This window comes from Gossypium hirsutum, chromosome D03 (genome assembly GCF_007990345.1).
Source record: "Gossypium hirsutum isolate 1008001.06 chromosome D03, Gossypium_hirsutum_v2.1, whole genome shotgun sequence".
In the NCBI taxonomy this organism is placed as follows: Eukaryota; Viridiplantae; Streptophyta; class Magnoliopsida; order Malvales; family Malvaceae; genus Gossypium; species Gossypium hirsutum.
Genome location: NC_053439.1, coordinates 23,987,669 through 24,059,757, shown reverse-complemented (window position 1 = coordinate 24,059,757; position 72,089 = coordinate 23,987,669). Strand labels below are relative to the sequence as shown.

At 33.0% G+C, this 72,089-nt stretch overlaps 1 protein-coding gene, 1 long non-coding RNA gene and 2 other non-coding genes across 4 annotated transcripts; 3 read left to right on the top strand and 1 right to left on the bottom strand.

Annotated features, from left to right (window-relative positions):
* The first annotated feature begins 23,986 nt into the window (after positions 1–23,986).
* Positions 23,987–27,434, top strand: LOC107950693 (uncharacterized). The gene is made up of 5 exons (XR_001698146.2): positions 23,987–24,201; positions 24,434–24,566; positions 25,361–25,415; positions 26,983–27,035; positions 27,151–27,434. It is a non-coding gene; the product is annotated as an uncharacterized lncRNA (long non-coding RNA).
* A 6,817-nt stretch (positions 27,435–34,251) lies between these two features.
* Positions 34,252–36,517, top strand: LOC121215402 (uncharacterized). The gene is made up of 6 exons (XM_041089871.1): positions 34,252–34,495; positions 34,588–34,864; positions 35,025–35,215; positions 35,371–35,609; positions 35,919–36,095; positions 36,269–36,517. Exons 1-6 carry the CDS (start codon positions 34,252–34,254, stop codon positions 36,515–36,517), a joined length of 1,377 nt encoding a protein of 458 aa, XP_040945805.1.
* Positions 36,518–41,041: 4,524 nt separating this feature from the next.
* LOC121215751 (small nucleolar RNA R71) lies at positions 41,042–41,148 on the bottom strand. Its single transcript, XR_005911726.1, has one exon. It is a non-coding gene; the product is annotated as a small nucleolar RNA R71 (small nucleolar RNA).
* A 20,640-nt stretch (positions 41,149–61,788) lies between these two features.
* LOC121215676 (small nucleolar RNA R71) lies at positions 61,789–61,895 on the top strand. Its single transcript, XR_005911652.1, has one exon. It is a non-coding gene; the product is annotated as a small nucleolar RNA R71 (small nucleolar RNA).
* Positions 61,896–72,089: the final 10,194 nt, after the last annotated feature.

Below are 72,089 nucleotides of genomic sequence, written 5' to 3'. Positions count from 1 at the left end.
GAATCACTCGATTTTGAGTTTGGAAGCACATGTTATGATCGTTTTAGTGAAGACTGGGTGAGCAGAATTTTTGGACAGGGATATTACGAATATTACAAGTTTCAGGCTTAATTTTTATTATATACAAGCCCAGTATTGTATTTATTAAGTTGTATTATTTTATTATTTATTTATTCCAAATTTTGGATAATTTTTAAGTATTTTAAGTTATTTAGGAGTTTTATGTTAACAAGAAAGTTAGTTTAAAACTAGTTGTTTAGATTAACTAAAATTTCAGTATATTGAAGAGTTTTATTTAGATGTACTTAGTTAGCCTATATAAAAGCCTCTTCACTATACACAAATTAAAAAGAAATTAATTCATTATTCACTTTGAGTTAATAATATTCTCTTTGAGTTTTCTATTTAAGAATTTCTCTTGAGTTTTCCTTTAGGTGTACTTAGCTAGCCTATATAAAGACCCAAATATCAGAGGTTGTCATAAGTGCTCAAGCATCAATTATACTTCAATCATGCTTAACATTACAACCAATTGACACTCCTATGTACATGCCACATATAATTGGTTTTAAATGGTCAAAAGTCTACCAAAATTGGAGATAGATGATGTGAGCTTTTCGTAGATATGATTGACATGTACCGAACGTCCAAAATGTACAAGGAAAGTAGTATCGACGGAGTAAGTATTACAAATACTTAGTAAGATCATACAATGTAAATAATTAACTTACCTAAATTAATAATCATATGTTAAACTAATGTGCAAGTTAAGTTTACTTATAATACCAACACAATTCCAACAAAGTGAGATTGTATACTTTATCAAACATAAAATAAATCAAGTACCAAGCTTGACATTTCATAATGTTTAACCAACCTTTAACCATATTTCTTCCATCTCTATATATTCAAAATTTTATTATTCAAGTCTTTCATTCCACCTTATTTGAACATTAAGCTCATTTCGTAACTTATCAATTCCATATTTCACATCTTTTGTATTACCCAATGAAACATCGTAAAAGAACTCAATACATAGGTGCAAACCACATCTAGTGCTCGTCCAAGATAATCATATACATTGGTGTCAGGTTTCCCATCTGGGCTAAACTATTTATTGACACATCAAATAGCTTGGCCAAAGTTGTAAATAAACATGTCAGGTTACTCGTTCATGCTAAATGTAATAGCAAATTTTTTAGTGGTGTCGAGAATAATGGTTTCAGGACCACATTCCGACGAGAGAGTTATAAACATATTTAATTGATATTTATGAGTTAAATATAGTATAACAGTGAATCATGATTTAATAGATTTTATTAATTGGCCAATTAGTCAATGTATAAGTGGTGAGTACTAAAAGTCAGTGGTTTTGAAAAATTAGGTATTGAAACCTCGTTTTCATAAATCAAGCTCATAAATATTCTTTTTGAATATTTACGGAGCTATAGTATATGTGTATTCAGTTTTGTTACGAAAAGTTTAATGATTTGATAGTTAATTATGGAAAAAAGACTAAATTGTAAAAATAGTAAAAGTTTATTATTATTGAATTTTGGTTGACAAAAGGCTTAGATTATAATTTTTCAAGGGTTTGCATGGCAATTTATTCACTTTCATAATAAGTGGAACGGTTGGTGGTTATTTATTTCTAAATTTTTTATTTATAATATTAAATTAAGTTAAAATTTAATTATAATAAAAATATTAAAACATAAAAATGTGGTTTTCATTCATTCATCTTCTTCCGTTACCGGAAATAAAAACATCAAACATCAATTTTGAAGCTAAGGTTTGGCCAAACTTTGGTTTAAAGTGTTAAAAGCTAATAATGTGAAATGAATTATATATATCAAAGATTGAATAATACAGAGGAAAATCGAGAAAAAGGAAAATTTTCAAAATAGTCCCTATGAACAAATTTGCTTATTGGTTGTATTAGGTAAGTTCATAATGTATTAAAATGTGTTTATACATATTAATTGCTATTCAATCTTGAGGATATAGATTGTTAATTTTGTGAAATGGAATTGAAATGTTATAATCAAATGCTAAGGTGTGTAAAGACTAAATTGAGAATTGTTGAATACTAGGAAGTATGAAATATATGGAATTTTGAATGAACATGAATTATTGCAGCATGTAAACTTATAACATGAAAGTTCCTTTGACCATTAAATGTTACGAATCTTGCCTTAATGCTCGTTTGAACGTAGTAAATGATTAGGATACGATTGGCATGTAATTAGGGTTAGAATGCACGCTTGCACGAGATTGCACTTTGGTGCATCTGCTTGCACTACAGTGCCTCTATTCACACTTCGATGTCTCTGTTTGCACTACGGTGCCTCTGTACAGGATTACGATGCTCTCTGGTCTGGTGTAGTTACCAAAGTATCTGAATTATGTTACTATAGTTCATCGGGCCATCTGTTAAAAGAAAGTATATGTATTGACTTCATGAATTACTTGGAAATTATATGTTTATATGACTATTGAAATATTAACTAATAAAATTGAATAAATGATAAATATGTGTTTAAAATTTGTTTGAAACAATATCCAAATGGCTGGGAAGCTTATAGTTATATGTATGAAACACTTGCTTTGTAAATGTGATATTAGTGACAAAGTTATATGTTTAAAAGAAATGGTATATGATTGTGAATATGAATATAAGTTGACATAATCAATTGGTTAATATGATTTATATGTTAGAATCTTTCTTATAGAATGATACGGAAATATGTTGTACTAAATGATTGAGAGATTATACGATCGATACATGAAATGCTCACCTTGTTGTTGTAAATGTCTGAACATGAAATCGTATTAAATTATTTATATCTATTTACTTAATTTTAAGCTGAGGTAAGAGTTTTTTTAAGTACTTATGAACTTACTAAGTTAGAAGATGACAACCATTCATATTTTACTTATGTTTTTATTTTTATTTTAATTAATTTATCAAATTACCATTTTAACCCTTGTTAATAATTAAATAAAACACCAAAGTCATGTCCATATTTTTCTACTAACTCCTTAAATGGTATAATTACCATTTAAGTCCCTTTTCCTTTATCCAATTAACCATTTAATCACTCAAATCAAATAGTGATCAAATTTTACATTTTTTATAATTTAGTCCTTTTAATTAATTAACTATTAAAACGTTAAAATTTTTCAACAAAACTTTAATACCATATTAATGACACTTAGTAAATATTTATAAAAATATTTACGTTTCGGTTTATAGAAACAAAGTTCCGATACCTCATTTTCTAAAACCACTTGACCTTAGGGCCATACCACTTGAACTTAATAAACCACTTATATAACATAAATTATCAAATCAAAAACCTTTTTTAAAGACATATTTGACTCGTAAATATTAAATAATAATATTCGAAAACTTACTTGTCGGATTTGGTGGCCCCAAAACCATTGTTTCCTACACCACTGAAAAACGGGCTGTTACAACTCTCCCTCTTAAGAAAATTTCGTCCTCGAAATTTCTCACCTGACAAAAGCCATCACATCGAATCTTTCTGCCATCTTCTTAATGGTAATCCATAAATAAGTCAATTATAGCTCATCTTGATTCAAAAATCGCATCAGAACTGATATTAAAACTTGATACTATGTTGAAACTTCACGGAACAACTATGATGTCTTCTTTCATAACTTATCGTTAGTAGTATAACTGCCGAGAAATTCCCAGTGATCGTCTGACGAAACATAACTAAGAAACCCATATTATCAAACTCTAACTGATGATTCTAACATGTTTGCATCTGTAACTTTCAACTGATATTTGTTCCCCTTACATTGATAACGTCAAGCAATATCATTTAACACAGCCGCGACAACTTCAACTGTCGAGACGACTTTAACCCATAATAACATTTCTCAATTAGAACTATTCTAATATATATTTGTATCATGTCTTCTAGAATATGAATCCCCTGGTTGTTTATCAATTTACCCTTGAATGCACAAAATTTATTCACGGACCTAAGGATAAACTCAAATGTATATGACTCAATTAACTTTTCAAATGAATAACCCGCTCTAATTAAAAAAATTGAGTCGATTTTATCTATCAGATAATAACATTTCAGAATAATTCCTTCTTCTTGTTGTCAAGACAAGCCAGACATACAAGCTATCATAATTCCCTCAAAATGCCAATCAAAGATCTCTACAAACTACTTTAGCTCAATGAAACAAAACATCCATTTTTAACTCGTTGATGTAAATCGAGGTTAACTGGGAAATGAGAACCAATATACAAGTTTAAGCTCGATCTTCCACCATTTATACTTTTGTCGTTACCTATCCCTTCCATGAAAGCTAAAAATGGGATATATAATGAAACAATTTCAATTATTAACATCGAAACTTAGAATTATTCTGAAGTTGTAACTATCAAATGAATTATAGCCATAGTATTCTAATAACACCGATGTTACAACTGTATAGATAGAATAATACTCCAACCATCAATAGTGCAATCTAAAATAGAAGAGAAAAACCGAAGGTAGTCCCAATATCAACCAGTGCAGTAATACAACCTCTAAAATCTGAGATCTATATCACTGTGCTCCCATAATCGAACTAGGAATTATAACCGTGATAGATGTAATTACCTCCGGCCAATTAATATCCTTTACAGATGAACCATGTTTGATAGATTAAATAATAAGAATGATAAAAAAATCGAGATAATAAAATCCAAGATGTGAAGCTATACTGAAATTTCGAGAATACAACCCATATTGAATGATAAAGAGATTGATGATACCCTAGAGAAAATCCAGAAGAAGAATACCGCTCATGTGCATTGGAATCAGTTGTGATAGAGACAACATAAATTGCATATATAATTTATATCATCAATCAGTAGAAGAAATAAAATAACATCATATGAGTCTACCGTTGAATCTTCTACCTAACATAATAGAATAGAATGCCAAGGAAAGATAAAGCAATGTCAGTCATAAATCAACTAGACTAACAATATTTTCGTCTAACATTATGGTTAGCTAGCATTCCCTTATGATAAGAATCACATCTGAAAATGAACAATTGCATATACCTCTGAGGATAAAAGAACATATAGAATACCTAGAAGAGATCATTTTAAGCTACTCGATTATAACCGCTGCATTCAGATATCTTTTCAATTCAAACATTATTCCACTAACTACTATAGTCATCAATAATCCCACATTATCCCATTCACTAAAGAAATCAATTCAGAAAAAATTCCAATTACTACGTTCTTTAGATACCATACCTGAATAAGTCGATTACCTATTACTAAGCTCTTTTCTAACAGCAACGTTGCGTACCTCGAATGATCTTCAAAAACATCTAATATCTCTTCTAGATCTCTCTTACTTGCTAACCCATTCTCGACTCTGATCGCATTATTATTCATTTAGCCACTGAACTCTTCGATTTCATACTTCTGGGCTTAATCAACATAAATCTTGTGAATTTTGTTGTATAAGATTTTGAGGGTAAAGGGGTGGAGATCGTGAAGCCTCTAAATTTATCTCTCATATATATACACATAACATAAAATTCATCATTAACATAATCATTATAAACATTTATTTATACATTCATGAGTTTCAACTCATCATTAGCAACATTTTTACTCAGATACTTGAGTATCGCATTCAGCATTATCGAAATTAGCTAGGTTGGAAAACATCTCTGTCTAAAAATAAAACAAATCTCATCAGATTCGAGAGATTTCACGCTATCACAGGTTATATAATGACATGTATTTCCAAATTTCACACTGCTACGTTCAGTCCGAGAACCAACTAAACTGTAACTCTGATACCACTAAATGTAACACCTTTAACTCATGTTTATTATCAGAATAGGTTTACAGAGCATTATCAAAAACTTTTAACATAAAAACATTCATCCTCAAACATTTCATAAATCATATCATAATCCATGCAAACACTTGCATAACGTCCCTTTTTTGAGCCCTCGAGGCCTTAGAAACACTTTAGAAACGATTCGAGACTAAATCAAAAACATTTAGAACTTTATGGCAAAATATAGGAAAATTCATACTACAGGGGTCACACACCCGTGTCTTAGGCCATGTAGGCATTCGAAGTAAGGATGCACGACCATGTGCCAGTCTGTGTCCTTGCCCATGTAACTCTCTAACTTAGTTCACACGACCAAACTACACGTCTGTGTGCCATGCCGTGTAACTCTCGAAATGCAACCTATAAAAGCTTACAGAGGACACACAGTTGCGTCGCGTGACCTTGTGTCACACATAGCTAAGACACATGCCCGTGTCTTAGGCCATGTGGACAAGAAATAGGCCATTTTCAAGCCATTTCCTTCACCCTAATCGTGCTCACACATACAAACCATTTGTATCTATTTCAAGCATTCAAAAATGTACCTAAAACATGCATAATGGAGCTAAATCAATATTGTATTTATCCATACAACCAATATGCCCAAAGGCACCTCAATCACAAACACCAAACATTCTTACACATTGCATAATTTTAGCCATTAGCCAACCATACATTTCTCATCTAATTTTCTTACCAAACTTACCACCATGACCACATGCCAAAGTCATATACAAACATACCAAAATGGTCACTAAAACATACCTCAACTTGACCATTCTAACATCAACCATGAAAGCACGAAAATGCCAAGATATCATTAATCATAAAATACCTATACATGTGCATGTTTAACCATTTATCAATTAACTTGTTTCTATATCAAACATATCAAAATGACCTTACCATTGGGACCACTTCTCACATGCATCAAAACCATTTAAATGTCACCATTCTAGCCATTTCCAAATGGTTCCAACAACCAACATATATATATACCAAATTATGTCCAAATGGTCATAATTCAAACAAACATACTTGACTAAATTTCATATCAAAACATGCCCTAAATGATAATTTTGCAAACGTGCAAACTCTTATCACTTTGGCCATAAAACCATGCACCAATTTGATCTTATACACACCAACCATTAAACATTAAAGTGCCAAAAACATACCAACCATCAAGGCATCAAAATAACATAAGTTTCACAAGTTCATAACATTACATGCCATTATCATCAGCTAAACAATAGACATTTTCCACCTATACATGCCATTATAACCACAACCAAAGCATCAAAATCTACCGATAAAATCGATGGATAGTGTGATGGATCTCCGACTAACTTCCAACCTGATTGAGCTTCCCATAATCTGTAAGGTAAAGGAAAATAACTACATAAGCAATGTATGCTTAGTAAGCTCGTATAGACTTTAAGCTTAATATTACATTTCAATAATGAAATTATATGTTAAAAATAAATCTATACCAATGCCTTAAGATTTACCAAACTATAATCATCGACTCACAAATGAGTAAATTCATTAATGTCACATATATTTATAATTCATAACATGAAAGGATGCTATGGGACGTAAAGTATAACCATCAATCTTTTTATAAGTGTAACATCTCGATTTTGGGCCTAGTCGAAACAGTGGTTTCGGGACCACAAATTTGACGTGATAAAATTTATTTTTATTATATTTTTGTGGTCTACGATTTCATGGAATCATTTTGTGAAAATTTTATTCAAAAATTTTGACGTTTGGGCACTCAATTTAGGAAAAATGACTAAATTGTAAAAAGTACAAAATTTGAGTTCTACATGTTAGAGGTGTCCAATTGTTATGAAAATTTAAATTGGAGTCAGTTATATGGTAATTAGACCATTGGTTAAGTTGGTGGACAAAAATAGACATGGTTAGGCATGTTTCCAAAGTTTTTCATTAAGGGAATTTTGGTCATTTAGTTATTAAAATGAATTAAAAATAAAATTAAATGCCAATTTTTGTCCATCTTCAATATTTGGCCAAATTTCACAAGGGGGGAAGCCATAGTTAGGGTTTTCAAGCTTCCAAGCTCAACAGTAAGTGATTCCAAGCCCCGTTTTTAATGTTTTTTACGTTTTTAGAGTCTCGGTAACTTGATTTAGCTTATTCGAGCAATAATTTAACCTAGGGTTTATATTTGGAAAAATACCCATAGGTGAAATGTGTTTATTTTGATGTTTTTATGGTAGAATATGAAGCTATAAACTATGTTAAACAACTTTTCCTAAGCGATTTTAAGTGAAAACGAGTAAAACGACATAATCGGTAAAAATAACTAATGTTCATAAGTAAGTGTTAGAGTGGGAATTTGATGTTGCCATAGAAGGGAAAAATGTTCAACATGTCATAAAACATAAGAATAAGAGATGAAGTTTAATTTCCGAGCTTTGGGGCAAAAGTGTAAATATGCAAAAGTTTAGGGGCAAAATCATAATTTTACCAAAGTTCGAGTCAAGGACTATTTTGATGAATGTGAGTATTAAATAAGCTAAATTTGCTATTATAGATCAAGAAAGACGTGGAATTGACCTTGATCAGGGAAAAGAAAAGATTATGGACTGAATTGCAAAATTATTATATTTTGCACCGAGGTAAGTTTGTATGTGATTAATACCTTGTTTTTACTTATGTTTTAGCATTTTTATAAGATATGATTGAATATGGGATAATTACTTGAGGTGAATTATGAGTTGTGGTTGAATATGGAAAAGTTGGAAAAAGGTTAAAAAAAAGTGAGAATTCATGGTTGAACCTTCGGAATAGGCCGGATATCGTTGGAATTATAGGTGGATGCTTTGTGCTGATTCCACCCGATATTAATGAAAATAAAGGTGGTTGCTATGTACTGATTTCACAGGATACCAATGGTTATATAGGTGGTTGCTATGTGCTGATTTCACCCGGTACCATTGAGTATAAAGGTGGTTGTTATGTGCTGATTTCGCCGAGTACTATTGACTGTAAGGGTGGTGCTGTGTGCTGATCCACCGTGTAACTGAGATTTTTTCAAAGTGTTCATTGAAAACTCATTAAGTGAAAATATATGTGATGAACAATGTGTTTGATCTTTAATCGACCCTTTGGTACGATGAAATGAAGTAATGACATTAAGAAAGAGTAAATTTAACGACAAAATAGTTTAGGACAGAAATAGTTGTGTGAGTTTTAAAAATCACAAAAATTGTGGAAATTGAATTAGAAGTTTGATGAGATATGAAATTAAAGCTTAATGAGTCTATTTTCATATAAAGGAAACAGAGTAAGCAAAAGAGTTAAATATTTTGAGATATTTGAATTTTAGTGAGATAGGGTCAGAATGATTTCGAAATCCTCTATTCCAACTTTGGAAAATCACTAAAAATTTTATAAAAATAATTATGGTTTTTAATTTACATGCTTAAATTTCTAAATGAGTCTATTTTCAAGAGAAAAAACAGGAACATCATTTGAATTCTTTACAAAGAGATAATTAATTTTTAGTGAAGAGGGGTCTGAGCTGTTGAGCAGTGAAACAAGAGAAATTTTAAAGAATAAACTGTACTAATTGGATAAACAAAAAATTCTGAAAATTTTATGGTAAGAATATATATGAGTCTAGTTTTAGATAAAATTTACAGATCTGAATTTTGAGTTCCATAGCTCTGGATAAAAATAATTTAGTGACTATGACGCGAATAAATAGCTTGCTGGAACTTGAATAAATAGTGAATTTATGTGTGATTATGATTATATTATTTATGGAAAGATGCTAGAAACTTGTTTATTAATTACATACTTACTTACTAGGCTATATTCTTACTCTCCTCTCTTTTCCCTTGTTTTATAGAATCACCAAGCTAGCTCGGGATTAGGTGATCGTCAGAGATCCATCTACACTATCAAATTTCTTTTGGTATTTTGAAAACATTATTTTGAAATTATGGAATTTATAAAGGACTTGGTCATTTTGTTATGTGTCATAATTGATTTAGCCCATATTATTTGATAGTCCATTTTGTATAAAGCTGTCGATGTTGGCGAATATTGTATGGGTTGTACGTGTTTGATAATGCCATGTTCAGTTGATAAATCGGATATAAAAAAAAGAAAATTTTAATTTGGACGAAATTTCAAGTCTCGATTTTGTATGATTGATTATGTTAAAGTCTGGTAATGCCTCGTACCTTGTCCTGGCGTCTGACATGGGTAAGGGGCGTTACAATAAGATTATGCACCTTTCAATTTATTTGCTCTCATTTCTATTCTCAATGCTTACCATAAGCCTAAACAATATTATTAATTCTCAATTTAGTGTATTTATCCATGGCATAGATAGATTCATTCAAAGCATAAGTAATTTACTCACATATGAATACATGATTTATCTAATTAAACCTTTTTATAACATCATAATACATCCCAATTACGTACTTACTGTTTTATTCCCTTTTCTTACTTGTTTCATATGCATAGTACAAACATAATCATAAACATCAATCATATTCACAAGCTTGGCATAAGCCTAAGCACATCAACAACACATATTAGTTCATTTAAATACGATTCATATGAATTTGACATGGATAACCATTATACATGAGCATAATTCATAGGCAATTAAACATGGATAGCCATTATACTTAAACATGATTCATTTGGATTTGTCATCCATTTCAACGTAACATATTTTCCCCTATAGCTCACCATTTCAAAGGTTTTCATACATACATGTCTTGGTTCATATAGATCACTTACCACGTCCTTATAAATTCATACTCGTTGAATCGAATAGAATATCATTGGATACGTGGGATAGCTCACATGAAGTCTGCTAAACATATAACTATAGTCCGTCAATTCATTTACATATATGCTCACTGTAATAGCCTGATTTTGGGCCTACTCGAAACAGTGGTTTCGGAGCCACAAATTTGACGGGAAAAAATTATTATTCTTATATTTTTATGATCTACAGTTGTACGAAATGATTTCATGGAAATTTCATTCGAAAATTTTGACGTTTAGGCACTCAATTTAGTCGAAAGGACCAAATTAGAGGTCCTTAAAAGGTAATTAGACCATTGGTTAATTTGTTGGACAAAAATGGACATGAAATAGGTCAAATAGAATATTTTTAAGTTAAGGGTATTTTAGTAATTTGGTGATTAAATGAATTAAAAGCCAATTTTTGCTCATCTTCAACCCCTTGGCCGAATTTCACATAAGGAAGACACAGCTAGGGTTTTTCAAGCTTCCAAGCTCGATTTTAAGTCTGTTTTATCCCCGTTTTTAATGTTTGTTACATTTTTTAGATCCCCGTAGCTCGGTTTAGCTATTTCTACCATTATTTTGAGCTAGGGTTTGTGTTTAAAAATTTACCCATGGATGACTTGCATGTTTTTTGATGTTTTATGGTAGAATATGAAAGTTTAAAGTGTAATAAACAACTTTTACTAAGTGATTTTTAGTAAAATTGCAAAAAGGGACCTATTTGTAAAAGTTGTAAAATATGTGTAAAAAATGTGATTTAGTGAAAATTTTGGGCTTCTATAAGAGGGAATATGAATCAGTTAGGCTTGGGTAATGATAAAAATTAATACTTTTCAATTTACGAGCCCAGGGGAAAAATTATAAATATGTGAAAAGTTAGGGGCAAAAATGTAATTTTTCCATAAGGTGTTTTTGGGACTGAATTGAAAATGTGTGTATTAAATGAGTTAAATGTGTTATTATAGATCAAGAAAGAGGATGAATTGACCTTGACCGGGAAAAAGGCAAGGTTGTGGACTAAAACGCAAACATTTGATATTTTGGATCGAGGTAAGTTCGTATGTAAATGATGCATCGTTTTTACTTATGCTTTCATATTTTGATATATTTTGTGAAATGTGGCTGAATATTTGATGTATTTGACAAAATATCGACAAGTGAGAAATTTCCCAATGACATGTCACTAGGAACCTATGTGAAATTGTGACTAAGTGAATACGGGTGCTGGTCTTATAAGTTCTACCAGTGACTGGGTAATCTAGCATGTGTTGTGGATTCCTGACAGGTTGTGTGAGAAGCACTGAGTAGTTACGAATGACCGACAGCTTGTGTGAGTAGACTCGCGAATGTGAATAGCTCGAGAACGAGCCTATGTGTGGTAAGTGATGTGACGTAGCTTTGGCTAAAAGTGTGGCACTATGTGAAATATTCCAATGTATCCGTTAATATTCCAATGTGTTCAACGGGAAATGACTAAGTGTAAATGATTGTGATTATGTGATGAATGAGTGCAGGTACATGTGTATATATATTAATGAGCAATGTGCTCGATATATGATCAAATTTTGGTAAGGTTGATGTGGAGTAAGTATGACTATGAAGACTTGTAAATATTTGATAATGACTAGCTATTGGAATGGCTAGCTATGGACATGTTTGGTGTTATGTGTGTGTAAATGAAAGTTAATACAAACAAAACATGAAAGAGTAAACTTAGTAATAAAATAGTTCTGGACAGCAGTCGTTGTATAACTTTGAAAAATCCCCAAAAATTGTGAAAATCAAATTAGAGGTTGAATAAGATATGAAATTAAATATTATTAAGTCTAGTTTTACATAAAAGAAACAGTGTAAGCAAGAGAATTTCATATTATGAGATATTTGAATTTTTGTGAGACAAGGCAGAATGATTTTGGAATCCCCTGTTCTAAATTTGGAAAATCATTAAAAATTTTATAAGAAGAATTATGGGTTATAGTTTATATTATTAAAATTATTAATGAGTCTATTTTCAATAGAAACAAACAGGAACATCATCTGAACTCCGTACTAAGAGATAATTAATTTTTAGTAAAGAAGGGTTGGAACTGTTAGACAGCAGAATAGGGATGATTTTAAAGAATAAACTGTACTTATTGACTAAACCATAAATTTTTAAAATTTTATGGTAAGAAGATATGTGAGTGTAGTTTCAGAGAAATTTAGCAGATCTCAATTCAGAGTTTCGTAGCTCAAGATATAAATAATTTAATGGCTATGACTCGCGTAGATAGCTTGATATGAACATGAGTGAATAGTGAAACTATGTGCAAATATGATTGTATTATCTTGAGAACTGAGGATTGATAAAAGTATGTTAATAAATTGTTTATTATTTACATACCAACTTACTAAGCTATATGCTTACTCCCTTTTCTTTCCCTTGTCTTATAGTGTCACCAAGCTAGCTTGGGGTACGGAGATCGTCAGAGATCCATCCACACTATCAACACTCTTTTGGTATTTTGAAAGAAATATTATGAATTATGACATGTATAGAGGACTTGGTTATTTTGTTATGTGTCATAATTGATTTGGCCTAAAATGTTGGCCTATGTTATTTGATAGTTTATTTTGTATAAGGCCATTGATGTTGGCTATTATTGGTTAAGTTGTACGTTTATGATAATGACATGTTGTGTGTTGATAATTTGGTATAAGTGTGTAAATGTTTGGATGGAAAAAGGCTTGGTAACTAGCCTAACTTTCATCCACACGGTTGGTTACATGGCCATGTGCTCAGGGCATGTGCCCCTGTTTTTCAAGAAAATTTTCAAAGTTTTCAAAAGTTCTCCGTTTGGTCCCAAACCACTTTCAAAGTATGTATTGGGTCTCATAAGCCCATATTAGGGACTTTAATATGAAATATGAAAAGTTTTAATTTGGATGAAATTTCATGACTCGGTTTTGTATGATTGGTTATGTTTAAGTCCGGTAATGCATTGTATCCTATCCCGACATCTGACACGGGTAATGGGTGTTACATTCACACGAGCTGCGAAAATGGGCCTGCTCGCACGAGTTGTGGGTCGGATTGTAGCTACATGGTATTACTCACACAAGTTTTGGAGTATCTGCAACACATGCCAGATCTCAGCCACGGGTAGAACATTCAAGACTAGAACCCGAAACATGTAAACCCTAACATTTCATTTGTATCCTACGAATTCCTAAGTTTCAAACGGGGCTCGATAATCATCATACATCGTTGACATACATATTGATTCATTTCTAATAAAATCATATACTAAGAGTCAATTTAATCAACATTATACATAATACAGTTTATACGAACTTACTTAGCTAAATTGCAGAATTGACAAAGTACAGGGGCATTTTGGTAATTTTCTATCCTTCTCGATTTTCCACCCAATCTTGATCTAAATTAATAATTTCATTCAATCAATTAGTTTAGACAGTAAAACAATTTATTTTATGCAATTTAGTCTTTTTTGAAATTTTTACAAAATTGCCCTTAAAGTTTTACTTTTATTTAATTTAGTCCTTGAGCCTAAAACATGCAAATTAACAATTTTTACCAAAACTTGAGTCTAGATGAATACTTATGGCATGCATAACAGCCTATTATTGCAACAAATTCACATCGAATCCTTGTATTTTTACAATTTTAACAATTTAGTCCCTAATCAATAAATTCATTAAAAATCACTTAATAAAATACTTTTAAATAACAAATAGTATTTCAAATTTATCATTTAACATCTAAAATCACAAGGTTCTTCAATGGAAACATTCAAAATTTTTAACAGTTTCAAAATCGAAGGTACGGGCTAGTTGAACCTAATTGCAACGATGTCAAAAACATAAAAATTATAAAAAATGGGTAAAAATTACTTACCATGCAAAACTTTGAAATTGGTTGAAACCATCTTAATATCCATGGAAGAATTCGATTTTAAAATGGGGAAGAAGATGACAACCATTCACATTTTACTTATGTTTTTATTTTTATTTTAATTAATTTATCAAATTACCATTTTAACCTTGGTTAATAATTAAATAAAACACCAAAGTCATGTCCATATTTGCCCACTAACTCCTTAAATGGTCTAATTACCATTTAAGTCCCTTTTCCTTTATTCAATTAACTATTTAATCACTCAAATTGAATAGTGATCAAATTTTACATCTTTTACGATTTAGTCCCTTTTAATTAATTAACTATCGAAACGTTAAAATTTTTCAACAAAAATTTAATATCACCTTAATGCCACTCCATAAATATTTATAAAAATATTTACAGTTCGATTTATAGAAACGAGGTCCTGATACCTTATTTTCTAAAACCACTTGATCTTAAGGTTATACCACTTGAACTTAATAAATTGCTTATAGAACATAAATTATCAAATCAAAAACCTTTTTTTAAAACCATATTTGACTCGTAAATATTAAATAACAATATTTACAAACTTACTCGTCAGATTTGGTGGCCCCGAAACCACTGGTTCTGACACCACTAAAAAATGGGTTGTTACACAGCCTGTCACATGGCCTTGCCACACAATCGTGTGACCTCTATTTTATGTTTTTCCCTTAGTTTTATGTAAAGTTTAAAATTAGTCCCTATTTAGTTCTAAATTATTTTTAGAGCTTTCGTAAGATCAATTGAAGCTCGATCTTGCACATATAACTTGTGTTAACTGAATGATTGACAATTAATAATTGTTTAGAAGAAATTTTGAATTAATACTGCTTGCTCCTGTTTTGTTTTTCACTGTAGCATCCCATAATCCTAATCTAGTGATAATGATAGGTGAGGGGTGTTACATTTACTGGTATTAGAGGTACGATTTAGGGGTGTTACAGAGCCTAGCAAATACATGCCGTAATTAACCATAATAGTGTGATGCTTTTGATCTGATCTGAGCCTGTTTATCTCATAGATATAAAGATGTCGGTACAATCTAGTCATGCTATTGTTGATGAAATTGAAAGTAAATTTTTAGCTTCCAATTAGGAAGCGAGTCAAAGCATGTCAATTCTGCACATTTCCAGTAATAGAATGAAATATGTCTTCTATGGCATGATGAGTCAATGGTTTAATGAATTTATGTGAGTCAACCCTGCATTTCCACAACCTCCACCCCCAACCATGCCTATAACGCCCTTCACCTATCTCCATCACTTGATTTGAGTTGTGAGAAGTTACAACAAATAATAGAACAAACATAAATTATTTCAATTCAAAGATTTATTTTTAAATAGATCATCAATAATTTCATTCAATAAACATGTTATTCAACTTAAGCAAAACATTTTTTGAGCCTACAAGGCATTAAAATGGTCTCGAAACAATAAGAGACTAAAAATGAGTTTTAAATACCTTTAATTTTGAAAATAGGAGTGATTTGTAAAAGAGTCAAAAATGAGAGTTTTTATCAAGCAATTTAACTAGATTTTAAAATCCAAGCTAAATAACCTCTCTTCACTAAGTTATTTCATGTAAAAACTACCTAAAATTTGTGTTTTTCATCCCTTGATTCTCTCTTGCTATTTCAATCAATTTTGAACTCTAGTACTAATTCCTTTCGATTTCTATCATCTCTTAAGTTATAAACCTCTATAAAAAAATCACCCAAAAACTTAATCATCTACATCATCTTCTCCAAATGTAGGTTTTTTTAGATTTGCATTAAAGCTCATTTTTCTTCCAGCAAAGGTAACCATTCGACTTTTTATGAGTTTTAAATGATATCTAGTCCCTTAAACTAAATTTGTAGCCATTGAAACACATGTTTTAAATAAAAGCCAAAGATTGGGTCGTTAATGGTAGATTTCGGGATTTTGCATAAAAATGTGATTTCAAAATGTTTTTCAACTTGTTGTAACATGATTTGTAGGTATCTAAACTTACTTTGAAGCTTCTTTAAAGATTTTTTTAGTTTTAATGAATTTTCAGAAAATAGCCATAAAACATTTTAAAAAAGTCAGTATATTAAATTGAGTAGTTTTGTGTAGTTTAAATGTTGAGAAGTAGCCGTAGGTGAATTTTAAAACGAAAAGAATTGGTTTTAGGTGAAAAGATTAAGTATAGATCGAGATATTCAAATTTAAAGTTTGCTATGTTATAAGTTTAGGTTACATGAGAGCTTAGTTTAGGCTTATGTTTTGTTTGCTTGTAATGAGTCCTTGACTGATTTTTGGATGTATTGTTGTGTGAATTTGTTGTGTTGAAGTTTTGAATTCAATAGAACCTTCTACGAGTAGAGATAAAGGCAAGGAAAAGCTAGTTTGAGCTTTTGGCTTTTTAGCGAAAGCGTAATCGGTGAGTGTTTGGAATAATTGCTTGTGGATATGATTCAATGCATTATTTGGGAATTTGGTAGTAGCCTAAAACCCTACTCTAAATTTTGAGTGTAAGCTTTCTCATACCTATGTTATCTTGTGAATAAAAGTTCTTATGTTTTTGTGAATATGTGAATTGAGATGAGATGTTATAACACGTGATATGTGGTTATGATAATTGTTGTGAAAGTGAAAATGTGTACATGTTATGTATATGTTAAATGTTAGTGACAGTGTTTTGCTAACGATGCAAATATGCAGTGATTGTGCACGAGTAATCGTTGAGTGATGTGTGTTTGATTTCAGATGTGTTGGCCTTGTGATTATTGAAATCGTTGGATATAGTTGGCATGCCATAGGATTGTTAGTACTCACCTATATGTACAGTGATTTTGGGTGTTGAGGCCTTGGGACATGTTGGAAGGATAAGGGAATGTGAGCTAAACTCCATTCAACAGGACATGTGAGGGGAAATAAGGAGAGTGTTAGCTTTATGCTTCATTTTTGGGACATGTTTGACTCTATGAGTCTATGTTTGGTGTCTTGGAGATCCGCGTATTAGATGAGTGACGATAGAGCTCACTTTTATGTGTCATAGCTTAAGTGCCAAATTATCTTAAAATGTATATATTTGTAATGTGATATATGCCTAAATGAGTATGTGGTTGCTATGCAAGTTTTCTTAACTTATGAATATGTATGTATTGTGATATGTGTTTATATGACATGTGACCATTATGCAATTTATCTACAAAGGTGTTTTTGAGTATTGTGACATATGCTTAATTATTATGTGATTATATGAGTATTGTGATATATGCTTGCATGTTAGGTGATTATATGTGTAACATGGTATATGCTTGAAAGTGAATATGTTTACCATGTAAAAGAACTAGAAAATAATACTTGAGTCTAATGATGGTAGGTGTGAGCTCCCATTGATATGATTGACATATTCTAAACATCCAAAATCTACAAAACATAATAACCCGAGTAAGTATATAAAATATTTTAGGCCTCTAGATTGAACTAATTGTTTTTAATTAAGTAAATATGTTTGTATTTTTAGTATTTTTTAGACTATTGCATTACAAAGCTTGGATTGTTCTATAGATGTCATTATTTGTTACTAGGGAAGAAAGGTGTCGGTTATTTGTTTGCAGCAGCTGCAGGATGAAGAAGAGAAGATTGAAAGGAGAAAGAAAATGAAGAAAGTGAAATATTTCCATGGCAAAATATTGGATAGATTTCCAAAAAGAATGCAATGGCAATTCCAGGAAGATAATGCAACACTCAGTCCATGTCACTCTCAGTCAGTTGTACTTGTACCAAATAAACCACCTTGAAAAAGAGGAAGCAAAAGGTGTGTGCTGAGAGGGAGGGACCTATCCTATAAAGAAGGAAAGATAAAAGAAAAGAGGAGACGAGGATCTTGGGGAGAGAGGAATTAGAGAGCAATTTTTCTCTATATCAAATTCTCGTGGAAAATTTTAGAGAAAAGAAAGGAGAGGGTAACAACTTACAGAGCAAAAATCACAGAAGAAAGGAAAGGGAAGAAAAATTTGCCTTGTGCTTTGCATCAAATCTCAATATTAAACTGACAGCTAGAGTAGCAAGAGCTTCCTACAATTCTACCTTTATTTTTTGATTTGAAATTTGTGATTTGTAAACTTCAATGATGATGTTGAATGGTTTTATTTTGAATTTGAATGTCCAATCCATGAGCTAAATCTCATTGGGTTGGAATTATTTGGGTGCATTTTTACTACCTTTAATGCCCATGGTCTGATTTTGAGTAGATTACTGTTTCATTCTATTTGTGATTATTTTAAATATATGCATACAAGCTCTAAAAATAGATGATTGTATGGTATGTTGTTAGATCTGATTTAATTCTAAAATTATTAAATAAATTGGATTATTATCGATTGATACAGGCGAGTATTCGAAAGAATATTACAACACTCTAGACATAGAAGTTGCAATCTGTACAGGGAAAGGAAGAATAGTCTAGATATCATTCTTGAGTTATATAGACATACAAAAATTAAGAATGATAACTTAAAGTTTGGCTCTCGAAAGAAGCAAACTGCAGTAGTGAATCCTTGAGTAGTAGAATGGTCAAGATTTTGCCATGGCGTTATTAGGATTTAGAAATAAAACCTGATTAATTCCAACCTTTTTCATTCAACAATACAAATCCTCCCCAATTATTCTTTCAGAATTGCCACAGAATTTTAATTGTCCTAGCATTTTTTCATTCATAATTCATTTTATTAATCCTTTCATTAATTCTCTTTATCAATTTGTTATTTGTTTCTTTTGGACAGTTAATTAGTTAATTTTATAGTAATAGCCTAACCATCTTTTTTAATGAATTCAGATCCCTGTAGAGACGATACTCACTCATCACTTTATTACTTGATTTGATGTGTATACTTGCACATTCGCATTACACATTCACACGCAACAAATTTTTGGCGCCGTTGCCAGGGATCAACAATATTAGTGAAAATTTGATGTGCTATTACCTCTTTAATTTTGTTAGTTTCGCTTAATTAGTTGTTTGATCAAGATAGGATTTATCCCTCCTACATAATGGGAGCAATATCTTAGGCCTCTTGAAGCAGTGGGACTAGAAATGCATGATCATACTCGAATAAGTTGATATGAGATATCAGACTTATTTGTTTATTGTAATCTGCTCAGAAAATTAAGAAATATGAGATTGAACTATACAAGTGTGACTATTCCATGACTTGTGTCAGATCTAGATATTAAAGATAAAAGGATATAATACATGAAAAGATTATCACTTTTTAAAAGGTTATGTCGAATCACGACTTATTCTAACTTGGGTGGCAATGACGTATTATTAGATGTCACTCATTGCTTGTAATGTTAGAAACGCTCTAGTATTACTATCAACGTTACAAGAGCCATAGGGTCACATCCTATAGTTGAAATGAACAGAATCCAAATACATTTGGTACTGTATTTAGTTGACACATGAACTAAATTAATTGTTGAATTAATTTAATTTGATAGTTAAATATGAAATACATTATATGTACAAACTTGTTGTACACAAATAAAGAACATAAATAGAATTAATATATGAATTTGATTCATATTAAATATTAATTGTATATATTTTACCGAATTTATTAATATCAACAATTATATTAATTAATTTCGGTCAAAATATAAAAGGCATGGAAATTAATATTCTTTTGGAAATAATATAATTATTATATGAATTTGATTCATACAAAATATGAATTGTAAATATTTTACCGAATTTATTAATATAAACAATTATATTAATTAATTTTGGTCAAAATATAAAAGACATGGAAATTAATATTATTTTGGAAAGAATTTAATTAATATATGAATTTGATCCATACAAAATATTAATTGTATATATTTTACTAAATTTATTAATATAAATAGTTATATTAATTAATTTCGATCAAAATATACAAGACATGAAAATTAATATTCTTTTGAAAATAATACAATTAATATATGAATTTGATTCATACTTTACCGAATTTATTAATCTAAACAATTATATTAATTAATTTTGATCAAAATATAATAGACATGGAAATTAATATTCTTTTTGCAAGAATATAATTAATATATGAATTTGATTCGTACAGAATATTAATTGTATATATTTTATCAAATTTATTAATATAAACAGTTATATTAACTAATTTTGGTCAAAATATAAAAGACATGTAAATTAATATTCTTTTGGAAAGAATATAATTTATTTTCCTAACTTTTTATTTGTCTTCTCTATTAATTAGGGAATAATCCTATATTCTTTTAGAAAGAATATAATTCATTTTTCTAACTTTCTATTTGTCTTCTCTATTAACAAGGAATAATTTTGGTTTTTCTTTTTAATATCTGATATCAAAGAGGATAAAAGGAAGATAATTTCTTAGGGTGTTAATGTTCCCAACTTAATAAAATAGAGGTTTAGCAACTGTTTTTTATTCTTTCTGAAAATTTTAAGAGAAAGTGGTTGTTCGTTTTTTACGGGGTGGACTACTGCAAACACAAAAATTTACACATTTTTACATACCCTTTTTAACTTAAAATCATACATTTTCGATAAAATTCTTGTCGAAAAAATAATTAAGTTTTACAAAATAATAAAGTGCACTTAAAATATTAACATGTTGAATTTTAGTTAATTTCATAATTCATTTTGATGAATTTTGGTTATTTTCAACAAATTTGCACAAATGGCGAAAAAAGGCTCGGCATACACTACTAGAAGTACAAAACCAAGAAGCAATTTGAAGTATCGAGGCAAACTAAATTTCAGCCTAAGACGGTCCAAAATTATATGTATTAATTCATAATATAATTAATTTTAATTTATATCCAATTTAATTTTGGTTAATAAATTATTATTAATTAATTATGAAAAAGTGATCCAGTTGAATTGAACCGAGTGAGCCGAACCGACCAAGAAATGGACAGCCTAAAACCGTCCCAAGTGCTGACCCAAATCAGCTTATTAGCTGATTATTTAAGCTTGCCAAGAGGCCCTTGAAGGCTTGTTCAAGTTGCATTCAAACCCCTCCATAATTGGTGGTTTTATAGATTTGCTCCAAGCCTAAATTAGCAAAGTTGAAACTATCAACCTTGCCACATTTGTAGTCGGCCAAGGGATGGCTCTTTCGCTGATAATTTTAGCTATTTTTAGCAGGCCTCCTCAGCTATAAAAACCCCCTTAGGCTGGTCATTTGGAAAACAAACCTCAAGCATTCACATATTTCCTCTCTTCTCTCCACTTTTTCTCTTCTTTTCCATTCCAAAATTTCCTTACTCTCTTGCCGATTTCTCCTCTTGGGAAAGGGGCATTCATCAGCTATTTGGAGTAGCAATTAAGTGTTCATAGTAGCCTTGGTCGACAAGGACAACAGAGAAGGAAGAACGGAGCAACTAGTCAAGCCACAGAAAATCGAGCATTAGCGGCGCTTTATGGAAATCGCCACTAAAGATCGAGTATTAGCGAATTTTTTGAAAAACCCCGCTAAAAATGAACATTAGCTGCGTTTTTCGAAAATCGCCGTAAAAAACCAAATCCCAATGGCATCGTTTTCTTACCTTTCAGGGCTTTAGCGACGCTTTTTAAAAAAGGCCGCTAAAGCCCTGAGCATTAGCGGCGTTTTTGAAAAAGTGCCGCTGATGCTCGGGTTTTAGCGGCGTTTTTGAGAAACCGCCTCTAATGCTCGGGGTTTTAGCGGCGTTTATGAGAAAGAGCCGCTAATGTTCGCGGTTTTAATGGCGTTTTTGAGAAAGCGCCGCTAATGCTCGGGGTTTTGGCAGCGCTTTTTCAAAAACGCCGCTAAAAACATTTTATCTTAATTGGTTTATTTATATTAATTAAATAAAATTCAATTTATTTCTAATTTAATATTTAAAATCTTCAGAAAAAAAAATAACACGTAGAAATAATTTAAAATAAAACACATGGAAAAATTAAAATACTATTATTTAAAATAATTTTAAAGTTTTTTGGGTACATGATTACTGATTATTTTTTAATTTATATATTAAAAAATTTGTTATATAATCGTAAAAGAGGTAGTATTAATTTTAAAATATTGAATTAATTATCACTATAGTTTAGGATTTTTGGTTTAATGTATATAATTTATTTAAGATTTAAGGCCGATTTAGGAGTTACTATTTTAAAATTTAAGGAGTATGGATTTAGGGATTAAGGATTAGGGATTATAGTTTAAGGGTTGGGATTTAAGGTTTAGGGGTTAGGGGTTTAGGGGTTAATAGTTAGGGATTTAGGGTTTAAGGATTCATAGGTCGGGTTAGGGTTTAGGGTTTAGATTAATTATTTTTTAATTTATATTTTATATATGTTTTTAATTTATATATTAAATAATTTCATATATAATTGAAAAAGATAAGATAGTATTAATTTTAAAATATTTAATTAATTATCATTATAGTTTATGGTTTATATGGTTTACGGTATATGGTTAATTTAAGATATAAGGCCAGTTTAGGAGTTACTATTTTAAGGTTTGGGGATTATATATGGATTTAAGGATTATGGTTTAAGGGTTGGGATTTAAAGTTTAGGGGTTAGGAGTTAAGGGCTAGGGGTCTGGGGTTAAGAGTTAGGGATTTAGGGTTTCAAGGGTCAGGTTAAGGTCTAGGATTTAGATTAATTAGTTTTTTTAATTTATATATTAAATATATTCTTATATAATTGTAAAAGAGATAATAATAAATTTAATATATTGAAATTATGAGTATAGTTTATATTATTTAAGAGAGATATAATAGATAGACTTTATGTATATTGAATAGTTAATTTAGCGTTTAAGGTTTATTTGAGATTTGTTAAATGATACAATTTTATACAATTAATTAATGCTTTTATATTTAAAAATATTTAATCTAAACCATTTGATATATTTGATATGAATATATAGGTAATTATTTAATTTGGATAGGACCAAATTATAAGAAAAAAATACAAAAATAAGAATGAAATTAAAAACTAAAATTTATAATATTATCTAATTCTTTTAAATATTACTTAAAATTTTAATAATTCTTTATGTAAAATTTATATGAAAGATACAATAATTGAATATAAAAAATATACGAGCTTTAGCGACGTTTTTAGCAAAACATGCCATTACTATGTATTAAAATTTCCCAAAACGTCGCCGTTTCAATAGAAAAATTTAAATTTCTTAGTGGCGTTTTCAGGAAAAACGCCGCAAAAGGTAGACATTACCAGCGTTTTGATAAAAACGCCGCAAATATGTATTGCAATTTTTTGATACGATGTTATTTCAATTTAGGGATTAAATTTTAGTTGTGGCGTTTTTTCTTAAAACACCGCAAATGTGGAAGAAAATAAAAAGTAATCAAAATCCCGCTCACTCCTAAAAAATGATTTTTGGTTACCCGCTCATTACTCCCTCTTCTCATCTCCGTCGTGCGCTCTAAATCCCCCAAATAAAAGTTTATTTTTCTTCAGCTGAAATCCTCCAAATAGAAATCGGACCGAGCAACTTTGCATCAAGGAAGAAGAAGAGTCCGAAAAACACAAGCAGCTAAGTTGCCCTTATGGCTTGTGAAGGTGAGTATTTTTGGCATGTAATTCAGCTACAAAATTTTTAGTTTTTTGTTTGGCAAAAATAGAAAGGCAAATTCCCGATGCCCTTTGGATTAAATGGTTTTAATTGTAGTAAATTTGACTTGCCCTTTTGTTTTACCTTAATCTACTTTATCATTCTTGTTTTGGGTTTTCATTTTTTTTTCTAAATGACTGACAGCTTCGATGCACCATTTTTTTAACTCTTTTTTTGCAGCGATTGGGTTTAATGTAGACTGAAATTTTGTAATCTCTTCTTTTCTAATGCTGATCAAAGAGTAGAGAAAGGGGAAGGAAATTTATTTTCATCATTTCTTCTTTTTTGTGCCAGAATCAACAATTCAAGAGAGGTGAGTGTGGTTTTCTTTTCTTTTTTTCATGCTTTTCCATCCAATAAAAAGATTTTTGGTGTTGTTGAAAGGAACACATCATCTTCCCCCCTCACACCTAATTATCGTTGGGGAGGAAAGAGTTTGATTTTTGGTGTTTCTTTTATAATCTTTGAGAGGATTTGGGTGCATAATAAGAAATCCTTAGGAATCAACTTTAGGGGAAATTGAGTTGAGTTAGATAGGATTTTTCGATGGGCTTATCAATTTTCGTTAATTTTATTAATAATGATTTTTTTGTTTCATTGAAGCGAAAAAAGAAAGACAACTTTTAAAAGGAAAAAAAAAAGGCGACAATGGTAGAGGATTGATTGAATAGCAGCTGATGTAGTTTATACAAATGGAGTTCAATTTAATTTATTGAATCATTGAAATTTTCCTTAATCCTTTTACTTAAAATTGAATCATTGAATTTCATTTTTGATCCTTTAGTTATCTGGTTGGCCTGCTTGCATTGGCATTTGCCACAAGGCCTTTGGGAATTTTAGTTACAGTTTGAATTGTATAAGATTATATCAGCAGAATTAGTCTATGATTTTATAATTTTTGAAAGGATTAAGTATACTTTTTTCCACTTTTTGAGGGGGCCAAAGCATTATTTTCCTTTATATTGATTTATAATTTGATCATATGTAAAGGGTTATAATTTGATCATATTATTGGTTTGTCAACTGTTGGGAGATTATTCTCATAACACTAGCTACTGGTCCATTCATTGTTGTTGCTGGAGGCATATCTAATATATTTTTTCATAGGCTTGCTGAGAACATCCAAGATGCTTATGCTGAGGTAGCTAGCATTGCTGAACAGGTTTTTCTCTTCTCTCCTGGCTCCATTACTTTCAACCAGACTTATTTTTCTTAATGTTGTTAAGTGAATTTAAAATCCCCCATATAGTTTTCGTTATGACCCCTCGGTTTTTAAAGTTTCACAATTTACTTCATATTCATTTTAACCCTATTTATAAAATCTAAAAACTCTATTATATAAATCAGAAAATGGCCCTCCCCAGTACAAAAATAATTAGAATCATGTTAATGAGTTGATATGCAGGGATTTCTTTGACTGGTTAGAGCAATTCTTATGAAATACAAAAATTACAAATGATTCTTTTTAGTAAAAAACAAAGGAAGATTAGTTGATGATGACAAGCTGTATATTATAAAACTAATGGTGCAATGGATCTTTTAACCTTAATCAAGCTGACTTTAAAGTATAATTGCATAATATGGGTACTTCTGAATTTTGAAATTTACTATTTCTAAAGAGCATCAAAACCAGATTTTCATTTTTTATTATTTTTTCTTTTCTGGGTTTTGTATTTTAATATATATACAGTCACAAAGAGCTCTCTCTTTTTTTAGCTGCTGTTGCTTTCTTTTTGCCACCATTTCTTTTTTTTTTCATGGTCTCTCATTTTACCATTTGTTGCCTTCACCATGGAGATGGAGAAAAGGCTTCTCTTTTCACTTCTTTTATTCTCCCTGCTTCTTCTTTTGGATTCCTCTTCAGCTCAGATGCAATGTATTTCCTTTTATTTATATTTGTGTAGCTATTAAATAAAATGGGTTCTCTTTGTTCGTTGTTTGCAACTTTCTCCATGTTTTGTGAAATTTATGCTTTTCTTGTGATATGTGGTTTAAGGGCATCGATTTTATGAGTTATCTCATATAATCTCTTGTATTTTTAGGTTGTTTTAACCTTATTAATACCTCATCTATTCCTCTAGAAAAATGTATCAATCTTGGGATCATCTATTTCAGGATTTTAACTTTGGGTTATATTTTGAGTGATGTATTTGTTTTCTGTCTTCATTTTATCTTTATAAGATTGCTATTGTGAGCTATTAGGAGTGGTTTTATTTTTAGTGATTTGAACTTCATCTAGTGTAGCCAAGCTAACAACTAGTTATATTTTTTGTGAAAAGAAAATTCTTTGCTCTGTTCTTATTTTTTTTAAGATGTTATATTTTAGAAAATATTGACCATTGTAGATGAGCAAAAGAGGCAACGACTATGGCCAGAGGAAGGCAGAAAATCTTTCTGGTTTTGAATTTGTGAAAAAACTGATGCATAGTTGACTGCTTACGTGTGTCAGAGGAAATTAGAATCCTAACCTATTGACCCGATTTCGGTGTTTCTTCCCTTACTGATAGAGAGTCTTGTTTTCATTATTGATGAGCCAACTCAAGGAGAAAATAGCAAAATTTAGTCATTCGTACAACAATTTAAACAGTTCTAACAATCTGTATTTTGTTCGATGACCTTCATAGTTGTAGTATTTTTCCTAACATAGACATTTTCTGCCTTATGCTGCCTATATGGTACCACATCCCAAAGGCCTTTTATTTGCTAATGCTTGTGGTATTTTCTTTCAGCTATGATTTTGATGGGCAGCCTCCAGATTTGAAAAAAAAAGAGCTTCTAAGCGGTACTTTATTGCAAATTATTCAAATTGTTTTTTTGATGGTTTCCTCTAATATGACCGGAGCTTGATGAGTAGAATGTTGCTTTTTCATAATTTTTATACTAAATTTGTCATGTAGTTACTCAAAGAGGGCAGATGCTACTGAGGATTTGCAAGAAGCCATGGAGGTATTTTTCCTACGGAAAATTAAGGTGCTGTTGTTTTTATTATTAGACTGGAAATAAGGAGGACATTGAAAAATTAAATATGTAGCCAAAATTTTGTCAGCTGTCAATAGTAGATACTCGTAGAGTTCAATCAATTCAACGCTGCAAGAAAATGGAAGCGTATGTATAATAACCGTATTTGTAGTACTAATTTTTGTTATATAATAATGAAAGGAACATATGTTCTTTTCCCGTATAATGAAATTTATTTATTTATTTTTTGTTAGGAAATTTAATTGTTTATGTTAATTTATTTATTTATTATAGGTGAATGTTGAAATTTATTACTATAATTTATTTTACTTTTATTGTTAATGAAAAGTAATACATTCAAAATAAAATTTGACCTTTCCATTTGTTATTACAAAAATTTATTTAATAAAAATGTTTAGCGGAATGGCACTTTTAGCGGCGTTTGTGAAAAAAGCACCGCTAAAAGTCATGTCTATAGCGGCGTTTGTGGGAGAAGCGTCGTTAAAAGTCATGATTTATAGCGGTGTTTGAGCAAAAAGTGCTGCTAAAAGTCATGATCTATAACGGCGTTTGTGGGAAAAGAGCCATTAAAGGTCTTGACCTATAGCGGCGTTGTGTAAAAGCACCGCTAAAAGTCCTGATCTATAGCGGCGTTTGTGAAAAAAGCACCGCTAAAGGTCTTGATATATAGCGACATTTGTGGGAAAAGCGCCGCTAAAGGTCATGATCTATAGCGGTGTTTATTTCTAAAAAAACACCGCAAACGTTTGCGGCATTGACAACAGCGACATTTTTTGCGGCGCTTTCAAAAACGCCGCAAATACTTTTAGAAATAAAAAATGCCGCAAACGTTTGATTATTGTTTATTTAAAAGACATAAAAAAACGCCGCTAAAAACTTGTTTTGGTGTAGTGTTTGATTATTGTTCCCTGTCTCTTTAATTTTTGTTGTTGTCATGCTGAACATATCTATGAATATTTATGTTCTTGGAATGGTTAATTTAATCAATTTAGCTTGAATTTAGTTAGTGTTAGGTTGATTGCATTTCGTTTGTTAAAATTATTAAAATTGTTTTTATGTTGTTATAGGCCTCGGTAAGATGCTTGATTAAGTAAAATCATGCTAAGTTATTCTTACATTACAATTGTTAGGTAACTAATGAATTAATTATTTAAACGGATTGAAATTGTAATTAATGGACACAGTACTTAATCAGTGCATGTTTAATCATCTAAGGTAGCTTAGGGTTAGATTAGCAACGGTATCTTATGATACATTAGCCTTGCATAACTTGCAAGATTATTGTGATTAAACTGTTTCAAGGTAAGGATACTTTGTTAACTCACATAGTCTTTTATGTGCTTATTAAATCGAGTTAATTGTTTGAATTGACATAGGGATATGTACAAGAGATTATTTTGATTTAATAAGTATGTATGTGCAACAATATATTTGCCTATTAAGATTTATTTAATCGGTTGAAATGACATAGGGATATAGTCAAGAGATGAATAGATTTTGGTAAGTGAGTATGTTCATAAGTTAGCAAATTACCGAGTTGCCGTGAACTTATTCGTAACAATATAAACATGAGTTTAATAATTCTAAGTTAATAAATGTAATTAATCTATCACAATTATGTCATCTTGATTAAAATCGTATTTTGAAATCGTGCCTTTGAGATTTATTTACTTAGTTTACTTAGTTTAAAATCTTAGTTTTTAATCAACCTCTTCAAACAAAATATTTTTCTTCACCAAAGTGTTTTAAACAGCATTCATAAATAATTCTTTTAACAGTCCCTGTGGGTACAATAACTCAACATTTAATTGTCACTTTATTACTTGTTGCGATTGTGTACAATTGCACATTTTCGTCGTTCCAATTACGTAGAGGCCAAGACATTTTCGTTGTGACTTGGATTTGACATCGAATCAATAGCATCCTTTCAACATCTTCACTAAAGAAAGTATATTTTCAACAATATTTCAACTCGATTCGTTCCTCGTACATGGATCCTTGGTTGTGGATCACCGAAATAAATTTTCTGCTACGCCACGGGGTGTACCAGTGGTTTGAACATGTCGCCCAACATACTTTCTATGTATAGGGAAAGGTTCTTTCCTTTCTTGATAAGTCAACATGCCTTGTTTACCAACATTGATCCCCTTTTTGCTCCCCTGTCCCCTCAACACGCCTAATTTCTTCACCCTTACCTTGTGTGTTGTACATTGAACCTAGGCAAGGTGAATTACACCTTTTGTGTTCTAACGAATTGTAACATGTTTACGCAAGTGTACGTAGTCGTTCAAGTAATAAGTAAGTAAAAATGAGTTACCGTCACCACAGGGACCATATAAGCTTAAACAATTAATTTAACAATTTGATGTAAAAAAAACTCAATAAATTTGGATAGTGATGATTAGATTAATTAAATTCAAGTGTGATCCCTAATGCAATTTCTAATCTAAATGCAATTTACCTAAATGTATGAATGAAGGCTTTAGCGAAAAAAACATTCAACATTAAATGGGCTAGGATAATTATATTAATCAAATCAACTTACTTTCATCATGCTAACATGTTTGGAACTACTTCCATGGAAACTCGATCTCTTATGGGTTTGAAAACCAAATCAAGTCCTCTCGGATCTTTTACTTAGTTAAATATGCATGTTACTGATCATATTAGACTAAGGGTTTATTAGCATTTATGTAAGGTCACAAGGACAATTACGTTTGCAATAGTTTAGTTGCATAAATCTAAAAACCATGCAAGATAATAGAGCTAACTAGAGATATTATGAACATTAACTTAGTCAGTTTTAATGACCTAAATTAAGCATTGAACTTTTCAATTATGTGTCTATTAGTCGTCGTCTGGTTAGGATCGCTTAGCTAATCTGAGTGCACCCAATCACGTATGAATGAAATGCATCATGATATTAATTGAAAACATAATCGATTGAGGTATAAAACATGTTAACATGAATTAAATAATTCTCATTAACTTAATATAAATATCCCTACAAATAGGATTTAAAACTTCATAGTTGATGTCAAAAGCATAAAACTCAAAGCAAACATGTTAAAATAGATAACCAAGAGGAAAGAGTAGACTCAGTTCAGTAGCCTTTTAGATCTATTCTAACTGATGTGCTCAACTCTACTCAGTTTAGCAGCTTTTTGGATCTATTCTAACTGAGGCACTCCTCCGTTCTGATTGAAGCTTCTTTTGCTAAGGGTTTAGAAGGTAACTGGCTAAAGAGTGCTTTTGACAAATATTTTGAGGCTAAATAAGGGAGAGGGATGGAAAGTTATGCAAGGGAAAAAGGGAAAAAGAATTGAGAGATAACTAGAGTGAGTGAGAGAGGAATGTTGAGAAATGAAGGATGATTTGGAAGTGAGGGTTGGCAAGGTATTTATAGGTGAAGGTTAGGGTTTGAGTTTACTAAAAATAGGTTTAAATTTCCTTCCTTTCCTCTTTTATGTGGCTGGTCATGCTTCAAGGAAAAAGGATGACCAAGTCTTCTCAATTTGAATTCGAATTTTGAGCTAAAAATAGCTATACAGTGGACGGTTTCAACAGGAAAGTTGTTGGGTTGAATTCTGATTATTTTCCAACTACAAGGACCTTCAATTAAATATCCTAAAACACATTTTCGAAAGAAAACATCAAGTGTCGTAAGTGGGCTTTTAATTCCCCTTGTTGGACAGTTTTTTCAATCCAATAACTTAGCAGACATGTCCATCTTTTATCACCTTCTTTACTAGGTCAAGTAGTCAACCCCATGCCCAAAATTGCATGGTCTTGCCGTCCACATGGATAATTTGTGCATGGTCATCTTTTATTTATTTAAATCATGTCTCTAATGGACCTCCTACATAGTTAAAAGTACATACATTAATAAATTAACATGAATTAATACAAAATATTCATGCAAATCATGTAATTAAGCATAATTTCACATACTTTCCAAATTCATGTCTAAAAGTACTAATTAAGTAAAATTCACTTATTTCAATAATAATTATAGAAATACTTTAAAAACAATTCAGGACTAAATCGGAAAGATTTGAAACATTGAGGAAAAAGTTTGAAAAAGTTAAGCTGCAGGGGTCACACGGCTGAGACACACGCTCGTGTCTCAGGCCTTGTAACATTTGAAATAGGGACACACGGCCGTGTCCTAACCCATGTCTGTGCCTGAGTAACTATCTGATTTGGGTCACACGGCCAATCCACACACCTGTGTGCCAGGCCGTGTAACTCTCAAAATAGCCTCACACACCCGTGTGCTAGGCTGTGTGCTACGTCATGTAACTTTCAAAAACACACCCGTGTCTTAGGCCGTGTGGACAAGAAAATGGCCAAAATTAAGCCATTTCTTTCACCCATTCAAACATGAACCTACAAGCAACTTGCACATATAATCAAGACCTTAAAACATACCCAAATCGTGCATAATAAGACCAATTCAATAGGCCATTTAACCATACAACCAATATGCCATATAGACACCTCAATCACAACCAAGTATTCATACCTATCTTTGTGTCTAAATGGTCATATTTCATCTAAACATACTTAACTAAATTCCATATCAAAGCATACACTAATTGATCACATTGCAAACATGCCAACACTTACCAACTTGGTCATAAAACCATGCATCAATTTGACCATATAAACATCAACCATCAAGTCATCAAAAAATACCATAAGTACCACAAATCCAAAGCAACATTACCTACCATAAACATCAACTAAACACTAGACACAAGTCCACCTATACATGCCATTATAACCTTGATCAAAACATCAAAATCTACCAATATAATCACAGGATAGTGTAATAGTTCTCCGACGAGCTTCCAAACTGGTCGAGCTTCCGATAATCTGTAAAGTAAAGAAAAATAACTACATAAGCAATGAATGCTTAGTAAGCTCATATAAACTTTAAACATAACATTTCATTTCAATAATGAACTTTATGGGGTAATTATAAACCTATACCAATTCCACAAAGTTTATCAAACTTTATAACCAACAACTCATAAATAAGTAAGTTCATCAATATCACATATACTTTTCATTCCTAACATAATAGGATTTATAAAACGTACTACTCAACCATTAACCTTTTCATAATACTACGAACCACTCCATTTACTTTCTTACCATTCCATTTACTTATTGTCTATTTCATTTAATTAGAATAAAATTAAATAACAACATCAATTCACTAATTAGTATATTTTTACATGAACTAGGTTAATTCATCCATAGCATATTACATAATTCAACCCATCAATCCCCTTTTCATCATATTACATCTCAAATCTGAACGTACTATTTTGTTACCTTTTGTTACCTATTTCATTTGCACAATATAAGACGTAAGCATAAAAACCAACCACGTGATAAACCATTTCCTTAGAAAATACATACCTTGATTCTTACCACCCTTTCATGAACATAAGCATATATTCCATTTGGAATATAATTTGTTTGAACTCATCATTTTCTTTAACATACCATACTTTCAATGAAACTTACCATTTCAACCTTTTCATAAATACATGACATAGTTTCTTTTAAACACTTACCATTCCTTTCCTTTTTATGCCCGTTGAACCGTTTAGAATATCATCGGATACGTGGGATAGCTCACACGAAGTGTGCTAAACATATAACAATAACCTTTCATTTCATTTACATCATTGCTCACACGAGCTGTGAAATGAGCTTGTTTACATGAGCTATGGAGTATCTGCAACAAATGCAAGAGCTAAGCCATCGGTAAGGCATTTAAGACTAGCACCTGAAACATGTAAACCCTAATGACATGTCATTTGTATCATACGAATTCCTAATGTTCAAACGGGGCTCGATAGACATCATGGCATCATTGAATTTTCACCATTCATTTTTACATAACATTTAACAAATTAACATATCATTCATAATAACATTAAAGTGGTATTTAACTATATAAACTTACTTGGCTAAATTACAGAAATGTCAAAAGTACAGGGGCTATTTGGTAAGTTTTTCTTTTTTTCGAGTTTCCACTCATTCTTGATCTAAATTAATAATTTCATTAAGTTCATTAATTTAGACAGAAAAACTAATTCATTTTATGCAATTTAGTCCTTTTTAACATTTTTACACAATTACCACCAATAATTTACTTTTATTTAATTTGGTCCCTGAGCCTAAACATGCAAATTAACCATTTTTATTGCAAACCCAGGTCAACTGAATCTTCATAGCTTCCAATACATCCCATATTTATAAAAATTGCACAGCAAGTCCTTATATTTTTACTATTTCAACAATTTATCCCTAATCATTACATTCATCAAAAATCACTTATCAAAATACTTATAAATAAAAATAATATTTCAAATTTATCATTTAACATCTAAAATCACAAAGATTCATCAATGGTAACATTCAAAATCTTTAACAGTTTCAAAAACGAAGATATGAGCTAGTTGGACCTAGTTGCAAAGATCTCAAAAACATAAAAATTATGATAAACAGATAGTTTAGGGGCTTACATGCAAAGAAACTTTGTTATCCTCACTTTTTAAAATCACTTGACTTTAGGATCTTACCACTTGAACCTATTTATTCATTCGAATAGCATCAATTGTCAACTCAAATTTTATTTTAATATCATATTTGACTCGTAAATATTATTATATAACATTTATGAACTTACTCATCGAATTTGTGGCCCCAAAACCATTTTTTCTGACACCACTGAAAATAGGCTATTATAGGATCGTGGTTTCATTCGAGTGAGTGTGTCACCATGGGAAGTGTCAATTCTATTTTTGAAGAAGAATGATGGGACTTTGAAGCTGTGCATTGATTATTGCCAACTGAATAAGTTGACAGTCAAGAATAAGTATCAACTTCCGAGGATCGATGATTTGTTTGACCAATTTTGGGGAGCTTCAGTTTTCTCGAATATTGATCTGAGATCTGGGTAGTATCAGTTGAAGGTGAAGGATGCGGATGTTATTAAGATGGTGTTTAGGACTCGTTATGGGCATTTTGAGTTTCTTGTCATGCAATTTGAGTTGACAAATGCACCTGTCGCATTTATAGACATGATAAAATATGTATTACATTCCTATCTGGATCAGTTCGTTATGGTTTTCATAGATGATATATTGGTGTATTCTCAATTGGAGGATGAGCACGACGAGCATTTGAGACTAATTCTTCAAGTTTTGAGGGAAAATCAATTGTATGCGAAGCTGAGCAAGTGTGAGTCCTAGCTTCGAGAGGTGGTTTTTATTAGTCATGTCATTTTAGCCGACAGTATTCGGGTTAATCCAAAGAAGTTGAGGCAATCTTAGATTGGAAGCCGCCGAGGATTGTGTTTGAGGTAAGGAATTTCTTGGGCTTAGTTGGTTATTATTGTTGTTTTGTCGATAAATTTTCGAGTATTGCTACTCAGTTGGCAAAGTTGCTCCAGAAGAATGTTATTTTTGAGTGGACAGATGCGAGGCAGAAGAGTTTCGATAAGCTAAAGTTGGTTTTGACTGAAGCACCTGTATTGACACAACAAGAATCTGGTAAGGAGTATGTCGTTTTCAGTGATGCTTCTTACATTGGATTGGGTTGTGTGCTGATGTAGGAGGGAAAGGTAGTTGCTTATGCTTCAAGGCAATTGAGGCCGCATGAGTGTAACTAGTCGACCCATGATTTGGAATTGGCTACTGTAGTATTTGCACTCAATATTTGGCATCATTACTTGTATGCTGAAAGGTGTGTAATTTATACCGATCACAAGTCTTAAGTATCTCCTTACCCAGAAGGAGTTGAACTTGAGGCAAAGACATTGGATTAAGCTCCTAAAGGACTACGATTGTGTGATTGAATATCATCTGGAAAAGGTGAATGTTGCTGCTAATGCCTTAAGTGGGAAGTCTTTGGTTTACTTGAGGACGATGTTCATGAAGTTGTTGATTTTTGAGGATGAAGGTTTATTAGTTGAGCTTTAGGTGAATTCGACCCTTGCACAACAAATTCAAGAGAGACAATCGTTCGACAAGAGTTTGACATGTTGTATCCATCAAGTTAGTTAGGTGTTCTTGGAGATTTTGGTCTCAATGCTGAAAGTGTCCTTTATTTCAAAGGTCGAATGTGTGTTCTGATGGACGAGGATCTGAGACGTATGATCTTTAGTGAGGCTTATAGTAGTCCATATGTTATGCATCCTGGTGGGAACAAGATGTATCAGGATCTTCGAGTTTTTTATTGGTGGCTTGGGTTGAAGAAGGACGTAGCTGATTTTATTGGTAGATGTTTAGTTTGCCAAAGGGTTAAAGCTAAGCATCAATGTCTGCCTGGGTTGAAGAAGGACGTAGCTAATTTTGTTAGTAATTTTTTAGTTTTCCAAAGGGTTAAAGCTAAGCATCAATGTGCGCCTGGGTTGAAGAAGGACGTAGCTGATTTTGTTGGTAGATGTTTAGTTTGCCAAAGGGTTAAAGCTAAGCATCAACGTTCACCTAGGTTGCTTCAGCCGATCAAGATTCCAAAGTGGAAATGGGAGCGAATCACAATGGATTTTGTTTCAAGTTTGTTGTTGACTCCATCTCAGAAGGATTCATTTTGGGTAACAGTGGATTTGTTTATAAAGTGTGTGCATTTCTTGCCTGTGCATATGACTTATAATTTTTAGCAGTTGGCTGAGCTTTATGTTAGGGAGATTGTCAAATTACATGGAGCTCCAATTTCTATCATATCGGACAGAGATCCACGGTTTATGTTGAGGTTTTGGAAGATGTTGCATGAGGCTTTAGGTTCAAAGCTACATTTTAGTACAACATATCATCCAAAGTCAGATGGTCAGTCTAAGAGGGTGATCTAGATTCTTGAGGATATGCTTTAGAGTTGTGCTATTGATTTTGGTGGCAATTGGATCGACATTTACCATTGGTTGAGTTCACGTACAACAACAGTTACCAGAGGAGTATTTAGATGGCTCCGTTTGAGGCACTTTATGGTAGGAAATGTAGGGCTCCACTATGTTAGTCTGACATCGAAGACAAGGCGAAACTTATTTGTGAGCGGTTGAAGGCTGCTTCAGATAGGCAGAATTCTTATGCTAACTTGAAATGTCGAGATATCAAATATCAAGTTGGTGATAAGGTGTTTTTGAAGGTCTCACCTTGGAACAAGGTTTTGAGGTTCAAGCGGAAGGGTAAGCTTAGTTCGAGGTTCATTAGGACTTACGATGTGATTAAGTGGATTGGGTTGTTGCTTATGCGTCAAGGCAATTGAGGCCGCACGAGGGAAAGGTAGGTGCCACGCAACAAGACGATTCCATTGGTGAAAGTTTTGCGGCGCAACCACAAGACTGAGAAAGCCACTTGGGAGTCGGAAGATATCATGAGGCATCAGTATCCGTATTTGTTTGATTTAGGTAAATTTTGAGGACAAAATTTATTTTAAGAGGGGGAGAGTTGTAAGGCCCTGAAAATAGGTCTAGTAGTTTCAAGTAAGTTTACCGGGTTCAGAGTGTAAATTAGGAGTTAATTGGGTTTATTAGTGTTTTTTTAATATCGTTAGCTTAATTTTATTGAAAAATCAGTAAATAATATTCCGAAAAATAAAAATACTTTTAGAAATTTTAATTTTATGGTTTCAAATAATTTTTGGGTAAAATATATATTTTTGGTGTAATTAGAATTGAAAATTAAATTAAAATTGGGGTTTAATTGAGAGAATTTAAAATATTAACTAAATAGGACCATTTTACAAAATAAGGGAAATGTAAGAGTAGTTTTATAGCAAATTATCCTTATGTTTGGAATTTTGGCGAGAAATGAGTATTTTGTAAAAGAAGGGAAATGTGGGAGTGGTCTGATGGCAATTTCCCCAATTTTTGAAAATCAAATGGGGGCTTTCAATTTTAAAAACACTGCAACTACCTCACTTTGCACATCATTTTCACTCGAATTAAGAGGTTTTTCTCTTGTTTTTTTTTTTTGCACATTTTCATAGACCACATATTAGAGAATAGATCTAAACTTTTACTCTCTCAAAATTCTCTCCAAAATCTCCATAAAAGTTTTCCAAAGTTGAGCAAAAGCCATCCGAAATTTCTTCAAGGATCTTAATTCAATCTTCTAAATTGATTATTTGAGATCAATTAAAGGTAATTATCAACTCTAAATTCTTTTTTAAGTTGTTTTCAATCATTATTTTGCTATTTAAATTGATTAAATTGGATTTTCAAGTTTTGATTTTTTCTTTCTTGAACATGGAACTCAACAATGGTGAATCGATGATTTTGAGTTGGAATCCAGGTTTTAATGGATGTCTAATCCCAAAATATGTTTATTAAGAGGTTTTTAATCATAAAACAAGAGATCAAACTCGTTTGGTTGATCAGTTTTGATAAATTCATTTTTAATCAAGAAGATGAGTTACTTTTCTGGAAAATTTTAAAACGATTTAATAAATGAAATTCAAACTTAGTTTTATGTTAATGGACTAGGAATGAAGTTTAGAAGTGGTCTATGGTGCTGAAAAGGTCGTTTAATTAATTAATGTTATGTTTCGACTTAACTATGTAATTTTGGTAAGGTAAATTAGAGAAACAATTTAGATCCGTATAGTCTATGAAATTTTGACATTCTTGATTTTAGTGTTAGTTTGTAATGGATATTTTGTCTCTGTTAAAGCTTCACACTGAGATAAGGATGATGCTAATCGAAAACTTACCTACTTGAACACACTTTTGTTTAAATGACAAGGTGTGAAGGTGAGTGATTTTAAAGGCTATTGGTAAATTTGTCTAGTTATATGTTAAATAGAAGTTTTAAATAGTTTTTTAATGACTTAATTGCATCTTATTTGGTTCGATTTGCAAAAATTTATTTTATTTTATAAGAGCATTATTGCAATTGGCTTTTGGAAAATTGTGTGTTAAGCTTTTGGCATGATTCTTTCGATTGAATGGATTGTTAATTGGAATATGAGTTATTGAATTTTTGAGCACTTTATGTTGGTGTTATGATTGGTTAAAGATTCATGGACAAAGGCATTTGTTGTGCTTTATTATATTGATGTTGAAATTGTTAAGCTATATGCTTTTAATGACATTTTTACATCTTAAATTAAGTGCTTAAACATCATATTTTATGTCTTGTATGTATGATTATATTCGCAACATTGTATTGTGGATCCATTGGATATAATTGGCATTCTATAGGATTTGTGAGTTGGAAACACGGAAATTTACATATTTTTACATGTCTTTCTTAACTTAAAATCATACAATTTCAATAAAATTCTTATCAAAAAATAAATAGTTTTTACAAAATAAATAAAGTGCACTTAAAATATGAACATGTTGAATTTTAGTTAATTTTATAATTAATTTTGATGAATTTTGGTTATTTTCGACAGATTTGCACAAAGGGCGAAAAATGGCTCAGCAGACACTACTAGAATCACAAAACCAAGAAGCAATATAAAGTATCGAGGTGAACTACATTTTAGCCTAAGACGGTCCAAAATTATATGTATTAATTCATAATATAATTAATTTTAATTTATATCCAATTTAATTTGGGTTAATAAGTTATTATTAATTAATTATGAAAAAACAGTCCAGTTGAACTGAACCGAGTGAATCGAACCGACCAAGAAATGGATAGCCCAAAAATTGTCCCAAGAGCTGACCCAAATCAACTTATTAGCTGATTATTTAAGCTTGCAAAGAGGCCCTTGAAGACTTGCTCAAGTTGCATTCAAACCCCTCCACAATTGGTGGCTTTATAGATTTGCCCCAAACTTAAATTAGCAAAGTTGAAACTATCAACCTTGCCACATGTGTGGCCGGCCAAGGGAGGGCTCTTTGGCTGATAATTTTAGCTATTTTTAGCAGCCCTCCTTAGCTATAAAAACCCCCTTAGGCTGGTCATTTGAAAAACATATCTCAAGCATTCACATCTTTCCTCTATTCTCTCCACTTTCTCTCTTCTTTTCCATTCCAAAATTCCCTTGCTCTCTTGCCAATTTCTCCTCTTGGGAAAGGGGCATTTATCAGCCATTTGGAGTAGCAATTAAGTGTTTATAGTAGCCTTGGTCGACGAGGAAAACAGAGAAGAAAGAATAGAGCAACTAGTCAAGCCACGGAAAAACACCGAATTTGATTCTTGTTCCCTATCTCTTTAATTTTTGTTGATGTTATGCTAAACATATCTATGAATATTTATGTTGTTGGAATGGTTAATTTAATCAATTTCGCTTGAATTTAATTCGTGTTAGGTTGAATGCATTTTTTTTGTTAAAATTATTAAAATTGTGTTTATGTTGTTATAGGCCTCGGTAAGATGCTTGATTAAGTAAAATCATGACTAAGTTATTCTTGCATTACAATTGTTAGGTAACTAATGAATTAAATATTTAAACGGATTGAAATTGTAATTAATTGACACAGTACTTAATCAGTGCATGTTTAATCATCTAAGGTAGCCGAGGGTTATATTAGCAACGGTATCTGACGATACATTTGCGTTGCATAACTTGCAAGATTATTGTGATTAAACTGTTTCAAGGTAAGGATACTTTGTTATCTCACATAGTCTTTTATGTGCTTATTAAATCGAGTTAATTGTTTGAATTGACATAGGGATATGTAAAAGAGATTATTTTGATTTAATAAGTATGTATGTGCAACAACATATTTGCCTATTAAGATTTGTTTAATCAATTGAATTAACATTGGGATATAGTCAAGAGATGAATGGATTTTGGTAGGTGAGTATGTTCATAAGTTAGCAAATTATCGAGTTGCCGTGAACTTATTCGTAACAATATAAACATGAGTTTAATAATTCTAAGTTAAGAAATGTAATTAATCTAACACAATTATGTCATCTTGATTAAAATCATATTTTGAAATCGTGCATTTGAGGTTTATTTATTTAGTTTACTTAGTTTAAAATCTTAGTTTTTAATCACCCTCTTCAAACAAAATATTTTTCTTCACCAAAGTGTTTTAAATAGCATTCATGAATAATTCTTTTCCCAGTCCTGTGAGTACGATAACTCGACATTTACTTGTCACTTTATTACTTGTTGCGATTGTGTGGACTTGCACATTTCCGTCGTTCCATGTTTTTGGTGTCGTTGTCGGGGACTGTGTTTTAAAAAAGTCATTATTTGTGAAGTTAGTTTTTCATTTTGGTTTATTTTTCTGTTCAAATTTTAAATTAGTTAATTTTTCTGTGATTATTTCAAGTGTTTATGAGTATCGATTGAATTATCGATTTACTCCTTGTAGACCCTGAGATTGAACGAACTTTTCGATAGTGAAGAAGACAAGCAAGTCACAGAAGGACTTAAGAGATGAACTTCGAAAATTCAAATCAAGGAAATGGAGAAAACCTTTCACAAAATCTTATCCTTATTGCTGATGATAAAGATAGAGCTTTAAGACAGTATGTCGCGCCAGTATTTCATGATCTTAATCTGGGTATTAGGAGACTCGAAATTGAGGCACAACAGTTCGAGTTGAAGCCAGTCATGTTCCAGATGCTTCAAACAGTGGGCCAATTTAGTGGAATGCCTACCGAAGATCCTCACCTACACTTAAGACTGTTTATAGAGGTGAGCGATTCTTTCAAGTTCACCGGAGTACCCGAAGATGCATTACCATTGAAGTTGTTCCCATATTCACTAAGGGATAGAGCTCGAGCTTGGTTGAACACATTACCACCAAACTCAATTTCCACATGGCAAGAGTTAGCATAAAAATTCCTTCTGAAGTATTTCCCGCCTGGCAAGGATGCTAAGTTAAGGAACGAGATCACTGCTTTCCAACAAATGGATGATGAGTCATTGTATGAGGCATGAGAAAGGTACAAAGAATTATTATAGAAGTGCCCTCATCACGGAACCCCACATTACATACAACTTGAGATATTTTATAATGGTCTCAATGCTCACACGAAGATGGTAGTGAACGCTTCTGCTAATGGCGCTCTCCTTTCTAAGTCTTATAATGAGGCTTATGAAATCATTGAGAGGATTTCCAGCAACAATTATCAATGGCCAACCAATTGAGCAACGTCAGGAAGACCAGTCACTAGAATACATGAAGTAGACGCTCTTACTTCACTCGCATCTCAGGTATCATCAATATCCTCAATGTTAAAAAATCTTACTACTAATGGGTGTAATAGTTTTGCAGCACAGCCACTGAATCAATTTGAAAATGTAGCATGTGTCTATTGTGGGGAAGGACATTTGTTCAAAGAATGTCCACCAAACCCAGAATCTGTGTATTACATGGGTAACCAAAACCAAAATCGAGGAAGGCAATGGTTGCAATCCAATTTCTATAACTCGTCATGGCGAAACCACTCAAATTTTTCCTAGAGTAACCAAGGGGCAGGAACCAGTAACAATTATGTCCAACCTAGATCGACCCAGCCACCTAGTTTCTCCCAACATGCTCAGAAACCAACCCAAGCTAAACCATACAATAGCCTAGAGAATCTATTAAAGGCATACATGGCAAAAAATGATGCCTCTCCTAGGAATTTGGAGAATCAAGTGGGTCAGCTTGTAATTGAACTCAGAAACCGACCACAAGGTGTTTTACCTAGTGATTCGAAGAATCTGAGGAATCCAGGGAATGAGCATTGTAAAATGTTAATATTGAGGAGTGGAAAGAATTTAGAGCCCAATTCTGTCGAAGTTAAGAAGGAGCCAGCTGACACTCAAGACTCAGAGGAAGTTCAACCGAGTGTTGAAATTCGAGTTTCACCGAAAATTGAATCTGTAAAATCTGACAAGGTAACTTCTGAACTAGCTAATTCTGATCAACTAATAACTCCATTAAATGCAGAATTGCCACAAAAACGAATCAACCAGTTCCAGTAAAGAAACCTCCACCACCCTACCGTCAAAGACTTCAGAAGCAGGAAATCCAATTCAAGAAGTTCCTAGATGTACTCAAGCAACTTCATATCAACATCCCGTTGGTTGAAGCACTTGAACAAATGCTGAACTACGTCAAATTCATGAAGGATATCCTGTCTAGAAAATGAAGGCTTGGAGAATTTGAGACGGTAGCCCTAACAAAGGAATGCAGTGCATATCTTTAAGACAAACTACCCCTAAAATTGAAGGATCCTGGATGTTTTACCATACCTTGCAATATTGGAGCAACATATTGCGGTAAGGCACTATGTGACTTGGGTGCGAGTATCAACTTGATGCCCATGTCAATATTTAGGAAGTTGGGGATAGGTGAAGTTAGACCTACTACGGTTACACTTCAATTAGCAGATCGATCCTTAGCACATCCAGAAGGAAAAATCGAGGACGTATTGGTACGTGTAGACAAATTTATCTTTCCTACTGACTTTGTGATTCTAGACTTTGAAGCAGACAAAGAGGTGCCAATCATCCTAGGAAGACCATTCATATCAACCAGAAAAACCCTTATTGATGTGCAAAAGGGCGAGTTTACTATGCATGTTCAGGATGATCAGGTAACATTTAATGTTTTTAAGTCCATGCGATTTCCTTACACAATTGAAGATTGTTCTGCAGTGTTCGATTTAGAGGATTTAATCGTGGAGAAGGAACTCAACTATGTTGAGGACCCATTGGAACAAATTTTAACATCAGATCCTCCAAATAATGAAGAGAATGATGAATACTTAGCTTTGTTAGAAGCTAATCAAAGGGGAATTAATCCGCAATCCCACTTTGAATCTTTAGAGTTAGAGAAAAGGGATTATGCCCAACCAAAAGCATTAATCGATGAGCCACCTAAATTAGAATTGAAGGTACTTCCCTCACATTTGAAATAATGTTTATTTAGGTAACTCTTCTACTCTGTCTGTGATTGTTTCAGCAGAATTAACTACTGAGCAAGAAGAGAAACTCATCCTGGTGTTGAAATAATTCAAGAAGGCTATCAGATGGACCATAGCCGATATTCGCAGAATTAGTCCATCTGTATGCATGCACAAGATTATCTTAGAAGATGGCGAAAAAGGGACGATTGATGGACAACGAAGACTGAACCCCATCATGAATGATGTAGTAAAGAAAGAAATCATCAAGCGGTTAGATGCGAGTATAATTTACCCCATCTTAGATAGTTTATAGGTAAGTCCAGTCTGGTGCGTGCCAAAGAAAGGAGGTATCACGGTCATTGAAAATGAGAATAACGAGTTGATATCGACTAGAACGATTATAGGATGGAGAATTTGCGTCAATTACCGGAAGCTGAACAAGGCAACTAGGAAAGATCACTTTCCTTTGCCGTTTTTGGACTAGATGTTTGATAGACTCGTAGGGCGAGACTAGAGGTGATCATGGGCAAGGCCGGGTCAAGTTCGGGCTAGGCCCAGATAAAATTTTAGGCCTATTTTTTAGGCCCAGGCCCGGTCAGACCCAAAATATGAACCTAAAAATTTGTTCAAGCCTGACCCGAAAGAAAATTGCTAAGCCTGAGCCCGGCCCATATTTCATTAAAAATAAAATATATATTTATTATATAATTTGGATGAAAAGTCCAAAAAGTATATATTTAATTAAAAATAAATATATATTTTTAATATATAGTTTGGGCTGGGCTCGGGCCAAAAAGTCTTACCCGAGGCCCTGCCCGTTTTCTAAACAGACCTCATTTTTTTTCCCAAACTCATATTTCAGGCCTATATTTTTACCCGAACCCTCACATTTTCAGGCGGGCCGTCAGACCGGGCCGAGTAGCCCAATCCATGATCACCTCTAGGCGAGACTATTACTATTTTCTTAATGGATACTCAGGGAATAATTAGATTACAGTAGCATCGAAATATCACCACAAGACAACATTCACCTGCCCGTACGGTACATTTGCATTTAGGCGCATGCCATTTGGTTTATGTAATGCACCTGCTACATTTCAAAGATGTATGATGTCTATTTTTACTAACATGGTTGAGAAATATTTGGAAGTTTTTATGGATGATTTTTCAGTATTCGGAGATACATATGATGATTGCTTAGCCAATCTAGCCAAGGTACTAAGGCGATGCGAAGAAACAAACCTTGTACTTAACTGGGAAAACTATCATTTCATGGTATGAGAAGGTATTGTTCTACGGCATCAAATAACAAGACATGGAATCGAGGTAGATAAAGCAAAGGTAGATGCTATTGAGAAACTCCCACCTCCAATATCTATAAAAGGTGTTAGGAGTTTTGTGGGCCAAGCCGGTTTCTATCAAAGATTCATCAAGGACTTCTCCAAAGTTGCTAAACCCTTATGCAAATTATTGGAGAAGGACACGGTGTTTAAATTTGATGAGGAGTGCTTAAGAGCTTTCAATGATTTGAAGAGTCGGTTAGTCTTGGCACTTATAACAGTCACACCAGACTGGGATTTGCCATTTTAATTGATGTGTGACGCAGGTGACCCTGCGATTGGAGCTGACATGGGTCAGCGAAGCAACAAAGTTTTTCATTACATCTACTATGCGAGTTGAACTCTGACAAGAGGTCAACTGAATTACACGATAACAGAAAAAAGGTTACTTGCTATTGTGTTTGCTTTCGACAAGTTTTGATCTTATCTTGTAGGTACCAAAGTGACTGTTTATACGGACCATTCAGCAATTAAGTATTTACTTGCCAAGAAAGACGCTAAGCTGAGACTGATCCATTAGGTACTTCTACTTTAAGAGTTCGATCAAAAAATTCAACATTGAAAGGGAGTGGAAAACCAAGTAGCAGACCACTTGTCCAGATTAGAGCCGCAATAAGGGAACTCTCCTCTTATACCAATTTGAGAGACATTTCCAGATGAACACATTGATACGACCACGCCTCGGGCACACTTTTGGACCAGCTCCCTAAGCATTGTTTGCAAATCCATACGAGCTGAATTAGTTCAATTCCTTCTCGTTGAGCTCCGTTTAGCTCGTTTCCAGCTCACTTGAGCTCAAGTCAGCTCATTCGAGCTCAATTCAGCTCAATCTTAACCCAATGAGCTTATTTTTAGCTTTCTTTAGTTTGCATTTATTTTGCTGAAATAAACCATTTAATTTGTCTTTAGTTGAATTAGTTGTTTATTTTAAGTTAATTAATTTGTTAAAATCTGGACAAATAATTAATTAATGTTTTAATTATATCTAAATTAAATACTTAATTAATTATGATGTTTTAAATATGTCTGAATTTGTTAATATGCATGGCCGAATTTAATGTGCAAATTATTGAGTTCATATGCTGCTAATTTAATGTGTCTGAAATGCATTTAACTTGCTGATGTTATTTGCTGCAGGTTCATGAACGGATTGGTGCAATGTATGGGAGTGTGCATGCACAATTGAGGTTCAATGGATGGCATTTAAAGTAGCACATGCATTTGGGAAGTTCATGCAAGAGGGAGTTGCTGAAAGTTCATGTATTTGAAGATTCATGGATCATATTATGGGGGAAAAGTACATGGGACGTTTCATGCATGATTCATGCATTTTCAAGATGACCATTCAAGTATTTTAGGCACATTAATGCCTCATTCAGCCAAGCGAGATGTAGGATCATTAAAGGGCTGCACATTCATGGAATTATGGAGATTCTTCAAGGTTAAGGATGCATGAATGCATCAAGTGAAGTAACATGATGATTCGGTCAATCCATGCATCATCTCCAAACATGAACCAAATTTTTAATGCTTCATTCATGCACATTCAGCTGAATTCAGCTATAGCAAATTAATGATTTCTTTCTAGAAATTTCTAGCATATTCATGGATGAATTCTTAGCCATTAAGTTGCCCATTCGGCTAACTTAGTCTTTGCCTATAAATAGCTTGCTTGTTTATTGTAAAAGGTTACAGAATTTGATTATTAAACTTAATAGAACTTTTTTTCTTGTGAGGTTACCTCCTCTCTTCTTTCGTTCGAGTCTCGAAGCGACTTATCTAGCTTGCTAGTGGCGTCCATCCAAACTCAATTGAACTTATCACCAAACCGGTGTGGCGTTCAACCATATTTTTATACCTTTGGTTCTTACCTCTATATAGGTATTGGGTCAAGGTTCGCTTCTATCCTTCATCAAATTTCACCTTAAGCAATATAAGACTCGGGCAATACTTTTTAGTATTGAACATTCTTGACGTTTAAGTTTTATTTTCCATCTCCATCAATTACCTTTTTCTAACCTACCTTGTTTCTATTCTAAACCGAATTTATCAACACCAAACCACTCATCTAAACCCTTCTCAAAGCTTCTGCAACCCTTAGCCTAAATCACCCAATTTTGACAACTCCAACTACTCCTCGTAGACGATCGGGCAATTTTGCGAAACGACTCGATTAACCCGGGCCGGATCACATCATTTGGTATCAGAGCTTGCAAAACGAGGAGCACCGACGTTTGTAACAAGGCCGCAAGTAGGTTCGAAACGTGAAAAAAAATCAAAAAAAATTTCGAGTTGTAATTTAATTTTTTTTCCTTCCTTGTATTTACCTTACTATTGTATTGGAGTATCACAAAAAAAATTGAAATTCAAAAAAAAATTCGAAAAAAAAAGAAAAAAAGAAGTGAGCAAAAAAAAAGAAAAAAAAAGTGAAAAGTCTTGCGAGTTTTATTTTCATCTCTTATTACTTCGATCATCAAGTTTCCCTTCCTACCATTATTTACCCATCCCAACGCCACACTTTAAACCAATATTTTTCTTTGTTCAGCCTACCTTACACCTGACATTATCCCTTGTAACCCATTTTGAAACCGACCCTCAAGCAGCAAATTAAGTCTACCGAGACGAATTACGAATTTGTGAGACGAGGTCGAGTGGTAAAAGGCAAGAGAGCGTGAGTTCATTCGAGAGAAGAAAAGCCAAATAAGAGTGAAACACGAGTGGTGTGCCATTTATTATTTTCTTTGCGAGAGAACTTGTGAGATTTTGTGGTGAGGATTATTTTTCTTTCTAATTTATCTTGTGTTTTCTAACATTTTGTTGAAACATGTCCGAACAATTTTCTGAATGTGAATTCCAAGTATGGAAGCGAGAAATGCAAAGGATAATGCGATCTGAATTCCGACGAATACAAAAAGGAGAACTCCAAGTACTATCCGACAAAGATAAAGAAGATTTGACACCTGTTAACGTTGACATCAAAATGAGTTCAAGTCTTCAACAATTGGAGAACGAACCGCAACATAAGAATCTGTTTCAAACTCGATGCCGTGTCCACGATAAAATTTGTTGCATCATTGTTAATGGTGACATTAGTCAAATGTGGCCAGCACTAGAATGGTGGAAAAACTTGGCTTACTCGTTACCGAGCATCCCCAACCTTATAAGCTGCGGTGGTTTAACGACAAAGGTGAATTTGAAGTTACTCAACAAGTGCGTGTTGCATATTCCATCGGCAGATACCAAGACGAAGTCATTTGTGATGTGGTACCTATTCAAGCTTGCCATTTGTTGCTGGGAGCACCATGGCAATTGGATCACAAGGTCACTCACGATGAACGTACCAATAGGTATTCCATCAAGCATCAAGGAAGGAAAATCACCTTAACACCGCTCACACCGGAACAAGTCCATAAGGACCAAATCAAATTGAAAATTTTGGTTGTAAAAGATTTTGAGCGAGAAAAGAATAAAGAAAATGAAAATGAAAGAAATGAAAAAGAAAAATATGAAAATGAGATTTCAAAAATAAAAGAGAGTCAAAAGCAAAAATAGATTGAAAAAGAAATTAAAAGAGAAGAAAAAGAAAGAGTGGAAAAAGAAATTGAAAGAGAGCTTGAAAAGAAATTGAGTGGAAAACAAAAAGAGTTCGCAAAAGAAATGAGTGAAGAAAGCAAGCAAGAAAAAGTAAGGAAAACTTTTGCTAACCCCTGTTTGAGTTTGCCTTTTGATTCTTCTTCGTTTCAGGTTTACAAAATTTCACCCACGGACTGGTTCCAACTTCATTAACTTTCTGACATACGACGTTTTCAATTAATTGAAAAAGGTAAGTTGGATGTTGTGAATAATTTTCAAACTTTCGAAGGTAAGTCAAGTAAGAATCTTTTTGGTCTTCATTCTAATTGTGATTTGTTTTCTATCGATCAATTCGGCCATTTTGTTGGTCTTAGAGAAAGCTCATTCAAACATTTGTTTTGTTGTTTAACCTTGGATCGAAATGTTGATTTTTCCTTGAAAAGAGTCTTGCAATGCTCTAATCATCATTTGTTTCCTACTGATTTCCATGACGATCAATTGCAAGATATCATTCTTCCAATGTTTCAAGGTAAGCAAGGTATGAATGTTGAAAATTTTAAAGCACCTCTGCCTTATTTGATTGTTGGTGGACACATTGTTGATGATTTGGTCTTTAAAAAAAATCTAAACTTTGACGTGGCTACTTGTCATTCTTTGATTGATGATGAACCATTTGTTTTGTCTGATGATAAGAAGATTCTTGTTTTTGAAAAATCTTATTTTCTTGATGGTATTGGTTGTTTATCTTTAACTTGCAATGGAATGCATGTTTTGGATGCTCGAGATGAAAGTCCGTATAATTTGTTCATTCTAACTGATCCTGTTGAAAAGGAATGGAAATGTATTGATGAGTATGGCATCAGCAAGATTTTTGATGAAGAACGAATAAAACAGCACCAACAAAATATGGAATTGTGTGATCAAAAGTCGACATATCATCTGTTTGGTTGTGTTGATCATGTGAATTATCTAATTTGTGGTGTGAAATTTCCATGTTTTCGTAAATCTTTTCGAACGAAATTTAAAAGGTTTGCTTGTTTGAATTTGAGTATGCTAACACCCTCGTTGCCATTTGGATCGAGTAGTCAAAATCATGTGTTTAATCCTGGAGTTTGTTATTATGAATCATCCATGAAAGAAAGCAAGCATCGTAAATTTTGTTTGAATGAATGTGTAAACAATCTTTGTTTGTCTGATGCTTTCTCTTTAAGTTTGAAAATGGGACATGTGAATCTTGTTGGTTTGTTAAGTCAAAATCAAAATTTTGTTTCCGGAGGTTGTTCTCAACTGTGGTCTAAAAGATCCGAACATGTTTTACATGATAATGATTTTGAGTTGCTTAGTGTTCTTTCTATGAAGTCTGTCATGAAATTGCCAAATCAAATTGAAATGGCAAGAGAAAATTTTGTTTTTGACCCCGGAGATTATTATTCTTTGTTCTTGTTAAAAGGGCTTGGATTTTGTAATTCTGACCTTCGAGATTATGCCTTTCGATTGTTTTGTGATTTAGGTTTGTTTCTATCGAAAAAAACGGTAAGAACAATTTCTATTTTTGACCCTAGTATCGGTTTATTTGTTCGAATTGTGAATCAAATTTTAGAAAGTTCCTTTGTGCTTAACCTTCATCGTGTTACTAATTCGTTTTATTCTTTTATAGGTAACGATGTGAGGCGATACCCTTCTAAAGAGGGAGGGCATGCGAATGAGCTTCTTTTGATCCAAGCCATTTGTGGCTTTCAAAATCTTGAATGATTTTTCGCGAGCAAATGGCCCGATTTGGGGACAAATCACTTTAAAGAGGGAGGGGATGATACGACCACGCCTCGGGCGCACTTTTGGACCAGCTCCCTAAGCATTGTTTGCAAATCCATGCGAGCTGAATTAGTTCAATTCCTTCTCGTTGAGCTCCATTTAGCTCGTTTCCAGCTCACTTGAGCTCAAGTCAGCTCATTCGAGCTCAATTCAGCTCAATCTTAACCCAATGAGCTTATTTTTAGCTTTCTTTAGTTTGCATTTATTTTGCTAAAATAAACCATTTAATTTGTCTTTAGTTGAATTAGTTGTTTATTTTAAGTTAATTAATTTGTTAAAATCTGGAAAAATAATTAATTAAGTGTTTTAATTATATCTAAATTAAATACTTAATTAATTATGACGTTTTAAATATGTCTGAATTTGTTAATATGTATGGCCGAATTTAATGTGCAAATTATTGAGTTCATATGCTGCTAATTTAATGTGTCTGAAATACATTTAACTTGCTGATGTTATTTGCTGCAGGTTCATGAACGGATTGGTGCAATGTATGGGAGTGTGCATGCACAATTGAGGTTCAATGGATGGCATTTAAAGTAGCACATGCATTTGGGACGTTCATGCAAGAGGGAGTTGCTGAAAGTTCATGTATTTGAAGATTCATGGATCATATTTATGGGGGAAAAGTACATGGGACGTTTCATGCATGATTCATGCATTTTCAAGATGACCATTCAAGTATTTTAGGCACATTAATGCCTCATTCAGCCAGGGGAGATGTAGGATCATTAAAGGGCTACACATTCATAGAATTATGGAGATTCTTCAAGGTTAAGGATGCATGAATGCATCAAGTGAAGCAACATGATGATTCGGTCAATCATTGCATCATCTCCAAACATGAACCAAATTTTTAATGCTTCATTCATGCACATTCAGCTGAATTCAGCTACAGCAAATTAATGATTTCTTTCTAGAAATTTCTAGCATATTCATGGCTGAATTCTTAGCCATTAAGTTGCCCATTCGGCTAGCTTAGTCTTTGCCTATAAATAGCTCACTTGTTTATTGTAAAAGGTTACAGAATTTGATTATTAAACTTAATAGAACTTTTTTTCTTGTGAGGTTACCTCCTCTCTTCTTTCGTTCGAGTCTCAAAGCGACTTATCTAGCTTGCTAGTGGCGTCCATCCAAACTCAATTGAACTTATCACCAAACCGGTGTGGCATTCAACCATATTTTTATACCTTTGGTTCTTACCTCTATATAGGTATTGGGTCAAGGTTCGCTTCTATCCTTCATCAAATTTCACCTTAAGCAATATAAGACTCGGGCAATACTTTTTAGTATTGAACATTCTTGACGTTTAAGTTTTATTTTCCATCTCCATCAATTACCTTTTTCTAACCTACCTTGTTTCTATTCTAAACCGAATTTATCAACACCAAACCACTCATCTAAACCCTTCTCAAAGCTTCCGCAACCCTTAGCCTAAATCACCCAATTTTGACAACTCCAACTACTCCTCGTAGACGATCGGGCAACTTTGCAAAACGACTCGATTAACCCGGGCCGGATCACATCACACATACTGAAGGTAAATCATGTCCATAATACTTATTGGTTTGCTGATATTGCTAACTTTTTAGCTTGTGGTTTGATGCTAATTGATAAGACATATCATCAAAAGAAAAAGTTTCTTCACGATGTGAAGTACTATTTCTGGGAAGGACCGTATTTGTTTAAAAAGTGTGCAGATCAAATGATCAGGAGATGCGTGGTAGAAGATGAAGTACATAAGATTTTATACCATTGTCACTCAGCTCCGAGTGGGGCACACTTCGGAGGTACATTGTAATGCTAGGGTTTATATAAATGTACACAATCATTATCAATTAATAAGTAAGTATCGAGTTATCGTCTCCACAAGGATTGTATGTGTGTTAAGTCACTTAATTTGTAAAATTATATTAACAATTTGGCAAATAAAAACACAGTATAGTTGAGAAGTGGTGATTAAAATATTTTTAACTAAATGCAATGATCCCTAATGCAAATTATCCTAAATATGTAAACTATATGAATGAAATAGATTTTAGTAAAAATAAACACAATTTGCAAACATTATAACATAAATAAACTAGGACAATTACTTTAATTAAACTCAATTTATTATCATCATGCTAAATAACATTCGGAAAAACATTCCATGGCAACTCGATCTTTCATGAGTTTGGAAACCACATAAGGTCCTTTTGGAATCCTTTACTTCGTAAATACACATTTTATTGATCCTTATTTACTAAGGGTTTCTTAGCATTCGTGTGAGGTAACAGGGACGTGTTAGGTTTTAAACAATTTAATCACACAAATCTAAAAACTATGAAGATAACAGAGCCTAGTTAGGGTTGTTATACAACCTACAATTTAATCGGAATAGGATCTAAATTGAGCATGCACATTCCAATTATGCGTCCATTAGCCATCATCTGGTTAGGGTCGCTCTGCTAATTTAGGTGCATTTCAATCACGTATGAATGAAATACAGACTTGATTTTAATTAAAAACATGATCGATTGTTGCACAAACATTATAAGCATGAATCAAATAAATATTATTTAATCAAAATAATCATCCTAGCTTAAATAAAATTAAGCTATCATTGCTGTAAACAAGAACAAAGAGCTCATAGCAAACATCTTTATATTAAATTAAAGAAAAGAAAGATTAAACCCAATTCAGAGTGGCTATCACCCAAGACTCTGACTGATAAGACTCCTTCGTTCCTTTGTTTTGCTCCTTTGCTGATGGTTCTCTAATATGGCTGACCAAGGGTTCTTTAAGAGGCTTAATTGCTAAAACCTCTATAAAGAGATGATGCCAGGAGTGAGGGGGAAAGATAGCTAAGAGAGTTGATAGAGGAGAGAAGATGAATGAGTGAGGGATGATTGAAAAAGTGAGAAATTAGCTCTTATTTATAGGTGAGGCAAGGGAGCTAGTTTGCTAAAAATAGGAGTGTCCATCTTTTGAATCTTCTTCCAAGAGTGGCCGGCCATGAATTTAGGAAATGAGACTGATTCTTCCTTGATTTTTGGTCAATTTGAGTGCCACAACAACTAAGGACTAAGACTCGGCCACCAGCAAATCTTCGAGAAAATCTCTGATTTCTTTAACTCTTCAAGGACCTTATGTAATTAAACCAAAAATTGATTTATGGTCAGCCATGTGCAGTGGAAAATTGGGTTGACTTGGTCCCCAAATTGGACTATTTTGTAATTAGAAGAAAACTCTCAAACCTGTCCAAAAATAGTAAATAGTTTAGAGGACCAAATAATATAATTTAACCACTTTAATTAATCAATTTACTTAATTAATTAAAACCCAAATTATTATTGAAATATTTAAAATGAATTATTAAATATAACTTTATATTTTATTATTTAATTTAATCATGCATGGCCCACTTTATAGATTAAAAATATAATATGCTCAAATTAATATAAAATAAGTCATTTTATGCATGAAAACTATATAATAGAACATAAAATCATATTTTAATAATTTCTATGTCCTAATTTCATATTTTCACATATTTCATTAATTTATTAAACAATTAATTGATTTTAACAACAATTTTAATTAAAAAGGTGATGAATTATATAGGAAAAATCCTATATATTTTTCAGTTTACACAACCCCAAACTTAAATCATTGCTCGTCTTGAGTAATGTTCATGCACAGCACAAGGTTTTGCTAAGGCAAATTTTGATAAGAGTGTAAGTAGCATCAATCTTCGTCTCATAATCATGCATCAATAAATTCATGCTCATAGATCTTCTTTATTAACAAGTAACTCACATACAAACATTTTGAAAATTTTATTCTAAGTTTCAAGATATGCCAACATGAATCATAGTTTGCATGTATGTCACAGCCATAGATAATATTCTTCACTCAACACAATTTCTCATCAGTCAAGCAAAACAATCCTAAGGTTTATTTATGATATTCATATGTTGAACTTAATTCTTCCTCTCCACTAATGTAGGCGACATAATCATCAAATCAATTGGTCTTTTATAAGGTTGTAATAGGGCTTGGTTAAAGGTAGGGATTTTTAAGAGATTGGACATTTCGGTTTCAAAAATCTTAACCTTTAACTTTGTCTTGGTTTTCTAGTAATTCAACTTTTTTCTTTAAGTGAACCTTTGGAACACTCCCAAACTTATTTTAAACTCAAGCTCATACATTTTTCCCTTTTTGGAGACTGAGCGAACTTTTCTATGCTCTCTCTTTGTCTTTGTTTTTTTTTAAGCTTGAGCACGTACATCTTTATGAAAATTTCCTCAAATGTTGATTCCCAAGACAACTTAAGTTAAGAAAGGTGTACAAAATTAGGATAATTTTAAAAAGATGGTAACTGACGTATAATATAGGTTCATTTCAAAAACAAGCCTTTAAGCTCAAAATTATAGTTTGAAAGGTCTAATATCATAAGGTGGGTTTGAAAAGGCTCAAATGATCCAAAGAAAAATGGTGCCTATATCATTTTATATTTTTATGTCTCTTAAGATTTCGCCTCAAGAAAGTTACTAAGTCAATTCTAAAGATATAAACCTTCATGCATGTCTAATATTAAGAGAAACTAAGTTTTCATTGCAAACATTACCTAAGACTCAGATCATAAAAACATTCCATTCTTCACGATAACATACAATCACTCAAATAAAATCATCATTCATACTTGCATACAAGCTATCTTATTAAAAAGAATTTCTCTAAACATTCATTTACTAAAACATACTTATGGAAGAAATGATTGAAACATACTTGAAAATTTTTAAAATTTGAGCAATTATTTGCCTTACCCCCCTTTAAAAAGAAGCAATGTCCTCATTGCAAGAATAAAGTAATGAATGAAAACTAAACACCAGGTAGGGTTGTAAAGAAAGAGAGGTGAGTCATTAAGACTGCTTAAATACCAAGTCTTTCCTAATAACCTAATCCTAGACATGTTCATTCCCATTACCACATCACTTAGTCTTATTTTTTCTAAGGAAATGTTTATTCATGCTTGCTATGTTTTATTTTGCAGAAACTAAATCCTAATTACTAAATAAATAAATTCCTAAAGACTTAAAAACAATTAAATAAATAACAAGACAAGAATCCCCCCTTTTATTTTTCTAACTCATTCCCCTTGTCTTCTTTAGTTCCATCTGCGCTTGCATTGTTAGTATCTTCCGTCCATGTATCAAAGATAGCATCTGGGAACTTAGGAACAAAAGTGTTAGAGATATTCTTAAAAGTATTTCGAACTGAATTATCCCTAATTTTTGCATACTTCCAGTAAGTCTGTTGTTGATTGTGCATGAACTTGCACATATCCATCAAAATTGACAACTCTGATTTCTTTGAAGTACTCACAGGAGTTGGCATTGAAGTTGTAAATTCTGGTTCAACACTTAGCTTGACTAGTTCTTCTTCTAGCTCAACCCTAGGTTCAGAGTTTTCAGCTCCTTCAGCTGGTTGAGGACTATTTGGTTCCTTATCAGATTTTCCTTCTTTAGTGTTTGTAACTGAATCAGCTTCAGTTTTAGTTTCATTTGTTGACTCTTCGGTTTTTGGCTCAGTTGGTTCCTCTTGCTCGCCCTGGTTCAGCTCATGTACTCTCTCTACTAACCTTTCAAGATCATGACTTGTAATGCACCCTTGGACATACTACCCCTTCAGATTTGCTTGCATTTTAACACGGGCCCTTAAACAAAGTGAAGTGATTAATGATGGGAAATAAGCACTTCCTGCCTTCTTTTTATCACAGTCATAAATCTCCTTAAGAAGAATTTTCCCAACATTAATAGATTTTTCTGTCAAGATTGCACATAAAAAGAGCATCCGTTCCATCGAGAAGGTGGAATTGTGTGAGATAGGCTTAAAACTGTAGCGAACAAAATAAAACCATACCTTTGCTACTGGTTTTAAGTATTCTCTTCGACAAGAATAGCTCTCATACTTTCTTATAATCCATTGGGATCCTAGATTTGTCACAACATCAAGCACTTGTTGAAGAAAATCCCAATTGATATTGTTCATCATTGGGTAGTACTCATCTTCCTTAACATCATGTAAATTAAACAAATCATTGTTGGACTTAGAAGTAAGAGGTACCTTTTTCTTTCGAACGATGACTTTAGTAGCATCTTGTGTAGTCAAACTAGCATAGAATTCTTGAACTAGTTCATCATCGGAAAGTGAACAAGCATTACAAAATCGTTCCTACTTGAGAGCATTGATTATCTTTCTAATCGGCATAGGGACAACCATCACATATTTGCTTTTCAGGTTAAAACCTTTTTTTTGGCATCATAGGTTGATGCTTGAAAATTGAATTAAACTCTCTTTCACTTCTTCATCGATCAAAATCGGGTTTTCAGGAATAGTCTTTGATGATCTAGTTTTTCTGCAAGACATGGTATGTTCCTAAAAATTCGGCAAAATTTCTACTTACAGAGGCAGAACAGAAATCGACAAAAGAAGGTAGAACTTGCTTCGGAAAACCTTGCTATGGCGAAAGAGTTACAGCGATGACAGCAACGTGTGACAACAATGGTGGTGTGCAGCGGAGATAACGGGTACATGGTGCAGCAATGTCGATGCTCCGATTATTCTCTCATGACGGCACTAGGTGGTTTCAGCAAAAAAAAAAGCCTAGGGATTTTTTCGGGATTTGAGGCTAGTGGCACAAAAAGGAGATTTTAAGGATTTCTAGGGTGTAAACAAATTGCTTTGAGGGATATGAAAATTAGTAGCATGAAGAGGGGTTTATATAGGGAAAAATTAGGGCAACATGTAGCAAAAATTTAGCTACATTAGGGTTACTTGGGCGACAAGCAATAGGTGTGACCGCAGGGGTTAAATTTTTACGTCCTTTTTACTGTCTTGGGCCTCAAACTCAGACTGTATCTTAAAAAAAAACCTGATTAGTACTTGGGCCAAACTTGACCCCCTTTATTAATATAAAAATTTAAAATTTAAACAAAATAAATTAAACTAGAAAAAAAACATTTTAAAACCTAATTAGAAAATTTCTTCTTAACAAATTACATTAAATTAATTCCCAGGAAAGGTTGGTGGGGTCACAGCGGTCCCGCTTAAGTTCCAATCTCCTTAGACAGAATTAATTAAATGTACTAAATTAAGAAAATAAATTCTAATTATTTATTTATTTACAAGACGAGTTCATGAAAAATTAAGGGTTTGCTAATTTGACCTAGGATTCAATTCGCTCAACTTCATCATCCCAGTAGTGTTTGAGACATTGACCGTTAACTTTAAACATACCTCCGTAATTGTCGTATAATTCAATAGCTCCAAAAGGAAAAACTCGATGGATGGTATAAGGTCCTTTCCATCGAGATTTTAGCTTCCCAGGAAATAACTTCAGCTTTGAATTAAACAACAACACCTTCTGACCTTCTTTAAACTCACGAGGTTGTATATGACTATCATGTCATCTCTTTGATCTTTCTTTACACATTTTGGCATTCTCATAGGAAAACAACCTCAGCTCTTCCAACTCATCAAGTTGTAACATCCTTCTCTCACCGGCTTGCTTAAGATCAAAGTTCAACTACTTCAAAGCCCAGTGAGCTTTATTCTCCAACTCTAATGGAAAATGACATGCCTTTCCAAAGACTAACAAATAAGGAGTCATTCTAACAAAGTCTTAAATCTTGTTCAATAGGCCCATAATGCATCATCGAGCCTTCGAGACCAATCTTTTCTACTAGGACGTACTACCTTTTCAAGGATACCCTTGTTTCGCGGTTCACTCTTTCAACTTGCCCATTAGACTGGGAATGATAGGCAGTAGCAATCTTATGTCTCACATCATATTTGTCAAGCTACCACTTAAGCCATTTGTTCACAAAGTGGGAACCTTCATCACTAATAATAGCTCTTGGTGTCCTAAATCGTGTAAACACATGCTTATGTAGAAATCGCATGACTACCTTAGCATCATTTGTAGGGTATGCTTCAGTTTCAACCCACTTGGATACATAGTCCACAGCAACTAAGATGTATTTTTCCCATAAAAAAAAGGAAACGGGCCTAAGAAGTCAATGCCCCATACGTCGAACAATTCAATCTCCAAAATGGTTGTTAAGGGCATTTCATTCATCCTTGATATATTACCAATCCTTTGGCATTTATCACAGTTCTTCACATAAGCATAAGTATCTTTAAATAGTGTAGGCCAAAAGAAACCTGCTTGCAAAATCTTTGCTGCAATACGTGAACCACCAAAGTGTCCCCCACTTGGAGATGAATGGCAATGATATAAGATCTCAATAATCTCACTTTCAGCTACACACTTTCAGATTATATTATCTGCACGTTGTTTAAATAAAAACGGATCCTCCCAAAGATAATATTGACTATCATGAAAGAATTTTTTCCTTTGTTGGTATGTCTTTTCTCGAGGAATTATTCCAGATGTAAGATAATTGGCAAAATCAGGAAACCAGGGTATTTCATGAATTCAATTTACCTCAAATAAGTATTCATCTGGGAAATTCTCATTGATAGGCACACATGACTGAGTCACCTTATCTTGCTCCAACCTCGATAGATGATTAGCTATTTGATTTTCAATACATTTTCTGTCTTGTATCTCAAGGTCAAATTCTTGGAGTAAAAGTATCCAATGAATTAGTCTTGGTTTTGCGTCTTTCTTCATGAGCAAGTATTTAATGGTCGCATGGTCAGTAAATACTGTAACTTTGGTACCTATAAGATATGAGCAGAATTTGTCAAAAGCAAAAACTATATGAAATAGTTCCTTTTCAGTTACCGTATAATTAAGTTGGGATCTCGTCAAGGTTCTACTTGCATAGTAAATGGGTTGGAACAATTTATTTCTTGTTTGACCCATCACAGCTCCAACAGCATAGTCACTTGCATCACACATCAACTCAAAAGGTGTGCTCCAATCGGGTGTAATGATTATTAGGAATAAGATTAACTGTTTTTTTAGCTCTTCAAAAGCTTCTAAACATGCTTTGTTAAAATCAAACACTGTATCCTTCTCTAACAACAAACACAGTGGCTTAGAAATTTTTGACAAATCCTTGATAAACTTTCGGTAAAAATCGGCATGGCCTAAGAAACTTCTGACTCCTTTCACATTAATTAGAGCTGGTAATCTTTCAATTACATCCACCTTTGCTTTGTCGACTTCAATTCCTTCTTTTGAGATCTTATGACCTAAGGCAATCCCTTCCTTGACCATAAAATGGCATTTTTCCCAATTAAGGACAAGATTTGTCTCCTTGCATCTCTTCAGAACCTTAGCCAAATTACTCAGACAAATATCATAAGTGTTACCAAAAACAGAAAAATCATCCATGAAAACCTCAACAAAATTTTCAACCATATCAGTAAATATTGCCATCATGCATCGTTGAAAAGTTGCAGGTGCATTGCATAAACCAAAAGGCATTAGCCTAAAAGCAAACGTACCGTACAGACAAGTAAAGGTTGTTTTATGTTGGTCTCGGGGGCTACAACTATTTGGTTCTATCCCGAATAGCCATCCAAAAAATAATAGAATTCATTACCTGCCAGTCGATCTAACATTTGATCCATAAAAAGCAACGAAAAATGGTCCTTCCGAGTGGCTTTGTTCAACTTTCTGTAATCAATACAGATTCTCCAATCGGTAATAGTTCTTGTTGGAATTAACTTGTTATGCTCATTTTCAACAATTGTGATTCCACCTTTCTTCGGCAGACACTGCACCGGACTTACCCACGAACTATCTGAAATAGGATAGATGATTCCTGCATCTAACTATTTGATCACTTCCTTTCTCACGACTTCTTTTATAATAGGACTGAGCCTCCTTTGCACATCAACTTGAGCTCTTTCATCTTCTTCTAAAATGATTTTATGCATGCAAAAAGAAGGGCTTATACCTCAAATATCAGCTATGGTCTAACCAATTGCTTTCTTAAATATCTTTAGAACAACAATTAGTTGCTCCTCTTGATCTTTCGTCAGTTCCGCTGAAATAATCATAGGCAAAGTAGAACAATCACCTAAATAAATGTATTTCAAATGGGAGGGAAGTACCTTTAGTTCGATTTTAGGTGGTTCTTCAATTGACAACTTGGGTTGCACAAATTCTCTAACTTCCAACTCCAACGGTTCAAATCGTATGGATTGAATAAAATTTCTCGGATTGGCTTCCATCAAAGCCATGTTTTCTCCACCTTCTTCATCCTCCAAAGGATCAAGATCTAAGGCTTTCTCCAATGGATCTTCTTCAACATTGCTTTCCATAGAAACCAAGGTTTCTATCTCTTCCATAACTGAACACTCCTCTGTCGGATCGGGAAATTTCATTGCTTTAAGAATGTTAAAGGTTACCTGATCGTTTTGAACTTGCATGGTGAGTTCTCCTTTCTGCACATCAATTAACGTTCTTCTCGTGGCTAGGAAAGGTCTCTCAAGGATAATTGGCACTTCCTTATCTGTTTCAAAATCTAAAATAATGAAATTAGCAGGAAAAATAAATTTATCGACTCTTACCAAAACATCCTCGATCTTTCCTTCGGGATATGCTAAAGATCAATCCGCTAGCTGAAGCGTCACAATTGTAGGTCTTACTTCACCTGTCCCTAACATCTTGAAGATAGGCTTAGGCATCAAGTTGAGACTCGCTCCTAAGTCACACAAAGCTTTACCACAGTAAGATTCACTAATGTTACAGGGTATAGTAAAGCTTCATGGGTCTCTCAATTTCGGTGGCAGTTTGTTCTGCAAAAATGCACTACACTCCTTTGTGAGGGCAACAGTCTCATACTCACTTATTCATTTCTTCTTGGACAGTATATCCTTCATAAACTTCACATAATCCAGTATTTGTTCTAAAGCCTCCACCAACAGAATATTGATGTGTAACTGCTTCAAAACATCCAAAAACTTCTTGAATTGTACCTCATGTTTCTGCTTGTGTTGCTGCAATCTTTGCAGATATGGAGGTGATGAAACTTTCGGTTGAATCAGACAACTTTTCTGAGTAGGTAAATTTGCATCCAAAGAAGATTTTAACATATCTGAATTTACTAGATTAGTATTTACCTTATCAGTCTCTATAGATTCTGACTTTTTTGGTGTAAGAACTTCAATATCTGGTTAACTTCCCTCCTTTTCAACAAGCTCATCATCGACATCAATCAAACGGGATTCTAGAGTCTTACCACTCCGCAATGCTACTACCTTGATATGTTCTTTACCCAAATTCCTTAGATTCTCAGTATTGCTCGACAAGGTTCCTTGCGGTCTATTACGAAGCTCCGTAGCTAACTAACCCATTTGGTTTTCCAAATTTTTCAGTGTTGCCGCTTGGCTTTGGATCAAAGCGTCATTCTTTGCTATGTACGCTTTCAACAAGTTCTCCAAACTATTTGATGCCTCAGCTTGAGGTAGTTTTGGAGCTTGCTGATTAAACCCTTGAGATTGGTTGGGTCTTTGCTGTAATAAGTTGTTGTTCAGTCCATTTCCTTGGTTGCTCCAAGAAAATTTAAGATGATTACGCCATGAAGGATTGTAGAAGTTGGACTGGGGTCCTTGTCCACTCCTATTTTGATATTGGTTCCCCACATAGTACACTAACTCGGGATTCGATGGATAATTTTTAAAAGAATAATCTTCCCCACAGTACACACAGGAAACTACTTCAAACGGACTTGGTGGCTGAGCTGCAAAACTATTGGTACTATTAGCAGTTAACTATTTTAACATAGAGGAAATAGACGATAAATGAGCTGATAGTAAAGTGAAAGAGTCAACTTCATGAACTCTGGCTACGCGTCTTCCTGAAGCTGTTCGATTTGTTGGCCATTGATAGTTATTACTCGCGATCCTCTCGATGATCTCATAAGTCTCATTATAAGACTTAGACAAAATTGCACCATTCATGGAAGCATCTACCATCAATCTTGCATGTGCATTGAGACCACTATAGAATGTCTCCAACTGGATACAATGAGGAATCTCATGATGAGGACACTTACGAAGTAACTCCTTGAATCACTCTCAAGCCTCATACGAAGACTTGTCATCCAATTGTTGGAAAGTTGTGATCTCGTTCCTTAACTTAGCGTTTTTGCTAGGTGGGAGATACTTAACCAAAAATCTCTCTGCTAATTCTTGCCATGTAGATATGGAACTTTGTGGCAATAAATTGAGTCATGCTCGTGCTCGATCTCACAACGAGTATGGAAACAACTTCAACCTCAGTGTTCCTTCAGTCACACCGGCTATCTTGAATGAATCACTCACCTCCATAAATAATCGAAGGTGGAGATGTGGATCTTCTGTGGGCATACCACTAAATTAGCCCACCATTTGTAGCATTTGAAACATCACTGGTTTCAATTCAAACTGGGTTTCCTCAATATCTGGCCTTCTAATTCATGGGTTTAACTCATTGAAAAGTGGCACATCATATTGTTTGATGCATCGATCGCTATCATCGACGATGAGGATAGGATTTTGTACATGATCGACTTCATTACCTTGGTCTTGATTCTTATTTCCAAGGTCCATCTTGACTTGTCTTTGAGTTGTTCGTTCACGTCTTCTTTGTCTGAAAGTTTGCTCAATTTCAGGGTCTACGAGGAGTAAATCGACAATTCGATCTATGCTCATAAACACATGAGAAGTAAATCACAAAAATTAAAAAGAATAAGTTAGTTATGTTAGAAATAAATAAAATTGAAAATAAATAATTTCACGAAAAAATGATTATGGCAACAGTTGACACTCCCCGGCAACGGTGCCAGTAACTTGTAACACTGGGGTTTGTGCAAGTGTACACAGTCGTTATCAAGTAATAAATAAGTATCCAGTTATCGTCTTCACAGGGATTGTATGTGTGCTAAGTCAATTAATTTTTAAAATTATATTAATAATTTGGTAAATAAAAACACAATATAGTTGAGAAGTGGTGATTAAAATATATTTAACTAAATGTAATGATCCTTAATGCAAATTATCCTAAATATGCAAACTATGTGAATGAAATAGATTTTAGTAAAATTAAACACAATTTGCAACAATTATAACATAAATAAACTAGGACAATTACTTTAATTAAACTCAATTTATTATCATCATGCTTAATAACATTCGGAAAAACATTCTATGGCAATTCGATCTTTCATGAGTTTGGAAACCACATTAGGTTCTTTTAGAATCCTTTACTTAGTAAATACGCATTTTACTGGTCCTTATTTACTAAGGGTTTCTTAGCATTCGTGTGAGGTAACAGGGACGTGTTAGGTTTGAAACAATTTAATCACACAAATCTAAAAAATATGCAAATAACAGAGCCTGGTTATGGTTGTTACGCAACCTACAATTTAATCGGGATAGAATCTAAATTGAGCATGCACATTTTAATTATGCGTCCATTAGCCGTTGTCTGGTTAGGATCGCTCAGCAAATTCAGGTGCATTTCAATCACGTATGAATGAAATACAGACTTGATTTTAATTGAAAACATGATCGATTGAGGCACAAACATTATAAGCATGAATCAAATAAATATTATTTAATCAAAATAATCATCCTAGCTTAAATAAAATTAAGCTATAATTGTTGTAAACAAGAACATGGAACTCATAGTAAACATCTTTACATTCAAATAAAGAAAAGAATGATTAAACCCAATTTAGAGTGGCTGTCACCCAAGACTCTGATTGATGAGACTCATTCGTTCCTTTGCTTTGCTCCTTTGATGATGGTTCTCCAAGATGGCAGAGCAAGGGTTCTTTAAGAGGCTTAATTGCTAAAATCTCTACGAAGAGTTGATGCTAGGTGTGAGGGGGAAAGATAGCTAAGAGAGTTAAGAGAGGAGAGAATGATGAATGAGTGAGGGATGATTGAAAAAGTGAGAAATTAGCTCTTATTTATAGGTGAGGCGAGGGATCTAGTTTGCTAAAAATAGGAGTGTCACTCTTTTGAAGCTTCTTCCAAGAGTGGCAAGCCATGAATTGAGGAAATGTGGTTGATTCTTCCTTGATTTTTGGTTAATTTAAGTGCCATAACAACTCAGGACTAAGACTTGGTCACCAATAAATCTTCGGGAAAATCTCTGATTTCTTTAACTCTTTAAGAACCTTGTGTAATTAAACCAAAAATTAATTTATGGTCAACCATCTGCAGAGGAAAATTTGGTTGACTTGGTCCCCAAATTAGACGGTTTTGTAATTAGAAGAAAACTCTCAAACCTGTCAATAATAGTAAATAGTGTAAAGGACCAAATAATATAATTTAACCACTTTAATTAATCAATTTACTTAATTAATTGAAACCCAATTTATTAATGAAATTTTTAAAATGAATTATTAAATATAACTTTATATTTTATTATTTAATTTAGTCATGCATGGCCCACTTCATAGCTTAAAAATATAATATGGTCAAATTAATATAAAATAAGACATTTTATGCATGTAAACTGTATAATAAAACATAAAATCACATTTTAATAATTTCTATATCCTAATTTCATATTTTCACGTATTTCATTAATTTATTAAACAATTACTTGATTTAACAACAATTTTAAGTAAAAAGGTGATGAATTATATAGGAAAAATCCTATATATTTTTCAGTTTACATACATGTACTGCAGCCAATGTATTGCAAGCTGGATTCTTTTGGTCAGCACTATTCAAAGATGCATATGCTTACGTAAAGAGTTGTGATCGATGTCAAAGGGTCGAAAATGTCACCAACAGAAATGAAATGCCCTGAACAAACATTATTGAGGTAAAATTATTCGATGTTTGGGGTATTGACTTTCTCGGTCCTTTCCCTCTATCTTTTGGTCAGAAGTACATATTAGCAGCAGTAGACTATGTGTGTAAGTGGGTTGAGGCAAAGGTATATTCGAAAAACGATGCTAAGGTAGTAATAAAGTTTTTGCAAAAACATGTGTTCACAAGGTTTGGAACCCCAAGAGCCATCATCAGTGATGAAGGGTCCCATTTTGTGAACAAGTGGTTGAAATGGTTATTAGATAAGCATGGAGTGAAACACAAGGTCGCTACAGCTTTCCATCCGCAAACGAATGGGCAAGCTGAACTGGAAAACAAGGAGATCAAAAGCATGCTTGAGAAGGTAGTTTGCCCGAACTGACGAGGTTGGTCCAAAAGACTGGATGATGCTTTATGGGCTTACAGGACAGTATGCAAGACACCTTTAGGGATGTCACCCTATAGGTTAGTCTTTTGGAAAGCCTACCACCTACCCTTGGAGTTAGAACACAAAGCTTACTGGGCTCTCCAATGACTCAACTTGGATCTTAAAAGTGCCAAAGATAAACAGATGCTTCAACTTAACAAGCTAGAAGAATTCTAAATGTCTTCATACGAGAATGCCAAATTACTTAAGGAGAGACTCAAGAAATGGCCTGACAAGCACATTCGAGTTCGAGAATTTGAAGCAGGTCAGCAAGCCTTGTTATTCAATTCTAGATTAAGGTTCTTTCTAAGTAAGTTAAAATCACGTTGGTCCGGTCTATTTATGATTCATCGAGTCTATCCATACAGAGTTGTTGAACTTTAAGGTAAAGGAGGTAATTCTCGAGTTAATGCTCAATGCTTGAAACATTACTGGGGAGATAAAATTGAACGGAATCAAATCTTGTTCATTTTATCAAATATTTAATTTTTCTTTTTCTTCTATTTCAATAAATGATTTAGGGTATATTTTTGAGATTAGTATGCTTAAATAAATTGTCTAGGAGATTGGAGCTTAAGTGGGACCGCTTGTGACCTCTCCAATCTTTCCTGGGAATTGATTTTAACATAATTTCCCAAGAAATTATTTCCTAAATGACAAAATAAATTTTTAGTTTTTCAAATAAAAGGGTCAATTTAGTTTTATGTTACAACTCAATTTTGAATTTTCATTAAGTCTAGGAACTTATTGAATTATTTTTAAAAATTTGATTACTCTTTTTGTAAATATTAAAAATTAGATGCCTTTTTTGTAAATATTTTCAAAAAGCATCTAGAATAAATGTTTTTAGTTTAATAAAAAGAAAAAAAAAAGGGGAAAAGATGCTAATTATTAATATATAATTATATCCATTATAATATATATTAATTACTATCAGCTTTATTTAGAATTAGGATTAGTTTTAATTTAATCATATTTTATTCGATAAGATTTTATCTTAATAAATTAATAGCAAATAATAATTTAATATGCATTATATTAATTATTAGTTTTTATTTACTTTGAATAGAATTAGAACTTAGAATTTTTAAGAATTCTACTCTAGTTCCTACTCCTTTCACTATAAATTCCACCCATCTATTCTTATTTTTTTTCATTCATACACCATTCCCTCCAAAAAACACCAAAACCCTTAAGTGTCGAAACCTCTTAACAATTCCCTAGCCACAACATCACCCAGCTGATCTGTCAATAGCACCCTGCGCGCGCCCACACCAGGCCTGCTCAACGATCCACACGCTGCTCACATCCATCCCTTACTGTGCGCTACTGCCTTGCATACCCGAGCGGCACACCATCCTTTCACCCATCCTTCGCCAAAAAACCCCTCAACCTATTTTAATTTTCTATCTTTTGATTCAAAATTATTTTTCTTAAAAGCTCTTAATTTTTACAAAAAAGGTCGTTAATCATGCCTCGCAAGAGAACTTGTGTATCTGCCCAAATTGACGAATCACAAAACAAGTTCCACTGTGAAGAACCCAAAGCAAGATACGAAAGTATCTTCAAGAATCAACAGATGCATCCAAAGAAAGGTTTCACATTGAAAGAAAGCAACTATATTGGTTTTATGGCGCATATTCGTCAGGTTGTTGAAACTCACAATTTGGAGTTGTTTTGTGATAAGAGACCTAGTGTGGCTGAGGAGTTAGTGCGTGAATTCTATGCAAATTTAACCTCAAGCGAGTTGATGGAAGTTCCAGTTCGCGGAATCAAGGTGCCAATAACTTCAAACACTATTAATGAGTTCTTTGAATTGCCTGATTTCAAAAACGACGAATATTCCTCCTTGATGAGCAATAAAGAGCCTGAAAATTTGCAAGAAACTCTCAAGGAACTTGTAGTTCTAGGTTCTAAGTGGACTGTGTCAAAGCAAGGAATCCACACTTGTTGAAGAGAATATTTGACATCACTCGCAAAGGTATGGTTCTACTTCATCCGATTCAGCCTGATGCCTAGCTCACATGGGACTACAATCTCATTAGAGCAAATGGTCTTATTATACACGATTTTAACTGGGAAGACCATTGATGTGGGAATAATCATCCTGAGGGAAATGCAGAATTGTGCTGTTAGATGCTCACGTTCTGGCTCAGCTTACTTTCCCTTTACGATAATAATTCTGTGTTTGAAAGCTAAAATTCTTGCAAACATAAAGAAGACAGGCTTTAGCCAGGGCACAATCACAGATTGGGACCTTTACCGAATAGCTAGAGACTCTGTTCTATAGCAACGAGTTGAAGAAAGTGAAGATCCCAAAAAAAAAGAAGAAGATCCTACAGAGATCGAGCCAGTGCAATCGGCTAAAGTCCCTAATAAGGTGGAACCAATGGAACCAGAAGCTGAACCTAATCTTGAGACTTCAATGTTCAGAGCTCAACCGCCTCGCCTAGATCTTTGAGATGAGCTATTAAATTTGATGGACATAATGCAACATATGCAGTGGCAGCAAAAAGTTTACTGGAAATACTCAAAAATAAGGGATGACTCGATGAGAACTGCTCTTACAAAAATTTATAATGACCCATTTATTTTTGTACCTGAGTTTCCAGATTACATATTTGAACCATGGAGCCCATTATCGAAAAAGGAGCAAAGTGATTCATGTAAAGACAATAATGATGGAGAAAAAGATGAGTCAAATTCTGAAGGATCTGCAAATATATAAATGGGGGATCTCGACTTTATTTTGTTTATGTTCTAAGGTTATTTTAGGATAAAGTTAATTAGGAATTTTTTTTCATAATAAAACAAGAGATGGAAATCATTAATAAAATTGAACAAGTCACGAAGTATAATGTAACACCCCTTACCCGAGACCGTTGCCGGAGTCGAGCATGAGGCGTTATCTGATTTAACTTACCAGTTCAGAGCATAAAAATTTGCTTTTAAAATTTATTTCACTATTCACCATAATGCTGTGCACCTGTGCAGTAGTCACTAATTTAATTATAACTCGAGTTACAAAACTAAAAATTTAGATCTATAAATTTTCCATGAAACTAGACTCATATATTATCTTACCATAAAATTTTTAGAATTTTTTTATTAGCCAATTAGTACAGTTTATTCATTAAAGTCTCCCCTGTTTCACTACCTGATGGTTCTTACCTTTATTCACTAAAAATCAATTTTCTCATCATATGATTTTCATATGGTGTTCTCAAATGTTTCTACAGAAAATAGACTCACTAAGGAAGCTAGAAATATAAATTATAACTCATAGTTATTTTTCTACAATTTTTAATGATTTTCTAAAGTCAGAACAGAGGACTCCAAAAACCATTCTGACCCTGTCTAACCAAAATTCAAATATCTCAGAATATAAAATTCCTTTACCCACACTGTTACTTTTCTATGAAAATGGACTCGATAGGCTTTAATTTTATACATCATTCACTCTGTAATTCATTTTATACTATCCTTGGTGATTTTTCAAAATCACGTCACTGCTGCTGTCCCAAAACTATTTCATTGCAAATTTTTACTCTTTCATATTTTCTATGTATAAACTATCACCTAGGCATTCATAACACCACACATGTTCTTAATTAGTCATTTCAATAGCTAGCCATTAGCCATATCATATAAACACATTCAAAATGACTAAGTCTCTATAATGCCATAGCTTTACATGTTTTGAAATCACATAATACCGAGATGTCTGTAGATAGTGTGAGACGAACTTCGACGTCCTTGTGATCCTCGAACTGACTTGGTGATACTATAAAAATAAGGAAAATAAAGAAAGTAAGCATAAAGCTTAGTAATTTTACAAGTAAATAAATAACAACATTTATCATAAATAATCATACTCATAAATTTCATCAAACATTAGAATCTTTACTCGCTTCTTTACTTACTCACTTACTTGTTCACTTACTTGTTTACTTACTTGCTTACTTAAATAACTCATGATTATAACTTACTCCACCCTTGCTAAAATTTCTTTCTCAACTGATAACTGAGATATTCTCAATCTTTATAACTCACCTGAATTTATTATTTTGCTTTTATCTGAACTTTCATGTAACATGGTCTATTTACTAGCCCGTTGAATCACTTGGAATACTAAGGATACTCGAGTCTCTTGTTTGATAATACATGCCACAGCTATGTCTTAGACATAGTCTTACATGGGATGTTTTCTGTACTGCCAATGTCATACCCCATATATGGTATTACATGGGAGTTCTCATATCAGTGCCCATGCCATGTCCCAGACATGGTCTTACGGGGGACCTCTCATCTCAGTGCCAACGCCATGTCCCAGACATTGCCTTACATGGGACCTCTCATCTCGGTGCCAACGCCATGTCCCAGACATGGTCTTACGGGGGACCTCTCATCTCAGTGCCAACGCCATGTCCCAGACATTGCCTTACATGGGACCTCTCATCTCGGTGCCAACGCCATGTCCCAGACATGGTCTTACATGGGACCTCCCATAATCTCAATGATGCCAATGTCATGTCCCAGAAATGATCTTACATGGGATCTCATTCCCTTAATGTCATGACATTTGTATCTGATACATTCCCAATGTTTCAACAGGGCTTTTATCACTGATTCTCTGTCACCTCATACTTAAGTCAACATTAGATATTTTCATGAAATAAATACATAATTTCTAAAAAATAACATTAATAATAATTATCAAAATATTGCATTTATTTACCGTAAACTTACCTCGGTACAAAATATGATCAAATCTAGCACTTTAGTCTTCAACCTTTTTCTTTCCCTGGTCTAACTCCAGATTTCATTCTTCTTGATCTATAATAGCAAATTTATCTTATTTAATACTCACATTCATCAAAACAATCCTTGACTCGAACTTTGGAAAAATTACGATTTTGCCCCTAAACTTTTGCATAATTACACTTTTTCCCTAAAGCTCGGAAATTAAACTTCATCCCTTATTCTTATGTTTTATGACAAGCTGAACATTTTTACCTTCTATGGCAACATCAAATTCCCACTCTAACACTTATGAACATTAGGTATTTTTACCGATTATGTTGTTTTACTCGTTTTCACTTAAAATCGCTTAGCAAAAGTTGTTTAACATAATTCTAAGCTTCATATTCTACCATGAAACATAAAAATAAACACATTTCACCTATGGGTATTTTTCCAAATATGAACCCTAGGTTAAATTATTGCTAGAATAAGCTAAATCAAGTTACCGGGACAAAACGTAAAGAACATTAAAAACGGGGCTTGGGATCACTTACTATGGAGATTGGAAGCTTGAAAACCCTAACTATGGCTTCCCCCTTGCTAATTTCGGCCAAATGAAGAAGATGAGCACAATTTTCCATCTTTTTCGCTTTTAATTCATTTTAATTACCAAATTACCAAAATGCCCCTAACTTAAAATTTTCCTATTTCACTTATCTCATGTCCATTTTTGTCCATAACTTAACCAATTGTCTAATTACCATATAAAGACCTCCAATTTAAAATTTCATAACAATTGGACACCTCTAACATGTAGAACTCAACTTTTGCACTTTTTACAATTTAGTCCTTTTGACTAAATTGAGTGCCCAAACGTCAAAATTTTTGAACGAAATTTTCACAAAATCATTTCGTGAAATTTTAGGCTATAAAAATATAGTAAAAATAATTTTTTCCTCATCGAATTTGTGGTCCCGAAACCACTGTTCCAACTAGGCTCAAAATCAGGATGTTACATATAAAGTGTGGCAATAGATATATACATGTCTAGGATTGGATTTAGAAAGAGCTTGGTACTTAAGCAGTGAAATTGACTCACCTCCTCTTTTCTAGAATCATACCTGGTGTATAGTATCTATTCACTTTAAACAATGAGGACATTGTTCATTTTAAGTAGGGGGACCGAAAAATTGAAATTATTTCCACTTAGAATAAATAGTTCTTTTAATTATGATTAGGATATATTTTGTTAAATAATTTGAAAATTTGTTAAGTATGCTAAACTTCAGTATAAATAATGTTCTATTATTTCAATAAATTGTTATGTTAGCTTAATAATGATATAAATATATTTTTAATAAAGCATGCAAATCGTACCATAAAATTTTTAGTTCCTTAAGAAAGTTAGGCATGCATGAAAGTTTAAGTCTCTAGAATTGACTTAGTAGTTTCTTGAGGCGAAATCCTAGGAAGCATGGAATGTTGAAAATGATTTAGGCAACTCTTGTTTGGATCGTTTGAGCCTTGCAAGCCAACCTCGATGAAATTTTATCCTTTGAAACCCAACTTTGAGACTATATAGCCTAATTTTATTTGAACCCTTGCAATATTTAGCCATCACTTCTCTCTTAATTATATTTAAATTGTCTCAAACACTAGACTTAGTACTATTCAGAATATTCTTTGAAAATAAGTTTGGAGGAGTTGAAAGAAGTATCAAATGCTCTAAAAATTGTAGTACATATAGTAAAATGCTCAAAAAAAAAAGAACATGTACTTGAAAGAAAATAGATGTACAAAGGAGCATGTGAAAGCAAAGTAAGTTGGTGTATTGAGGGAAATTATTCCAAAGGTCTGATTGAAGCTGAGTCTAGGGTTTAAAAGCCTAAATTTATCTATCTTTTACCTACCTCTAGCCTAGCTACGTTACAACCTTTTTAAAGACCTATTGATTCAAGTTTTCTATGCTACCTACATTAGTGGAGAGAAATTGCTATGTTCAACATATGAAGGCATAAGTTAAACTTAATGATTGCAGCTTAACCTTGAATAAGGAAATAAAATCAAATTGGTAAGAGTTAACATGTCTTTGTTAATGAAGCATTTAGTCTAATTTTGCTATCATCATAGTTGTTGAGTTTAATTTGAACGATATGTATACTTAATTAGCATAACTATCAAGTTTCTTGCTTTTGAGCATGAGTATATAAAATTCATAATTCTGGGAAGAATGTTATTCTAAAGGCATTTTTCAAATGTGTTTTCCAAGTAATTATTTTGAATTTGTGCATTACTCAGGACGAGCAATGAATTAAGCTTGGGGTGTGGAAACACGAAAATTTACACATTTTTACATA

Bases quoted from the DNA above. Each gene is read 5' to 3' on its own strand.
- LOC121215402 (XM_041089871.1), top strand. From the start codon at position 34,252: ATGGTGTTTAGGACTCGTTATGGGCATTTTGAGTTTCTTGTCATGCAA. The intron at 34,496-34,587 runs GTGAGTCCTAGC...AGGCAATCTTAG, and splicing joins GTATGCGAAGCTGAGCAAGT to ATTGGAAGCCGCCGAGGATT. The intron at 35,610-35,918 runs GTTAGTAATTTT...AATTTTTAGCAG, and splicing joins AGAAGGACGTAGCTAATTTT to TTGGCTGAGCTTTATGTTAG.